This window comes from Melitaea cinxia, chromosome 4, assembly GCF_905220565.1.
Source record: "Melitaea cinxia chromosome 4, ilMelCinx1.1, whole genome shotgun sequence".
Taxonomy (NCBI): domain Eukaryota; kingdom Metazoa; phylum Arthropoda; class Insecta; order Lepidoptera; family Nymphalidae; genus Melitaea; species Melitaea cinxia.
This window is the reverse complement of record NC_059397.1, coordinates 15346535-15418623: the sequence shown is the minus strand read 5'-3', so window position 1 is coordinate 15418623 and position 72089 is coordinate 15346535. Positions and strand designations below refer to the sequence as shown.

General features: G+C 32.3%; 1 long non-coding RNA gene across 1 annotated transcript; it reads left to right on the top strand.

Moving 5' to 3' along the window:
• The first annotated feature begins 43126 nt into the window (after positions 1 to 43126).
• On the top strand, positions 43127 to 67254 carry LOC123670301. The gene is made up of 4 exons (XR_006745894.1): positions 43127 to 43136; positions 46836 to 46842; positions 47812 to 47816; positions 67117 to 67254. It is a non-coding gene; the product is annotated as an uncharacterized LOC123670301 (long non-coding RNA).
• Positions 67255 to 72089: the final 4835 nt, after the last annotated feature.

Here is a 72089-nt window from a genome sequence, read left to right as displayed (position 1 = left end):
TTTGGGTGCAAACTCGCCAATCTCACGAATTTGTATGCTCTATAATAGGTGTGGGGGATCGATTGACGTACACTGCATGTCTCTAACTGGATTTAAAACAGAAATTGCCAATAGGCTGACTTAGTGGTTATTGTAATTATTATTATTATTATTTATTTATTTTTTGATTATTAGTCTTGGTGTTTAGCACATAATTTAGTTTCTAAGAAATTTTCTTTTGTACACATAATATAAAAAGCATGTGGAGTATACCTGTAACTGGTTGTGCAATTAGCACAAATAAATTAAATATTATACTGTAGATGTAAGTAACATTGTAACAATCGTTGGTGTACCAAATAAATAAAAAAATAAAAAATAAATAAATAAATAAATAAATAATAAATTTTTACTGTATTAAATTTATTTAATTACATTTAAAAAAACGCTAAGCTAGGCTTGTTTTCGAAAGTATCCACTATTTGTATTTAAAATTTTCACCTACCTCACTAAGAAAAACGAAAACTTGCTGGAATAATTGTGTTTGCAGGCAAACGAAGAAAACCCGACTTCAATTATATCGACAAGTAATACAACGTAGGTAGACAAAAAAAATGTCAAGTAAATACGCATCATCAAAGATTACTCCAAAAGTTGAAATCAGATCTCGATGAACTTTAAATATGACCACATGATAAACATCGGCTTTCGATTAAATTAAAAATCATCAAAATCATTACACCTAGTAAAAAGTTATACGGATTTTCGAGAGTTTCCCTAGATTTCTCTGGGATCCCATCATCAGATCCTGGTTTCCTTATCATGGTACCAAACTAGGGATAGGTGAGCTTAACTGAGGTAGGGCATAGCAGGAATTTCCTGCTCAAAATATGGAGCAGCCCGACTGGGGTAGTGCCTCGACCTTACAGAAGATCACAGCAAAATAATGCTGTTTTCAAGCAGTATTGTGTTCCTCTTGGTGAGTAAAGTGACCAGAGTTCCTGGGAGGATTGGGGATTGGGTCGGCAACGCGCTTGCGATGCTTCTGGTGTTGCAGGTGTCTATAAGCTACGGTAATCACTTACCATCAGGTGAGCCGTACGCTTGTTTGCCGACCTAGTGACATAAAAAAAGGGATATCTCCTTTCCAACAAAATAAGAATTAACGAAATCGGTCTATAAACGACGGAGTTATCCCCGAACATACGTAAAAAAACATATATACGGTCGAATTGAGTAACCTCCTCCTTTTTTGAAGTCGGTTAAAAATAGCTCTTACCGCGTATATATTTTAATCCACCACGATTCTTCACTGTAGGCAACCACGTTGAGGTCGACTATCATAACAACTGTAACCTGCTAATACTAGACATGGCGAAAAGTCCCAAAAAAAGAAAAACTTAAACCAGAAACAAATACTAGAACATATACAAACGCATCTTTTACACGAACCTGCGATGCTCGGTTTTTATAAATCTTTCGTAATCAACGAGATCTATCGTCAGATAAAGCATCCACAGAAATTTAATAACTACATTAAATTAAACTTTATTATCCATAAAGTTTTACTCTACTTTTCTTATAATATTCACTTTCTCATAATTTTTATAGTTCTAGTTCATAGTTATATCTATAAAATCATACTCGAAAGCTTAACGAATTCGTGGCCGTAATGACCCAGCTGAGCGTTTGAATGCTTTCCGACTCACATAAACTAATTTATTCATCAAGATGCTATCGCGTTTGTCGCAGTATTTTATGTTAGCTTACGTAACTAATATACCTGATAATGAGCGGTAGTTAGGTTACTCAGCATTATTTTATGTAACATTCGTGATATTGATGTTATACGAGAAGAAAAAATAAATAAAAACAACTCTTATCGACCCACCTAGGATTTACTCCTGTGTCGGAGTTCCGGCAACAAACACAATAGACAAGCCTGTGGTGTAGCGAAGGAGGGGGGGGGATACAAAGGGGGCATCATGCCCCGGGCGCTACTCACAAAGGGGTGCCAAATGGTCCGCAAACCAAAAAATTGCTGGACACATTATATGGTTTTCGAATTTGAGGGCGCTAAAAAAGTTCCCGAGTAGAAATTTTTTCGTCTTCCTTGGAAGGACCGGACCAGGCATGCCTGATCAGGACTAGATAAGGCGTTTAACGCAGATGATTGGTCTGGACCTGATCAGGATGAGATAAGATTTCCTGATCGGGTCCAGATCAGGAAATCTCATCTCATCCTGATCAGCCGGTTCGGTCCGGTCCTTTTAAAAAACACGAATGTATATTCTTGAAAAAATTGTTTAACAAAAAAAAAAGCGAATTGATATTATAAATATGTTACTTAACATAATTATTATGCTATTTATTTCCGTTTATTTTTTCCAATGTATTATTTATTTATGTTTTTACTTTAAATATTAATTATTGTTATTTATTTTATGTTACTAATTAATTATTATTATTAATTAAATTGTATTTTGTTAACTAATTAACTATTTCCTATTACTTACGACTGCTCCACTGCGTAGATATGGACTCCCTGCTAGACTGTCTTGATAACTGTATATTATATATACTAAGTGCGCTTAAAAACATTAATAGCGTGATTCAGGCTCAGTTTGCGTAATTTCTTCCAGGCTATCCTGATCTGGACCGGACCGGGTCCTGATCCAGTATGCCTTACCATAGTTGATTATATTTTACATCAGGCTATCCTGATCTGGACCGGACCGGGTCGTGATCCAGTATGCCTTACCATACTTGATTATATTTTACATCAGGCTATCCTTGTCTGGACTAGACCTGGTCCTGATAGAGCTTGCCGGATCTGGCATGCCTCATTCTATCCTGATCCGGACCAGATATATGATCTAGTTAAGCCTGACCTTTTTTCTAGTCGTCTAATGTGCCCCGGGCGCGAGTTAAGCATGCCACGTCACTGAGCTGTCTCAGCATAATAACCCAAATCACTACAAACTGTATAGGCAAAAGAATTATATACCATGTGCGGGAATGCTATAGATATTGTTTCAATATAACAGGTAGCTATTGTTTCAATATAAAAGATAATTATAACACATTTTCCATGAAAAACGACTTCTATACTCGTATAGCTAATTATCCAATAACATTATGACCTTAAAATTTCGTTATATATTTATTCTTTATTATTAAAATACTTCTAACCCCTTTTGAATAAAACTAAACTGTATCGTAATGAAAAATATTGTAGGGTTTAATTAATAGAGAACAACATTGTTTGTTATGCTCGGAGAAACAAAATGTTATTTTTTTTAATTAACGGTCTACAGGCTCTCACAGCGGTCTCAAATTGGCGTAAATAATAATCACGCTAAAGTTTTAGACTCTTTTATAGTCGTTATTATTTATTCGCCACGTTATTTTATATACTTTTAGCCGCGTGGCCCGACCACCTAGCCTTCTACCAATATTAAGAAGTTACAATTAGTTGATAAGAAACTTATCGTCCGACAAAACAATTATAGGTATATCGTACTCTTGACTTACAACGCCATCTTTTGCCAAGTAATTGAACTATGACACATATCATTCATTAAGTACTTAATATAAGAACTCTTTACACTCAAGTTATAGATTTTAATTACATTAATACATAAAATTTACTGTCTGTCTAAATATCAAAAGGAAATTTCGTAAAGTTTTGTTATATTCTACAGCCCCAGCTAATATGAAAGAAAAATAGCGATAAACTAAAAAAAATTCCTTCTCTAGAATAGGTAATGCTGTTTGTGTTGGAAATTAGGTTGCCTGAAATTTCTTCAGAACTAAAAAATATCTTAGCAACGTCAAAGTCACTTTAGTTATTCAATCTAAACTTTGGGGAAAATCCATTAGGCTCGTATAATTCTATTGACATTTGAAAGTCGTTGAAACGTTAAATAATTCCAACACGTATTTTGTTTGCTAGAGATCTGTAACTACATAAATATGTAAACCGGCTATTAGGGATTTAGTGAACTGAAATGAGGTTGGAGGGTAGGATATTACGTAAATGATGTACCTCGCCAAACCCGACCCCAAATTTAGAAGGCGGTCGGTAATCTCTTAAAACTACGCGTTTCGTTTTATAATGTAATTTTGATAGAAATTATATAGTCCTCGGACAAAGTCAGTTAGAGGACATAGATTGACTATAATTATAAGCCACCATCCATCATTGCTCTGATGTTTCCCACGTGCAATAGACATAATTGTATATCGCAAAGACTTCATTAAAAAATTAGCTTAAAGCAAAAACATAACTATCACAATCAATTGTTGTATATACTCGTACACTTTAGAAGTGTAACGTCTGTATTTGACTGTATTAACCTGTTCTTCGATCATAGATATATCTACTTATCTAAATAACGTGTAAAAGGTTACAAGGCAAATTTACGACTTAGCTTCCGTTATAAATAGTGTGTTTAATGTTCACGTAGATACTAGAAAAGTGAGAAACGTAAAGTAATAAATAAAGTTTTATTTGATGTGTCCTGGAAAAAGAGCATTGTGTGAATGTTATGGGCCCCAGTGGTCATGTAAGCATCGAAGTAGATTGGTACATTTTATTAGATATGTAACTGTGTTACTTAAATCGAAATCGAGCTTCGGTTACGAGATAGATATTTGCTGCCGTTATTACTGCTTTTATTTGTTTTATATTGCTGCCAACTCGAGAGCCAGTGTAGTTAAAAAAACTGCAGTTCTTCCGCGTAATAGTTGATGTTCTTCTCTATCAGATAAGTATAAGAAAAGATGAGATTTTTCTGATGTGGTATAATAATTTTATCATGGATGAAAAATTTAATTTATGTATTTGCTGTAATCGTGGTCAAAATAATATTAAATTTCTGTAATCGTGGTCAAAATAATAATAATCAAATAAAGCCAATATGTTTAATACAGGAAACTTTTACTTGTGCCTTGCTGTGTTCTTCTACCATACTATGAATCATGGCGTAATTGCTTTATTAATAAGATTAATATTAATCCTAACTGTCCTTTACTTTGGACAGCTCGCTCACACTTTATGAATGTGTTGGTAAAATCAGTATAGAATTTTCAAAATGCATCTAATAGGCACTCGCAAATAGCTAATAGCTAATGCTATAATAGGTTGATTGTTATACTTCTGGCATTCTAATTACGTACAATAAAAACAATGAAGAATATCCAAGTAAACCCTATCGTTTGAATAACAAAAAATATTTATACAAAGTTCTTTGTAACATTAACATGTTATATTATCAAATAAAATAGTCACAGTTTCAATAAATTTCCGATAACCCAATACCTGTTCCAAATTAGTTTTTTATTAGAATCGGCCATGTTTGAATCGTTAGGCAGTTTGTCAGCCACGGAGCTATATCGCTTTTCTTTTGTTTTATTCACTTTTGCGTATATTGTGGTCTGAAGTAATAAATCTTGTGCACAATGGAACTCTTTTCCGTTCATCAGGGTTTTTATATTCTTTAAGAATCCAAGCTTACATTGCTTTACGACATTTCTTTTCGGATGGCAAGTGATAAATGAGCTACTCGTCTTATTACTGAAGATATATTGATCAGAATATAAAGAAACCTGATCAAGACCGAGTCAAATTTGTGAATTGAAGGTTCTGTGATATAGGGTATTAATAATAAGATTTTTTTTTTAACTTTAATATAACGCCTCAGCCTGTAATATCCCACTACTGGGCATAGGCCTCATTCCCCACGTAGGAGAAGGATCAGAGCTTAATCCATCACGCTGCTCCAATGCGGGTTGGCGGATATATTCCCTACTATGAGTAACGATCGCTATCAGGTGTACATGATAACAACCGGAACCGACGGCTTAACGTGCTCTCCGAGGCACGGTGGGGAGACCCACTAGGACTGCACAAACACCCAGACCACGGCAAACACCTGTATGGCCAATACAAATGTTTGTCATGTGCGGGGATCGAACCCGCAACCGCCAGCGCAACAGATACAATCCATGGCTGTAACCGTTGCGCCAACGCGGCGTCATGTCAACTTTAATATGGCCTGTATTTATTAAAACGTCGTGTCAAACTTGAAGTGACTATCTTTTTTTTGTATATCTATTGTAACTCAAAACAAACCCCTTACAGAGCTGTAGTATAGATAAATGACAAAGTACGTATTGAAAAAAAAAGTTATGGTATTAAAATTCTTTGGTTACGGATCTCTGAAAAGATTTTCTGTACGTCTTGTGTACGAGTATATTCTTAATACTGAAGATTTCAACTTTGATATCTCATTTCGTTTGCGACAGTTTTTATTTTGATAGATGTACGGCGATAGATTTTATAGATTCAAATAAACTGTAAAACGAATTTCTTCGCGCCAATTGGAAGATTTGATTATTTATTATGACAGAATCGTTGCTTAGATATCGGTTATAAAATTATGTCTCAACAGCACGATTTTAATAGAAGCGTATCTGTTTCAAATTGGTTCAATATCTGTTATGTAATATGATTAAATCTCAAAGGATATTTCCTTTAGACAAATAATTGTTACAAGGGAAAATAAAAACTCTACAATCGAAATTTTGACATTTAGAACTAAAATTTATTAAATATTTTTCTAAAACTTAACGTTTGTATATAAAAATTATTATAAATAATGATAGGCATTAATTCTGCCCTAAAGCAAAGTTTTAGATTTTTTTTAAATAAATTGACCACTCATTCTATGCACGTTTATTAAAATCAACGTAAAACTAAGTCCTAATTTTTTTTTAATTTCATTGGAGCATTTAGTTATTGCGACATAGTAAATTAGTGTTACCCATGCAAAAACAAACAGTTTACCGGATTATTGATTATTTACTGATCTGAGTGTCTAGTGAGAGTTTTCTTTAATCCGCCTCGCAATAACAGGCGTAAATTTTAACTTCATTTTGTATGGGGAATTCGGAATTTAAACAATGTAACCTAGCTTTCGCGTTTGCCGCTAGATGGCTCTGTATCGATTGTATCGTATTCTATTTTTATCGTCTAGGTTGCACTGTTTAAATTCCCATACAAAATAATCTTCACGTATATGCGCGTTTCTGGGAGGCGAATTAAACAAAACTCGCACTAGGCACTGTATGATACTATTGAAACTAATATAATAATGAATGTCAAAATATGTCAATATTGTTCTTAGTTACACTTTATATATATATTCTTTATTGCACTTAAAAAAAAAGAAACAAGTAAAAATCATATATACAAAGAATGTTGGCAGGGGCAAACTTATCTCTAGAAGAGATCTTTACCAGTCTACCCATGGTGGTGAGAATTGCTATTATCGCGGGACACAGAAGTGCAAGAGTGATTAATAATAATGATTATAAATGTATAAACTTATTCAGAATAAATAATATAAAATACATGTATACTCGACTACATATACACTTACATGAACATGTACATACATAAAATACATAAATATATAAATAAATACATACATACACACATAAATAAATACATACATTGAGAGTATATCCATTATGAGAGGTTTCTGAATTCAGAGAAAAGATGATTTCTTAACGTTTCCTTAAAAGCATAAATTGAAGTGCTTTCTTGGATCACTTTTGGTAAACGATTCCAAAGTGTTGCAGCACGTGTAGTGAAGGAATTGAGTAAGAATTTGGTGTTATGTCTAGGGACTTCAAGCATCGATGTGATGCAAGACCCTCTAGAACGTGTTGGGGTAGGAAGAAGATGGAAACGGGACCGAAGGAAGAATTTTGATCATGGAGTATGTTATAGACATATATATATATATATAAAGGATATGCATATCACGGCGAAGGTGGATTGGGAGCCACTTAAGTTGAGTACGCAATTGGGAGACGTGATCATATTTTCGTAAACCAAAGATAAAGCGTATCGCAAGATTTTGTAGACGCTCAATTTTTTAAGTAGCTCTTGTGTCACTTTCAAATAACACACATCTGCATAGTCGAGGATAGGTAAAAGAAGGGATTGCAGAATTTTGGTTTTAAGTGGAAGAAAGTATTGAAGACGCTTAAGAGAGTGGAAAGTGTAGTGTATCCTTTTGCTGATTTCGCTCACATGGGCCATCCAAGATAAGTTTTTATCCAAAATCAAGCCTAAGTTTTTAACTTTGTCACAATAGGGTATCGGTGTACGATTTCTCAGACGGCTGCTACCAATAATTATTGGCTGAGATTTTATGGGATTTATAATAAGTAGTAAGTAAGTAACGATGTGGCCCATAGATAAATTACAGCAAAGTCTTTGTTAAGGTGCTCGATAGTCTCATGTAACTCAAACTTAGTTAGCCACTTTAGTGTAAATTCAGACATAAAAGTGTTGATATTCGTTACATTTTGATGTTCTTTTTTGTCGCACTCGACAGCGAGCCGATGAGTACAATTTTACTCACAAATACGTTTCACACGTCATGTCACACGTCACAAACTAAAGGATTAACTTTTGGTAAACACCTACATTGTCAAAAGTAAAACGCTTACTTTTTTTTATTTTACACTAGCTATGCCTGCGACTTCATCCGCATATTGAGTATTTATGTGTTCAACGTGATTCTTTAAATTGGCATAACTTTTTTATGAACCGATTAACACAAAACAAACACTTAAAGTTAAGTGAAGCTTACCACAATATACTAGTGAAAACCACATCTAAATCGGGTGAGCCTTTTCTGAGATTAGCGTAACGCATAGAAAAACAGGCAAATAGACAAAAATTCTGACAATCATTGTTTTGTGTGCTATTTGCGTCGATCAAGGTCCCAATGACATTTTTTCTTCTTCCATGTACAGGCAGCGTCTGTTACATTTTTTATATGCATTGATTAAAAAACAATTACGATTAATTTATGTATAATCATAATTTTAGACAATACACATTACTTAAACCATTAAACAACACGCGACTACAATTACAGATAATCGTATACATCAATCTTTCATAGTGAGTGAAATTTCATTATTTGTTTAACAGTTTGTGATTTCATTATATTGTGGTTTTTTAACTAAACAAATTAACAAGATTTTCGTAGACATTTAGATACATATATTTAATAAAAAGGCAAAAATGTGTGAAAATATTCAAATAACTATTGAGACATACATTAAAAACAAAATTATACGAGACAAAAGTAAAAATGTTACCCGTTAAAAACGAATACTACACATTTTTTTTTAATATTTTGTTTAAATGCGATTTATGAATTAGACACAGAGTCGAATCTCTTGGATAATTTAATTTGTTTTCTGCTGTCCGTCCGTTATTTTCCTGAATGTAGTTAAAATTCAGATATTACTCTATTGGATTATAATGTTCACTTTACACAGATTTATACAACACAATAGCACGAGGTCGACCCCACAGTATGACAAAAGTCGAACCGTTATTATCCGCCATTGTAGAAAAGATGTAAACGCTATTGAATGCAGATCGTATTAAACGGATACTTTGTGTTCAAACCGATGTGAACAATCAAATAGCTTGTTCTATAGTCGCGCTTCATACAGTGAGTGAAAAATCCGTAAGCAAATATTCCGCTTTTTACTGTCTTTGACTTTATCCCAGTCTGACTGCAACGCATTTATAGTTTGACTCGTAGCAAAAACGTTTTTATTGACGGTTGTCGCTTCAGATAATGAAATCGTTTGCTAGTTAGTTGTTTATGTATAGGCTGTAATGATGATGATGAGTTATTTTCATATACTTATCAACAACAGCTTCATTGCTTTGTTTTCTTATTGTAAAAGCATCTCCTGCTGCTTAGCAACTTATTACTCACTTATACACGAAGTATCAGTCAGTTAGTTGTTTTTTAAATAAATAATAAATGCAAAAAAAACGAGTATTATCATCACTCATCACTTCAGCCTAATACAGTCCACTGTTGGACATAGGCCTCCACAAGTTCGCGCCAAAAATAGAGTGAACTCATGTGTTTTGCCCATAGTCACCACGCTGGGCAGGCGGGTTGGTGACCGCAGGACTGGCTTTGTCACACCGAAGACGCTGCTGCCCGTCTTCGGCCTGTGTATATCAAACCCAGCAGTTAGATGGTTATCCCGCCATCAGTCGGCTAGTATTATAATCCTATAATATTATTTAACTGATATCGATTTGTTTGCATTATGTTATTGTCTGTTTTGATTGTTAAACTATTTGGTTTTTAGTGTACTGTCCAGCTAAGTATGTAACATTAGTGGTGAATATTTGGACTAATTTTGCTCAGTGTTCTTTTTGCGGTTTGTGACAAATTAAATTACGTACAGTTTTTATTAAAGTAATTGTTTAATTATTTTTATCTCAGCTTTTTACGCAACTAGTGATTTTTCTTTACCGCAATTATTATTTTAATTAGAAAAGCAGCTCTACTATATTTACTTATGATCCAAAGGTGCTTAAGATAATAACGAATTAATGCTTAGCAAGATTGTAATGAAATATCGCCTAATGTGGAAACCAACACCGCTCAAATAAATTTAAAGGATAACTTAAAGTTTTTGAAAAAAATAATAACTTATAAAAAAATATATAAATAATAGAAAAAAATAATATAGACAAACAGATATAAAAACTCTAAAGGTACATGGGCTGCGTTCAACCGTGATCTTAATATCAGATTTATTATAAAAATCATTACTATATAAGGTATAAAACTACTACATAGAAAACACTTTTTCAGTCGTTTTACAAAGATATATATAACGTGCTCTTAATTTATGAATAGTTTCTTATCATTTTTAAATTAATATGAAATCATAAATCCGTAGGTAATAAAATAGAGTCCCAATAAAAAAGATAAAATTTGGTAAACAATATTGTTTTTATTTTGTGAATTTAATATTTTATACAGACTTTTTTCTTAACATTGTAATCTTATTAAGTATATAAAAATGAATTGTAAAATGTGTCCGTAATCGTATAACTCAACAACACCTGGACCAATTTTACCATTTTTTTTTAAACGTTCGTTGAAGTCCAAGGATGGTTTTTACGGTGAGAAAAATTCGAATAATTCCCGTGAAAACCCTAAAAAAAGCCCTTTTTTTTCATACAAAAGTTTTCTAACTAAATTGTAGAGTCAATTTGAACTTTATTGCTATTCAATAAAGTTCATGTTAAATAATAAATTAGGGCGCATTTTACGTAAGTTATTAATGATTAAATTGATCTTATTCGTAGACCGCATTTTAATTTAATTTACAATACAGTAAAAATGGTACTACTTAGGATAACTCATGCCCAATAAGGATTACGGGGGTGGGCGTTAACAATGAAAATTTTAAATGTATGTAACTCCGAAACTACTGAACCAATCTTTATCAATTTTTTTTTAGCATCTGTAATTTGGTCCAACTTGGGAGATGGGTAGTTTTTATCTCAATTGGACCAGATAGGTGCCGCTGCTATTGGTATGTAATGCCGAAACAACTTAACCAACTTTTATCAAATTTTGTACGCATCTATAATTTTGTCCAATTTGGGAGATAGGGTAGTTTTTATCTCAATCGGACCTGGTAGGTGGCGCTGCTATCTGTATGTAACTCCGAAACTATGAATCAATTTTTATCAAATTTTGTAAGCATATGTAATTTTGTCTAAATTTGAAGATATGGTAGTTTTATCTCAATTAGACCCGGTAGGTGGCGCTGCTATCGGTATGTAAAACATCAAATTTGGTAGCTGTTTTCCGGGCAGGGCAACGTCTGCCCGGTCCGCTAGTGATGATATAAAAATAAATTCGCTCTTAGAATTTAATCTTGAAGTAATAATGGCTTTGCTGACAAAAAAATAATTTTCTTGAAAAACATTGTAATTTATTTATAAATACGACATCGTTTTATTAAACAGGGATGCCAACTACGAGAAATAGGGCTGTCAAAGATCACAATAGAGGATTGTCAATTTATAACACCTTTGTGGAGGCCTGAACCCGTGAAATTAAGGTCATCGGTGATTGTACTTGAAAATCGCGAAGATTGGCGTGTGGAATTCATTCAACTTTTGATCGGAATAAAAAGTGGCATTTTCCGTATTCCTCTCTTAAACTATTCGTTAGTTAAGTTTCATGATAACACATCAGTTATAGAAGTTAACTACAAAACCTTTGAATTTTTTAAGATTTTAAATAAACATGGTTATTTTTATTACTAAACTAAGCTCGATATTTTGACATTATCTACCACTTGTTCACGAGTCTCGTGAGTGAGTTCCACAAAATTAAAATAAAAACACTAGGTAAATATCCCTTTTAACTTTTATAGAGTAATCTAATGCAGAGTTAGTTATAATCCAAGAGTTGAGAAAAGTCTATGAGATAAGGCCGCCTTTTGTAATTTTCTTGTTTTTGGAATTATGTTCATTTTTAGTCATCAAGTTATTAATCACGATTTGACCACAATTTAATGTTTTAAATTTTTTTGCAGTGTTTTAAGTTTCAGCGACGCTTAAAATATAAGTATGTTGCAGAAAAAATCATAATTAAAGTTAAAAAAAAAATATCTAACAATGTTAGCCTTGCCAGCCCTTGTTTTGCAAACTGTTTTAGACAAAGAAATCAAAAAAATATTTTTATTAATTATTTTTTCTGGATATTTTATTACTTTAATTAATATAGAAGAAAATTTTCCTTAATTCAAACAATATATAAAGTTCATTAGTGACTTTATGGTTATTTTTTCATATTTATACACATATACATACATTTTGATGTATCACAAGTTTGATTTATCAAATTAATAATTATCTATAGTTAGTTATAGTTTTAACTCAAGTATAATTATATACGTACATTTTTACGCTATGAGAATAACTGCATTATTTTATAAGTTAAATTGCCACCAACTTTCTGGTACGTAGATGAGCCATATCAAAAATGTGATCTTAATCTTATCTCAAATGGCCCATATCGCACGAAATGTCTGAATAATAAACAAGTGCAAATTAGCCAACGAAACTGTATATTTGTAATTGGCATAAGCCCAACCGACCAAACGGCTCCTGTTTTGGTTAAGTTGCATAATACTGCAATTTATAAATATAATATACCATATAAAATCGTTACATAAAAAATTATTTATTTGTACTTGATGATGCGTAAAAGTAATACAAATAGCGTATGATATGAGGGCTAATAAAAGTCGTAAAAAGTAATTATTATAGTTAACATATAAAAAAACTAAAATGTATTTAATTAATTTTACAAATAATAAGTTCAAATTCCAAAGATCAATTACCCACAATCAGAAAAATAATGAAAAATCAGCCACAATGCAGTGCTTCAGACTGCTTACAATTATGCAATCACCAGAAACTTGTTAGCGTCGCTTGTTGTTACACAAGTGCTGTGTAACCCACATTTGCAGTCAACTATTCGCGTACAAAGCATTTTTAATGCAATGAAGATTCCAACTAGTTCCTTTACGCGTAAATAAACATCTTCATATGTACGTTTTACGTTCATTGAAAACGTAGATGACTTTATGTGCCGAAAAAAAAAAATTAAAACTATTTCAAAAAAGAAGGTTATCTCATTAATTTTACTAGCTGTACTAATGTTGATGATTCTTTTTTTTAATTTGAGAACTGGTGCTTGTTATGTGGTCATATTTAAATTTGAGCAAGACTTGACGAGTACTTTTTGAGTAATCCTTAATAATTCATAATAAACTGACCTCAAGAACGTTGATGATGATCTCAATATATCACTAATACATTATATGTAAATTGAAGTCATTTTATTTATGGATTGTCGAAATCAAATTACCAAGCTATTATTTATCTTAAAAAACGTAGCCGAGCACTTTTATTTTTAAAACATACCAAATTTACAGAACCAATACACAAAGGTCTTATAAAACAACATTCGTAAAATGATAGATCTAATCCAAATATTATTTTCAATCAGATTTCTAAAAATAGAATCAAACTGATTTTACAATAACAACAATGAATATAAAAAGTTCTTATTAAAGACACTCTTATTATTCATTGTTGGTTTTTAATTTTCTAAAAGTATTTTAAGAATCGAATTTACCAAACTTAAACTATTTTATTTTTTCTCCGTTTTTATTATCAAAACGCTATTGTTATCATAAGGTTATCACAATGATATTTAAAACTAGAAAGACGGACGGGGTAAAAGGACCCATTTCGAAATTTCGTTGCCAATTATTCTGGTTTTTAAAACAATAACTTGATATTTCGACGATTAATAAAATAATATTAGTAAACGGCCTGGGTCATATGACCAATAATCAGAGTCAGTGGTTGTAATAACGGGCAGTTTGATATATTTTGTTTAAATTATAAGTAAATGTGTTGACGCGAAATCAAGATACCTATTGAATGCTTTTCCTTATCTTGGAAAAGATGAAACTTGGCCACTTCGCTTTGATGAGACTATTGTTATGCAACTGATGCAACCATATGTAAAATAAAGGTACCTACAATTGTTATTACTGGTAAAAATATGTTTTTTGCGTGGAATACTGACTTTACATGGTTATTAAAAAAAAATTTATAATAATTAATGTTTTAATGAAGAAATAAAAACATGTACTCGATAGCATGATATCGTGTTAAACCCATCATCCATCACTTATAAACTTGTTTACTATTTCTAGACGTATATTAAAAAATGTTTTTATTTTAATCACCCCAAAATTAAAACAAAATTTACTTAACATCTTTATATGACAAATAAGGATCGTGGAATATAAACGGAATACGTATTAGCATAATGGTCGCGCTAATGATCACATTAATCCATTTTTCAACTCACGTCCGTAGTTGTATAAACAAGTCATGAAACATTAATTAGGAATAAAACTAAAATATTTATTTGTAACTTATTTTTGTAAGCTATTTTAATCATTTAATACTGTATGTGTTATTTTGATGACAGTGAAAATATTATGAAAGAAGACAATATTAAATTGAATAAAGTTGCCATTATAGTGTGTATCTCGCTATGCACCTCATTTTACCCGTTCATGCTAAGTTAGAATAGAATAGAAAATATACCTAATCTTACAAATTAAAATTTTAATTATCTTTCAAAGTGAATCTACAACAAATTCGGAATGTAGATTCTGCAGAGAAGAATCGGCAAGAAACTGCAATTAATCTTTTAATAAAACATTTATAAAAATCAAAGTAGGTATCTATAAATATAACCATGTAGAACATACATATTTATAAAACTCTTGTTTTAAATAAATACGATTACCATTCTTTACAGTTCACAAATAAGTTTGAATTTTTTTTACAAATTATATAATAGTTCTGAAAAATGTTGAATTAGCTCTTAAACGGAAATACGGGTATAGATAAACTTTGAACTGTGATTGTTAGTGCTTCCCCATTGACGCTTCAACTGCGCTAAATGTCGCAAACTGTAACTTGAACACGTAGAACCTTCTGTTTTCAAATGAGTTTTAAAAACTTTTCGTAGTTCCAATGTACTTTACGAGTATACGCTTCAGTCTGTCTGACGTCTTCAACGCTTTAACGATATCATAATTTTGGTTTACTTATGCGTGTGCATAAAAACGAAATAATTGTATGTCTAATGAGATATTTGTATTTATAATTTAAATAATCTTTATGAATGAAATGGGATTTTTTTTTAAAACGCTTCATTCGTCGTTCTTTATTAATATTAACATTTGCACTAATCGACTTTATTTTTTTAATATAGAGTGTTTTCATGACAGTAAAAAAGAGTTCTTTGATATAAAAGGCGATAATATTGTAACATTTTAATCAAAGTAACAAATAACAAACACTAGCAAAAATGCATTCTAAATAGTTATTCGTATCAAAAATTTGTTTTCTGCTGCGTGGTTACGGCAGTAAGGAATACAGCCACTCTCTTATTGTGGATGTCGTAAGAGGAGACTAAGGGATAACATAGTTCCACTACCATCTTGGAACTTATAAGGCGGACTGCTGGCGGGATAACCATCCAACTGCTGGCTTTGAAATACACAGGCCGAAGATGGGCAGCAGCGTCTTCGCAACGCAAGCAACGCCAGCCCTGCCGTCACCAATCCGACTGCCCAGCATGGTGAATATGGGCAACACACGTGAGTTTACGCCATTTTTGGCGCGAACTTGTGAAGGCCCATGTCCAGAAGGCAGTGGTGATCAAAAATTCCTTTTCTTCAAATTAATGTGTATTAAATGTAAAATATTTAAATGAACGGCGTTCTTACTCAATCTATAAGCGCACATAACATTATCCGTTACACCTATACAGTAATTGATGGCGCCAGATTATTATGTCACAACAATTAATCATAATTTGAATAATCCAAGCCAATGAAGCTCGTTAAAGACTTGCGGCTGGTGTTCAGAAAACTTATAATTAACTTGCGGCTAGTTTGAAATTTTGAAATTCAATCGCAACACCCTGAGAAATTAATTGATAAAATTTCTGTTTAATTTAAAAATGTTAAATAAATTTATAATTTTTTAAATTAGTTTTTTAAACAGCTTAGACGGTGTTTGATTACTCATATCAATGTATACTTTAGCAAATAATTTTCAATACAATTGTTTGGAATTTAAAAATGCTTTAATTTTATTTATTCTTTTTGGTGTTCGATATACTAACTAAAATTATATGGATTGATTGACTACTTTATTATTTTTCTTTATTTTTAATTTAGTTTTATTATATTCGCATCCCATCGCATTCAGCGCGTAACATCCCACTGTTGGGCATATGCCTCTTTCTCCGTGTAGGAGAAGGATCGGAGCTTAATCCACTACGCTACTCCACTACCGGTTAGCGGATACGTTCCCTACCATGAGTAACAATCGCTATCAAGTATTTATGATAACAACCGGGACCGGCGGCTTAACGTGCTCTCCAAGGCACGGCAGGGAAAAGACACCCAAACCGGAAAGGAATATTTGTACAAATAGAAATATATATCCACCCCAAGCGAAAATCGAACCCGCAAATTGTCAGTGTTTTAGGTGGTTACCCGCACTACAATACCAGAGCGGTTGTTTATTACATTGCTGAAATAAATTTATATCTTACTTCTTACAATTTAGTATATGAGAAGAAAACTTACCCATAATAGTTCCGAGAGTGGCATTAAATTAAACCAAATACATATATACTGACCGCATCAGATTTCGTTTTCCAATTCTGTAGGCTCGAGATCGGTTTACAACTAAACATTAACTGCCGCCTTTATTTTCCTGTTATTTTATATATAGCTGAGATATAATACTACGGTACTAGTACGTACAGTTTTGTTTCATGTCTCTTGCTTGTATTCACTATTTATAATACACTTTTTCACACATCAACACATCACAACTTTCAATTGAATCTATTCACCAAGTGTTAAAATCTATCATACCACTTAGACTACAATATCGCAAGATTATAACTTACATGCATTCATACTTATAAATAACACCTTCCTCATCAGCTAAACTAAAACTTAACTTTGTTTTGCTTATTCGCATTCGTCCGGTTATTAGTATTGCCAAGTTCAATTAGTATCCGGAATATACCATGTTTTTTTATTTATTATAAAAGCACGTTCTTTAATTAAAAAGTAAGGTCTATCATTAATCATGCGAAAGAACAACAACTATAAATCAATAATACATGAACGAAACTAGAGGTAAACGTTTAACAGACGATGAGAATGTTTCCTCTGTCCTAGGTTTTGGTATTGTGCATTTGTTCTCAACAGATCCATTTTATATAGAATTCCTTTTATTTAATGTAAAACTAAAACTTAAGGCTTTCTTTTATACATTCATGTGTAGGTTAACTTAACAAAGAAATATTTTATATCGTTTTATATTTTCATTGTGAAGTATTAAATCAAAGTTGTATTTATGTTCGAATTTTGAATTTATGTTCTTTTTATTTTATAATTGTAATATTTAATTGACATATGCAATATCTTCGTATATCTGTAGAGAGATAAGACTTAAAATAGCGTCCAGTCAAAAATAGAATTTCATTCAAAAATAGAATTCTGAACAAGTGCTTCTCAATGTAGATTCGCCTATATAAAATTATTCTCATCAAAATTGAAAGACAGTATCAAACGTACTATATATTTATATTTTAAAAGAACGCCCTAAATCTCAAATGACTTTAATGAAGAGTGCTATATAAAGATACATATTTTCCCACCAACTAACGTTTCTATTTTTAATTTTTGTAAAAATAATTTTTAATTACTTTTGTAATTAAAAAAATTTGACTTAAAAATTCATATGAAACTTGTTCGTAATGACGGAGTTCGTATGACGGAACACTTTAAACGCGATACCCGAGGGGACGGAGAACTCAAGGAATTTTATACGGTCCGTAAATTTTTAATTTATTTTACTTTAGTATGGGTTAACACTGCAAAATCAAATATTAAAATTTTATTCTATTTATATAAAAGTTATTTATTAATATGTAAAAAAAATATATATGTAAATTGATTTAGCCTGTCACCTGCTTAATTTTTGAAGTTAAACTTCTTAACGCACGCTTGAATCTGGTGAATGCATGACAAGAGCGTTACGAAAAATGTGATCGGGCGAAGCCAACAGAAGTTAAGAGGGAGACATAATTTAGTGAAGAGAGAAAGAGAGTTTCCAACAATTTTTCCTTAATGAATAGAATTCCCTAATGTGTGGGTAACATAAAAATAAATCGTATAAAAGAGAGCGTGTTAAGTTTAGTAAGTTTTATTTCAGTCTTATGGTCTAAAGCACACTCGTTTTCATAAAAGAAAATATTAATTTATTTTTTCACTTATTTAATATAAATTCTATTTACCAAAAAATATTTTTTACAATTATCAATTTCTTTAAAATGCGACTTCGTATACGTACTAGATAATTACAATTACACGTCCTAGATATCACTCTATTAATAACAAAAAGAATTATTGAAAAAGGTGTACTATTGGTGAAATTATAGCTACTTCTAACATTTGACCTTATTTTTAATTATCGTAATCATAATTTATGAAAGAAAATTTTAGCATACATTTATTAAACAAACGTAATAAAAATTCAAATCAAATGATGATTATACAGAAGACAATCGACGATCCAAAAAGTTCTGTTTTATTTATCATTACTATAAAATCTAAATAACGAATATCATTACTAAATAAGTATAAAGGTAAAGTAAATTTAATGTTATAATTTAACGCAAGTTTTTTTATGGAGCTTTTACGACCTAGAGTAAGATAATTTCAGTTAGGATCACTTACAATTATGTACTTGTACCATAAATATGACAGTTATTAAATTTAATTGAGAAATTTAAATGAATTTAGTTAAAAATATAACGATTATATGCCATTAAGAAAAAGGTTTTAAAGTCATACAATTTATATTTTAAAAAAAATAAAATAAAAGTATTGTTTTAAAAAAAATTCATCACATGATTATAGTTGGTGATCGATGATGATTTTCCTAGGAATATTCAAATGACGCGAGGAGTGTGGTAATTTGTAAAAAAAAAAAAAAGTTTTGTGGGTAGTTTCTCTTCATGAATTCACTTCAGCGGGTAATTTGCTAAAAGAAATTCAGGTGAACAATAGTTTGCTCGAATAAGTTCGGAAAAGCGTCTCGTATGTGACCCGGTGTTAATTATAAAATGGCTGATCTGTATCGACGGTAGCTCTACATTTATTTGCACGAAATTCGCTAATAAATTGAATATGACTAAATCGATTAACCATTACACACAAATATTTTCATTACAATTATACTCACCTTGTTAGTATTTGATTAAATAATTACAATCTTTTTGCCGTAATTAATTTAATTAGAAACGTAATTAGAAATTTCACGTTTTATATGTTTTAAATGAAAATTGCTTTATTATTTGAGAATTAACTTTTGGTTATAACGTATCGTTTAAGTGAAAATAAGTTAACTAAAGTATAAACATAACCACGACCTGATACGGCAATCGTTACCTTGCCTAAGAATACTAATAAGCCTTCACTTAATGGCACTAATTCCACGTGAACGCAAACTTAAGCTGCATAATCTGTCTGTAATACGACAATTTCACTTTATATTTCTTTTATGATAATTATATTAACAACTTACCGGAGGCTAAGTATGATGCACAAACGTAAACCACAAACAGGTAATCACAACACAAGTCACAAATCTCGAACGGTCACAAGCTAATGGGGGTCAATTCCGAACGCATGCGGGCACTATCACGTCACATACACTATGATAGGTCACAGTTTTTATTCAGCTACGTAATAACGACAAGCGTGCGCCCGTTCGTCGCAGCCTCAACTGGCTGGGGCGACGCTACCGCGCGTGTCCTTCTCCCCTCCCCCCGCGCCACTCACCTCGCACCACGGCCAAATAGAAATAAAGTATGCGCTGTAAGGACAGAACCTGAAAGAAGAATATCTATATCGAATACCTATGGATTAAACTAATCAGATATAACGCTCGAAATACAAAATTTAAAAAACCTATCCGGATGATTGACGGAATAATTTGATATATTTTCATATCTCGAATTTATTATGAGAAAATGTATTTGTAAAAAATATAATTACTAAATTGTAAAAAAGGGTTAAGTGATTTTCAGTTTCATAATACGAAATATCTACGGCCTAACCGACCGATGCTACGAATGTCATAAATGTACGAGAAAATTGCACTGCTCATTACGTTTCAAAGTTAATTCTTAACGAGATTTGTAAAAAGGTCACGCTTCTCAAATAGTTAGCGAATACGAAGTATCTTTAGGTTTTACTCAGACTCCATGAGCGTTATGTTGAATTTGTAATAAAAGTTCTGAGAAAGTTGAATTGACTTTAAAGTAACTGTTTAAGCCCTTGTTGTGAATGAAAGTGTCTGACATGTTAAATCATGGAAGGGTAAATCTATTAAAGTCCTTTGAAATTTACAACTATTAATTTCACGATTACAGAATAAATTAAAGTTCACTAAAACAACTACAAGTTATTTTAATTATTTTGTTGAAGATATTTTGTTAAATAATAATAATTTGTTAATCAAGATATAATATTCTCTTCTATATCTACTTATTATTACGCTTCATTTTTTTTTTCAATAATATTATGACCAAGGTAATTCTTATTCAATAAAAAAAAAGTTTGTGTTTTTGTTTGTTTTTAACCCATATGTAAATGTTTTTTAGCCCAAATGGAAAAGAAAATATTTCTAAATACGTTATTTTACTTGCGTACAAAATGCTACTACCGATCAAATAATAAAAATACACACTTAAATGTACGGGTATTTTTTTTTCCGAAGGCAAGTATGTCAATCCTTATTAACCGAGGAACTGACCCACAAATGCAAGACCGTCCTTAAAATGCTCTCAAAGGATTAGGCAAAAAAGCGTCCGTAGCGTTTTATAGAGAATTCTATAACTTTCTGTTAATTGATTTATTTCGTATCTTAAAAGTGTGTCCTTTTGAAGATTTTTTTTTTGCTTAGCGGTTCTGTTGTTAATGTTGTTAAATATTTTCTTGTTCATTTAAGCTCTATACACATTTTATGCGTGATATAATTGTATTTAAAAAAGGTAATAATATTTATAAATATAAATATAAGGTTTTTGGTATAAGCAAAAAAAAAACCTAACTAATATAACAAAACAAAATAGTTTGATTGATTGATCAAAGTATTCTTACTATCGACACTACTGACTTGATAATTGTTTTTGCCTTCGAATATGTGTTCCCAGTTGAAGAAAATTATGTTAAAATGTTGTGAAATTTGTTTACTCTAGTACATACTTTTGTGTATACGATGATTCAAGAAAAACTATTACTAAAAATAACAATTAATTTTACTACACAAACGACGTAGTAATGACGTAGCTTCCGCGTAGCTCCCTCGTAGCTCTACGTAGAAGCAAGCAGAACAATAGCATAGTTATCCTAGTTATACATATACTACATAGTTTTACCTGAATAAACATTCATAAGACAAAATAAAAACGTTTTCTATTTTTATTTCTATTTCTTTATTTGGTTTTATTGCATTAATTACAAGGTCCAAGTACAGATGTATGAAATGTCTCATCTCATTTATTCATCTTTATTTTATGCCTGTTGGAATTTTAAATAATAAGATGGCCTGGATCTGGTTGGAGTGCTGCGACTAAACTAAACAGCGATCAGAAGAAAATTAAGAATCACATTAAAATAGCTCGAAGTAACTTTAACAAAATAAAAAAAGTCCTTTGCAACCGCAGACTTAAGATCACTTTGCGTATTCGACTTCTACGTTGTTACATCTGGCCCATACTTCTATACAGATGTGTCGCAAAGAAGACCTCAGGAAACGAATAGCAGCTTTTGAGATGTAGGCATATAGGCGTATGCCAGCCATTAGCTAGACACACAAGGTCACGAACGTGGAAGTTCTGCGACGCATCAACCAGAAACGCGAACTTTTGCAGACCATCAAGATGAGAAAAGTCACATATCTGGGATACGTGTCTAGGCACGATAGATACAAACTGTTACAACTCCTCATGATGGGAAAGGTTGCTGGAAAACGAGGCGTAGGTCACAGAAAAAAGTCCTGGCTACGCAACATCCGCGAGTGGATAGGCATTGCGAGAGCCGCCGAATTCTTTCGCCTCGCGAAGAATAAACCGGAGTATGCGAAGCTGACTGCCAACCTTCACTAGTCAGAGAGGCACCGCAAGAAGAAGATGTCACCATTATAATGAGGCCTTATTTAACCAATCCCATCAGTTTGGAGAGGTGTAAAAGTATTTTTGATACCTATTTATTTTATTTTATTTTTTACTTATTAAAAAGTCAACTTGGCACACTAAAAATACATTTCTTAAATTAGTACTATTTTCGATATAACCATCTCATTGGCCTTAGTCCGTCTATTGCAGACAATTTAGACAGTGTCAGAAAGACATTGTGTAACCTAGGTCACTCTTCAGGAAACCGCAGAGTTGTCTAAGCTCTGCGCCACCCTCTCGACCTCACTGGCTAGGTCCACAGGAACGACGAGTAGATACGTGTGAAGCCAGGTCGGCTTCAAGAGTCTTTCACATTTTTGAGCTATGCCACGAATGCTTGACGGAGAACCCATCCCGGGTTTCAAATTGAGTCTTCCTTCGCCAGGACCCTGATGATTTTGGGCCAGGTTTATCCTTCGGTCGCTTTTTACAACCCCCGCAGGAAGAAAAGGGGTGGTGCTATTCTACTCGGCCCACACGGCATTTTCGATATAACAATGTTACAGTTATATTGGCACTTAAAACTCAAATCAAACGAAACCTTAAGCTTGAAAGCATTTGTTTCTTGCAAATTTCATGAATAGTACACGTAAAAAAAATTCAAAAAAATCATACAGAACTCATTAAAGAATAATATCCTAAAATGTTCAAGAAAATCCACGTAATACCTCTAGGTGTATTTTGACCTAAATTTCTTCTGCTTTCGTGATTCATGCTTACTGCAGCAGTACTAATATTATATACCTTAAGTAACCTAAATAAATTGTTACTTTACTACTTTTCTCTAAGACAAATTGAGACATAAACTTCTAGTTTTATATCATGTTATGTCTTCATCCTTTATACACATCTTTTCAGAGTAATATGACAAATATGTAGGTTTTTTATAAGATCTATAATCGCAACACCAATACATGCTGAAATTCATATAAAATCTTTTTGCCCGGTACTGTAAATTATTCTTATTCAAAGAAAATTGTATTAAATAATTACGATTCAGACTCAGCCTGTAACATTCCACTGCTGGGCATATGCCTCTTACTCCATGTAGTAGAAAGATCGGAGGCTAAACCATCACGCTGCTCCAATGCGGATTTCAAAATGTCGTTTTTTAAATCAAAGGTTATAAGCCTATGACTTCATAGATAAACAAAATCCTCATTGAACTTTAAGTGTTAGTATTATATTAGTCTTATTTTTTTTTCAAATTAAATTTGCTGCAAAAATAGTATTTTATACGCTTCACGCTTCAGTCTGTATCATCCCACTGCTGGGCATTGGCCTCTTTCCCCGTGTAGGAGAAGGATCAGAGCCTAATCCACCACGCTGCTCCACTGCGAGTTGGCGGATATATTGACTTCTATGAATAACGATCACTATCAGTTGTACATGATCATAATCGGGACCGACAGATTAACGTGCTCTCCGAGGCACGATGGGGAGACCCACAAGGATAAAAAACCAGACCGGAAATAAATATTTGTATGAATATAAAAAAATATCCATTCCAAGCGTGGATCGAACACGCGACCTTCGGTGTTTAGGCGCCGCCTACACGCACCACCGCATCAGACCGGTCGTTATCTAAACATTTGAATACTATTATTACACAAGTTTTGATTGGCGTAATATTAGTCAGTCTAGAAACGTAGGCAAATACAATTTACCTAGGAAGTTTTTCACATGACAATGGGCCAAATGGTTTGATTATGAAAGTTTAAAAGAGATAAATATTTTCAATTAACTGATATTTGGATGAAAGTCACGGATCTGCATAACTTTTTTTTTTCTAATACAATTTCGAATATTGTACCAAAAACATAAATATATTTAATTTTTATGCTTGTCTTTTAAGGCAATAAAATTATCAAAAAGTAGTCTTTTCATAAAAAATAAAATAAAAAACTACATATTTACCAAATGGAAAAATATAATGTGAATACATTACACATGTCATTCATCACACATCACTAATTACAAAACTATTTTTGCGCAAAAAAGTAGCCAAAAAATAATAATAATAATTCTTTTTATGTTAAAAAAAATGTGTAAACTTTATTGAAATTTCTAAACTTTATTGCAATCATCGTTTGCAACAAAATTACCATTCCAACAAAACAATACTCGAGGGTGCATTTACAACAATCAATTGCGTGCGTCGTTATTCATATTTTTATAGGAGTTGTGGAAAAACTAGTTAGCTACCTAATAACTGTAATGGTATTTTTTATTAACTTTGACTATATTGCTGTCTTGGGAATTACTTTTTGATTGTTTTATGTTAACAAGCGCTGGAAATTACATTGACATATAATGTTTTCTATTCATACAGTTAATAATAACTAGGCTGCGTACTCAATAATTAGGGAAACAACTTTTTCTTTGACTTATTATGCAATTCGTATAAATTTATAGTTTCTTACGCTTTTACGTAACGTTCTTTTATTAAAATAATGAATAAAAAACGAGTGTGCTTTAGACCACACGACTGAAGTAAAACTTCGTTAGCAATAGGCCTGCACTGTGTCTTAGATACGCGAAACGTATCTGGCTATTAAAGAAAGAGAGAAAGAAAACGTGTGCTCGCATCTCTCCCTCTCTTGCTCCGTTCGCCTTGGCCGAGCATACTTTTCGTAACGCTCTCGTCACGTATTCATCACCTTACTCCCCAAGTCAAGTGTGTGTCAAGAAGTTTTACTTCAAAAAAAGTTATGTCTGTTCCATAATATGTGCCTTATATCCGTTTTAATATAAAGGGAAATTAAGACTAAAATATATATTCAATTAGGTTTCAAGTCTGGAGAAATTCAATATACATTAAAGATCTTTTTATTTAGGGTAAAAGCAGGATAGTTGCCTCGATGGGATACACACCTTAGTTTTGAATGTACTATGTTAGGATTGTTGATTGTGTTAGCTTTTCATCATAATCGGAAGTGCACCCCGAATAGGCCTTAAGAGCCATTTCACAAAAATCGGTAACAATCCGCGAAATTGTAATATTTTGACGTCGTTAATCTCAGTGTTGGATGCAATAATGTAATTTATATTCTTGAAATATAATAGAGCAACCTTTGTTGTAGTCCATAGTCAGATCAGAATTTTGATTTATATTATGTGTATAAAATTATTAACCTTTTCATCAGCCTCCTCCCTGGGTAAACGGTCGCAATGTATACTTTGAAGTCCTACTTTTCAATAACCTCTACGTTGAAACCATTTTAAAAAAATATCATAATATGTGGAATATAATTTTGTTGTCCACTATCATAGATTTTTATTCCATTTGTATCTCTATTAAACGATAAAAAAAATTTAAAGTTACGAATATTTTCCAAATAAGTACAATTTTAAAAGCGATATTTTTCTTAGAAAACTAAGAAATTTTAACGAACTATCTTCATCAAAGTAAACTTACATCATTAAGGAATACAAAAAAAATAATTAAAAGATGTAATTATTTTTAATACATTTTATATTAAATAATAAAAAGATAGTATATATTGCCACGCATCAAGCCCGGTAAATCAGTCGAGCGCTAGCGCTCTTAGAGGTAAAGTCCACGCCAAATTCTGCGCAGCCGTCTCTTTCGCTCACACGCGCCAAGCGCCTGTTGTTATAGCGGATAAAACGCATTTGATACTTTCATAATAAAATATAAATAAAATAAACATATTACGAAAATGACTGTAAAATAATATAATGATAATTTCTGTAAACAAATGTATAATTTAATTTTCTTTTCTCACACTATCAATACAAATAGGCATTTCAATCTGTTTGTCTTGTTATTTGTTAATTAATATGTTTGTCGGTGTCGATGTCATTAAATGCTTTTTTATTCATATCGTAAATATTAGATTCATTCGTAAACTGAAAAAACTAAATCAATTTAAAAAAATTGTTTCATAAAATTGATTTTTTTAATTTTATTTTAAATTTATTGACTGTTGTTATATAACAAACTTGAAATTTTTAACAAATTAATTATGTAAAAAACATTTTATACCATAGTTATAATTTTTATTATACATCAGAAAATGATCACGATGGTCTTTTGGTTGTCACACTATACGTACTAGCACAAAGATCGCGCGGCTCGTACGACTCGCGCGATGCGACCAAATTTACCTAAACTTGCAGAGCGTAAAATTGTGAAATGGCTCTTAATGGTAAAGGTAAAAATGGTAAATGGTAAGATTGGTAAAAAATGTATAAAGACTTAAGAGGCATCTATTCTTTTATGTGGCTAGTATCCCCTGAATCATTTTTTTCTTTAGGCTACTATCCGCCACGATAGGCTTGTATCTCTTAGGTGGCGAATGCTAGCGCGACTCCATCTCGCCCCACCCAGGCAGATGACTGGTCACACGTGGTGGTTTTTAGTCAGTAGGAGTCTGACATAACCCTCCATCCATCCATGATGGATTTTCCCCACGTAAAAAAAGGCTTGTATCTCATGTTTTTTTTTATGGGTCAAATAAAACAGAATTTACTTAAAACCAATATTATTCATATTAAAAAAAAAAAAAAGATTTTATCGAAGATTAATGACCTACGCTTTGATAATACACTTTGAACAAAAAAATAATAAATAAATATCTTTAATAATAGAACGTTTTTAAAAAGTTGGGCAACAAACCGGCTCTTACCCTAGTAGTAAACAAAGAACTTAATAACTTAAGATAACATGGTGGACTTAAAAAGCGTTGGAAAGGGTTTTAAGTTAACATTGATTGAAATAAATAACGAAACGTATCTTGGCATAGTCCTAAAATGTATAATTACGTTGAACGGTCGGCGTTTTCTTAACGGAATGTAAAGCAAGATTGATGTTTTTCTCGAAAGGATTTTAAACTTCTCGATCACAACATTGCGTCGAAGCGGTCCAAGTCACAAAAAACATATCATAAAAATATTCACATTGTTACGAGATTTTACTGTAAATTGAAATAAATTTCCATTTGAAACGATATTCATTTATTTAACAATAGGAACTGTCAGACAACGCATTGCCTCAGTTGTGTTTGTAGCATGGTTTTCAAGAAAATTCAGTATCAATAGGGTAACAATTTCTAAAAAAAAATGTAATAATAAAAATTGTTTGTGTGCATTTTACTTTTTATGCTATTTTTTTGGGATCCGTACCGCAAAAGGAAAAAACGGAACCCTTATAGGGTAACTTTGTTGATCGTCTGTCTATCAAGACCCTTTTTCTCAGGAACGCGTGGAGATATCAAACCTTAATTCATATAAAATACTCAGGTCGACTGTTCCTTAAAGCTGTGAAAAAATCAAACTTCTACGCTACTTTTAAGTTAACGCAATCAAAAGATACAGCCGTTTATGCTGCAAATTTTTGACACTCGCAAGAGAATCAAAACCTACAGGGTACTTCCCGTGAACTCAGAATCTTGAAATTTGAATATAAGAGAAAAATTGCGAAAAGCATAATTTTTTAGTTACATCATATAATCAAAATAATATTGATAATTTTGTTTGTACGGAACCCTCTGTGCACGAGTCCGACTCACACTTGGCCGTTTTTTTTCTTTATTTGTAATAATTTGTAGTTTATAACCTTCTCTAAAACAAAAATAGTTTACAAAAAAAAAGCCAAGCTTATAGCTATATCGTTCCCTCCAATTTAAAATCTTCCAATCCAATCTTAAATAATTATTAAATTTTAGACATTTTATTTATATTTCGATGTATTCCACATAAAATTTGTTCAATAAATACGTCCTAATATTAACTTACTAATAATAACAAGCAAGGTTATTATATATTTTATATTACCATAAACGTAGAGTAGGCTTATCTTTTAGTAAGGTAAAAAAACACGAAAAAATACTACAATACAGTCATTAAATCGATATATATGCACGTTAATAGCTGAATCATTAAACAAACACATTTGAAATGAAGATTATCAAACAAAATGACTCCACACTTACTGTGTTTTACCAACAATTTCTTTTATAACAGTGACTAACACTTATTTTGATGAGCAATTATAAATAAAACATATTATTGCCCGTAAATTCTTTTTACTTATTTTACTTATGCTTCGTTGGATTTCATTATTCCTATTTATTTCCAGACTAGCGACCCGCCCCGGCTTCGCACGTGTGCAATGCTAATACTAAATCTACTACAGAATGTCTTTATTTATAGTGTGAAGCTAGCTTATAGCATAGTTATTAACATAATAACAACAACATTCAAATATGCGTCGTTAGATTACACGTTGTTACAGAATGCGTTGAAGAAATAAAGGTTCACTGCTCGTTCCCCGTAGGTGATAGCGTGATAATATGTTGACCCGACTTCTTAATAATATTCGTGCCAAATTTAAAGTAAATCCATGTAGTACTTTTTGAGTTTATCCCGGACATACATACAGACAAAAATTCTAAAAAATATATTTTTGGCTTCGGTATCGATTGTAGATCACACACCCCAAGTATTCTTTTAAAAAAATATTCAATGTACAGTTTTGACTTTCCTACCGTTTTATTATACGTATAATAGATTACAATGTATTTAATATTGCTTATAAATATATTTTTTAAAAATTACAGTTACTGAATACAAGGGTTACCGAAATTAATTTTACTAAAAAAATATAATACTGACTTTTTTTTATTCAGCGAGATATCAAAAACAGCATTAAAGAAAGATTGCCGTAAGCGTTTTGAATTAAATTACACAGTAAAACAAAGGAACTATTTTGTAAATAATACCAAGTCAAAAAAATACAATATTAAATTCAAAATCAAGAAATTATATTAATTTATACCACATCATATACTCCACTACATCATTTCGGCAGAAAACGTTATTCAAAATTATTATTGATAGCTCGTCATTTCAAAAAAAACACGTCCGATAAGGACGGTTCAGTTTAAGACACACCCAAAAGTTGTGTGGATAGGAAATAGAATTGGAAAGAAAGATGGACGGCCGCGTCGAAACAGAGTTAATGGTTAAGAGCCGCCCGTTTGATTTATTAGGAATCGATTGTCATTCAACATTAAATGGGCATACCGAATCGGCTTAATTAATAGTCCTTACTAAATAAACTAGTTCTCCACTTCGTTTTCTCATTATCAATGTGTCAGATGTACTATTTTTACGCGGTGTTATCATCAATTTATGTTAATTTTGGTAAATTTTTAATCTAAATCTAATATCAGGTTTGATTGGTACTGTTGTTTTAAATTAATTGTTTTACTATTTAAAAAAAATACGTTTGTTATATTTTTATAAATTGAGTATTACTTCGATAACTACAAGTATGTAACAATTAAATATTAATGTCAGACAAATTATATGTACGAGTATTATAAATACTTTATGAAAACATGTGATAATTAATTTATTATATCACTATTTCAATATTTGTTAGTCGCAATAAGTCTTAAATTCTCGAGATTGTTTAATTATAGTCGATTAATGGCGTAGTCAAAGTTTTAAGTCGATAATTTAATTACGTAGTTTATTTAATAGAAACATTTCTTGGTTGTCTTTGGTAACCAGTAATTTCTAGTGTCGAAAAACATTTTATTGTTACGATAATTTACAAACCTAACATGCGACGCAAATTTGGCCAAATGTTCTATTGATAAGCTACTCTCTATTACTCTATTGTTCTGTCTTAATGTGTAGTGCTACACTTAAACTCTAAAATATATAGTTACGACCTTAACTTGCGTTTTTCACTTATTTCTACGAAGTTACTTATTACAGTTTCAACAGACCAAGGTGTATAAGGTCGTGGCCATATACAGTTTAGTGTTACTCATATTTTACAATAATAATTAATCAAGCTAAAATACCTAATTTAATGGTAGCAGTACTTTGTCTAAAGAATTAATTTACTATTGCGTGGATTTACATTAAAAAATATACAAGTAATCCAAGAAAAGTGTTCGAAATGACAGGAAATCAAAAACGTTAATGGACTCTATTCAAATCCGTGGATTTTTTTTTTTCTATTCTATGTTTTTGGTTGATTTCGCTAAAGTATATACTTAAGGCGTCCCGTCGACAAGAAAGTAAAATGAAAGTCCCCTGCGAATGCATTGAGTAGTACTGCTATAGTCAAATAGAAAATATCAGATAGAGATCCTGGAGTTATTTCATTTGTGGTCTTAGGGTTGTTTAGGATTATCACATAAATTTTATATTTTTTACTATTATTATTCTTAATAAATTGTTTTATTGTTGTCTTGAAAATTTTTCTCCATATATACTTCGATTTCAGTGGCTAAAATGATGTATGGGAAAATTCTGATACAATATTTTCATTTTCAACTTCCACCGAAGCTGACAACAACAATAAGTGAAACCGTAAAGTCAAGTTAGTATTTGTTTTGATTTATTGATGATTGATAATTTATTGATTTCAATATAATTTTACTGGAATAAATACGAATTAAGAATTGAGAGAGTAGATCAAAGAACAGCTAATTTTGAGCATCTTATTGTAAAATGTAATAGGGTACTAAATAAAGATAAAATTGTATGTCAGTATATCATGTCAATAAAATTTATATGAAAAAACTAGTTATGCCGACGACTTCGTCCGCATGGAATAGTGACTTTGGAAAAGCATTTTTTTAATATATCTTTTGGTTTATTTTGCATTGTAAACACCGTTATTCCTGTATTTACTTGATCAACGTGATTTTTTAAATTGGTATAACTTTTTTTATTTATAAGCCGATTGAGATGAAACAAACACGTAAAGGTTAAATGAAGCTTACCACAATATATTCGTTAAAACTGCATCTCAATCGGATAAGCCGTTTCTGAGATTAGCATGCACAAACATATTACGTTTACATATTTAACCGACTACGAAAAAAGGAGGAGGTTACTTAATTCGACCGTATATAATTTTTTTTATGTATGTTCGGGGATAACTTCGTCGATTATGAACCGATTTTGATTTTTTTTTTTTGTTGGAAATGAGATATCCCTGATGCGGTACCATGATGAGGAAACCAGAATGTGATGATGGGATCCCAGAGAAATCAAGGGAAACTCTCGAAAATCTGTATAAGTTTTTACTGGACCTACCGATTTTAATGATTTTTAATTTAATCGAAAGCCAATGTTTATCATGTGGTCACATTCAAATTTTATCGAGATCTGATTGCAACTTTTGGAGTAATCTTTGATAATGCGTATTTACTTGACTATTTTCGACTTTCGTTTACCTACGTTGTATTACTTGTCGATATAATTGAAGTCGTTTTTTTTTTCATTTGCCTGCAAACACAATTATTATTAATAATTATTATTAATAATAAGAATATATTCTTTACACGAGTTTTTTTTTTTGCATACATTCTTTTTTTTTTCAAAGCATTGAATTAATTTGATACATTAATTTTTTGTTTTTTAACGTTCTGAATTCTCACATTGCGTAGGCAATAAAGAAAAAGAAAACAATACAACACAAAAGTATAAACTCACGTGTTGTATTGTTTTCTTTTTCAAAAGTATAAACTTATGTGTTGTATTGTTTTCTTTTTCTGTTCTGAATGAAACTTAACTATTTATTATGTCTAACAGAGATATACATCATCCCAAGTATGAAATGAAATTCAAAGTACGAATGACCTGCTAAGCATAACATCATGCAAATTTTTTTTTTTTTTTTTTGGGATACAACGTGTAAGTTACCTTACGCTAAACGCAAAATATTTCATACAAAGGACTTGGTGTGTCAATATCACACCCACGTTCGAAGGCGATTCAGTAGGTTCAAGATGATTGAAGGAAAAAGATTTGTTACAGGAGTTCTAAATTTCTTTTACCGATAAACGCGGTGCTGGCAAAAGTATAACTTTACGACTCACAAAGCCCATCATTGACGTAACATGATGATGAATATTTTATAAGCTGAATAATGTTGACTGATGACACATATCAATAACATTATATAAAATATTACTTAGATAATTTTATTATTTCATACTATTTGAAACTTTCTTTGAACTGATCGAATGAAAATGCTATATTACCATTTTGGTAAAAGGATTATATTTCATTTATCTTACAACTAATCATTTACAGCTACTTCGTTATTTAAATTAAATATAGTGTTGCTAAGATAAAAAAGTATATTACAGATATATTGTGTTGTATTACATTGTATTAAATAAAATTGAAGAACTAAATTGTAGATAGTGCACCTAAAATTACCTATATGTGATCCGAAACATGTGTGTCATTTCCTCAATATCCAACTAGTGCGGCCTACGAAGTTTATTATTATGACCTTAGTGATTGAAGAAAAGCGGAAAGAGAATAAATAGAAAAAAAAACAAAACTTTTTTTATTTTATTTGTCATGATTTTATTTCCTAATTTATAAAACTACTTTTTGGATATGATGCATGAAAAATACAATCACTGATTATTAAAAAACGTTTGCAATGTGTTAATAATAAGTTATTTTTTGTTTTTAAATTTCACCACATGAATTAGCTTTTACTGTATTACAGAAAACTTATTAACGCTATATCCTCTTCCCTCTCGGATGCCGAACGGAGCGGTCGTGTTTCTTTAGTCCGTTAATTTATTTGTTTATTTGTATATTTGAGTGAATATTCCAGTGTGAATTCTGTGTTAGTACCAGGCGAACATAAGCTAACATCCAGTGCTACTAAGAGTGAACGGGACATACACTTGTTAGACGAAGACAATCTTACTTAGCAAGGACCTGCTCACGCGCAACTGCATCGACAAGCCCTGCCCTCTAACCTATCGCATAATTTGCTCCTCCTACCAGGCTTACGTCACGCTTTACCTGAATTCGTTGGCTCTGCCCACGGAGGAACGTTTCCATACCGTCGGCTCGCATTTCATTTAGGCCTACGCGCACAATTTTATAAATTTTATTTTATTTCAAAATGTCAGTATTAAGGACCCCACCTTCTGAAACATCAACAGAGGTTACTTTGCGCAATAGGACTGGCGGGATATATGGTTCAGAACCTCAACTTAATACTTCCATGGAAATTCAAAATGAGCTTACCTCTCCTAGTTATGTTTATTTTCGTAATAAAAGACCGAGAGAAGAAGAGGTATCCCTGTCGCAACTCCAGGAGTTTAAAAGCGAGATTAAAGAAATTATAACATCACTTCTTAGTCAACAAAAAAAGGAATATGAGGAAATCGCAAATACCCTTAAATCTCTTCAACAAACGACTGCAAATATAGAATCGAACATCTCTCTGTTAACATCACAAAACGAGGAATTTCAAAAGAAGATTGATAAATTAGAATCTCAATCAAAAAAGGATCGTCAGTACATATCACTGCTCGAAGATAAAATAGAAGACCTTCAAAGATCCTCACGAAAAACGAACATCGAAATAAAAAACGTTCCTCGAAAAACGGCTGAGAGTAGAGAGGATTTAATTCGTATGATGACTTGTCTTTCGAAAACCATAAACCTCGATCTTTGCCCACGCGATATAAAGGACATTTTCAGAATAAAGGCGCGTAATGATAGGGAGAGTAGCCCCACTATCATTGTGGAATTAGTTTCCACAATTTTAAGAACTGACATGTTAAAAAAAACCAAGGAATTTAACATAAAAAACAAGTGTAAGCTGCAAGCTAAGCATCTTGGTTTTACTACAAATGTAGATACACCTGTATACGTGTCAGAACAGCTTACTGCTAAAGGTGCCCGGCTATTTTTCCTGGCGCGTGATCTCGCCAAAAATAAAAAGTTTAAGTACTGCTGGACTGCTTTTGGAAGAGTTTTCGTGAGAAGGGATGACGCATCCAAAATCATCTGCATTCAAAATGAGGCTCAAGTACACCAGCTCCTCCAGGATATATGACTGTCTTCAACCACTTATTTGGTATTTTTGTTATTTCACTTTAAAAATTTTTCTTGCTTAATTACTTTTAATATAAATTTTGCATATGCTGAATCATTTGTAACTACACTTCACAAATTCACACACTTTTACACAATTATAAAATATATATATACACAAATTTCACTCTTATCCAGAATCACAATTACATATAAACAACACCTCAAGACTGAAAAACAACTAAGCTTGTATTTATATATGTACATCGCACAATTGCTATATTTCATACTAAGTATCTACTCTCATACAAAACATTTATTGAGCACTTTTAAACTAACATCCTCGATCACCTTGTACTTCTATATAAAAAAGCATCTGATAAATATTTACCATTGCAATTTGTTAGTGTGTTACTGTGAGTACATCATAAGTAACTCACTTCATGTACAACCTCAATTCAATGGATAGTCATCTCACTACGCAGGAATTGGACTGCATGCAGGTGGCACACTCTGGTAAATATGACATACAAGATTGTTTTAACCATATAAATGGATCTTCACTCAATAATTTCACTGTAATAACACAAAATATAAGAAGCATATATAGAAACTTTGATGACCTACAGGTAACTTTGGCACAAATTCAGTATGAAGCAGACATTTTAATTCTAACAGAAAGTAGAATTAATTTAAATAAACAGCTGCCATTATTAAATAATTATACTTCCTATCAAACAGCTAAACTACAAAATCAAAATGATGGTGTTGTCGCGTATATCAGAAATAATCATCAGGCAATTGTTACCGAACTTGACCTCTCTCATGCAACTGGACTTCAGATAGTGACTGCTGATTGTGTTTTTCTTGGTATTTATCGCTCCCCATCTTCTCCTAACGCTGAAAGTTTCATCAGCTCTCTTGACTCACATCTTGAAACTATCTTACAATACAAAAACGTTTTTGTTATTGGAGACATTAACATAAATTTGATTCCGACCGAGACAGAAAAACCTCAAGAACGCCGTAATAGACACAGTTACCTAAACATGCTTTCCTTGCATGGTCTCCTACCCGGTCATAATCTACCTACGAGAGAGAATGCCTGCCTTGACCATGTTATGTTGAAATTGGATGTAAGTCTTAACCCAGCTTTTGTTGCTGTTATTAACGCTACTATAACTGATCATGATCTCATATTACTCCAATTATCCAATTTTTATACACCTAAGGCTACTAGAAGGTCCAAAATTATTATTGATTATGATAAAGCCCTTCAAACTCTTAAATCTACTGATATAATCTCCCTACAATTACATAATAATCCTGAGGATTATGCAAACTCTCTTATTAGTGTCATAAAATCAAGTATTCAAGCAAATTCTAAATTAATACACTTCAAAAATAAAAACAGGATTTTGAAACCTTGGATAACTTCCGGGGTCTTAAAATGTATTAGGCTTAGAAATAATATGCAGCTAGGGCTTAGAAAAGACCCCCACAATGTAATATTAAAAATTACTTATAAACGTTTTCGAAATTTTTGTACTAATATTATAAATAGGCTAAAGAGGCAATATCACAGTGAACTCATTAACAAATCTGTCAATAACCCAAGAAAATTCTGGACCACGGTAAACGATATTGTTCAATATAAACCTCCTAAGACGAATAACGTGGCTCTTCTAAATTCTAAACCGCAACAAATAGCTTCTGTTAACTTTGTAAATAATTATTTTGTGTCTGTTGGAGCAAATCTGGCTGACATTATTATCAAACAGGCTGGATTATATGGTCATGGCTCTGTTACTCCCTCTTTTTACCATACTCTTCCATCATCTTTCGTATTGCTGGACACTGATGTTGAGGAAGTGCATAGTGTCTTAATGAGTCTTGACTCGGGAAGTGCACCGGGTTGGGATGGGATTGGTACTGCCTTTTTAAAACATGCTAAAGACTTTGTTGTTCCCTGCATATGTCATCTTGCAAACCTTTGTTTTAAAACTGGTGTCTTCCCCAGCGCTCTTAAGAGATCTATTGTTACCCCTGTATACAAGAGTGGAGTCCAAACAGATGTGAGCAATTATCGGCCAATCTCCGTCCTTACTTCAATCTCTAAAATCATTGAAAAGTTGCTTAATAACAGATTGGTTAGTTACTTAAATAGATTTGAAATATTATCTAAATCACAATATGGTTTTAGGAAGGGTCTGTCGACCCAAGATGCTATTCTGAAACTGACTTCTATCATAGTGAAGGAGGTTGACTGTGGTAATAAATGCCTGACTGTTTTTCTAGACCTGAGGAAGGCTTTTGACACCGTCTCTTTCCCTATTCTCCTGCAAAGACTGCAGGGTATCGGTGTTAGAGATATTGCGCTTTCCCTTTTTGAAAGTTACCTTCAAGACAGAACCCAGGAGGTAAAAATTGATATTTATCACAGTGATAAAGCCAGAGTCAGCTTCGGTGTCCCCCAGGGAAGTGTCCTCGGTCCAACTCTCTTTTTAATATACATTAACGAATTATGCAATCTTCGAGATGTCGGGGGTACGATAATCTCCTACGCAGATGACACCGCTATTGTCTTCACGGGTAAAACTTGGGATATAGTACATGCTCAGGCTGAGCGAGGCTTAACTAAAATATCTAATTGGCTTAGGGATAACCTACTAACGCTTAATATTCAGAAAACACATTATATCTGTTTCACTCCTTATTCTTCGTCGCAGCCAGACTGCAAATATAAAATCAAAATACACTGCTGCCCAGTACCTGGTGCTTCGATTTGTAACTGTCCACCCATTGAAAAAGTTAAGGAAATGAAATACCTAGGTATCATACTAGACCAACGGCTTAGCTGGTACTCCCACTTGAATTTGCTAATTAATCGAACCAGGAAACTCACGTGGGTTTTCAAGTCCTTGCAACAGGTTATGTCCAATAAACTTAAGAATAAAATTTACTTAGCTCTGGCACAATCAATATTCACCTACTGCATCTCGATTTGGGGAGGTGCAAACAAAACTTATTTTCTTGATCTGGAGAGAGCGCAGAGATCTCTTATTAAAGTCATGTACTCTAAGCCTTTAAGATTTCTAACTGAATCTCTTTATAGAATTAGTGGTCTTCTATCGGTGAGGAAACTCTATATTCTAAATCTCGTTTTACAGTGCCACAAATCTCTAACTTATGTCAAACCAACCAGTCGAAGAAGAAGGGATATTGTAGTTCCCTCATGCAAAATTCGTACAGCCTTTGCTAGAAGACAATATATTGCCCAGTCCGCCTACGTGTATAACAGAGTCAACAAAATACTTAATATATACCCTATGCAAAGTTATAAATGCAAAGGAAGATTAACTAGATGGTTGCAATCTCTCACTTTTGTGGAGGTTGAAAACCTTATTGCCAAAATCAGTTTATAATATTTTTTTTTTTTTCACTACCGCTGCTATTGGTCACAAGTCATACGACGTACAATGATCCTCTACTTAGCTTTACTTAAAAATCATAGATAAGACTGTGTATTCACACACACACACACACACACATACTCTCACACACACACACACATATACAGTCACACATACACACACACACACACACACTCACACAGAACACTTACACTTAGTTTAATTTTAAAGTTTAAAATGTTAAAATGCTAAGTGTACTATAGTCTTAGTCGTCCGTAAGGGAGGTAGCGAGTCATTCCCAATACAAGTGTCTCTGACTACTTACTGGGAAGACTCGGTGATGATTTGTACTTAAGATTATAGAAATAAATGATTTTTATTTTTTATTTTTTTATTTTAATCCAAATATATGTATACCATAAAACAATATTTAACATTTATTTATTTATTTATTAATACTTTATTGCACAATACATCATAGAATTGTACAAAAAGCGGGCTTAATGCTAAAAGCATTCTCTACCAGCCAACCTCAGGATGTACAAGAGCAGACGTTTGTAGGCGTGCAAAATCGATTACCAGTAAGAGTAACGTTAGTGGCTCAGTGTATACATAAGCAAATAATTCATATATAAATACCATAAAAATATAAACATACATAAACAGATACAAACTTGCATACATAGACATACACACATACATACATACATACATACATACATATATACATACATACATACATACATACATACATACATACATACATACATACATACATACATACATACATTACATTACATACATACATTACATTACATAGATATACATTTCGCTAAGAAGAACCTTTTAAAGATATTGATATTGAAAGTTATTTTTTAACAAGATGTGTTATATATAATTTAATAATAATTTTACAGTTAATTTCTAAACAAGATAGCGTGTTAATTAATTCAACATTTTCGAAAAAAATGTTAGACCGCTCTCTCTTGTAACGTTGCATGTACCTAAAGAACGTTATGTAACAGCTCGCGAACTACTGGAAGACGTAATAATACCGCTGCTTTGCTCCACCGCTACAAGCTGGCGGAAATTAACAGCGCTTAGTTCACAGTGGTGCCGAGCGGGGCCGCCAACGGAACTACCACGAGATAAATCTCACATATCCAGTTTCAGTGGCAGGCCGGTCAAGGTCTATTAATATGACGTCACTTGATATTGATTTTGCTGTCGCTTTAATTATAAATAAAGTAACCTTTAAATTTAGCACCGAGGAATTATTTATACCAAGCTAAAATTAATATCGAAGTAAACGAAATTTATTTTTCATCTCTTTGTGACTCTTCAGTCTTTCACAGTCCACTGCTGGAGATAAGCCTCCCCAAGTTTGTATATAGTCTTTTATCGTCGCATTACTGTATTAATTAACTGAGCTACTTTTGTTGAAAGACTTACATCCAAATAAGATAGCAAAAGTTAGTAATGAACATCCGTGCCGAAGCAGAAACACTTATCTTGGCAACTATGTCATATCGAGAACTTAATTAAGAATATCGAATAACAAAGTTTAACTATTCGCTTAAATTTTTTTTTTTTCTTTTTGAAAATTCAGTCTTTAATACTTAAAAGAAGTTATTGTATTGTATTTTATGATGTAAAAATGTGCTTCTTATAATTTCCAAAGTAAGAAATTGTAAAAAGTTTATATCTAAGCGTAAAATGTATGTTTGAAGAAATATGAAATTAAAGACATAAAAGCCCCCAAGACACGTTTTTCAATCTAGCTTTTTATACTAACAAAGAGAACATAAATATTTGCTATTGAATATATTGCTGTGCCCGCGACTTCATCTGAGTGGAATTTAACAAAAAAAGTTATTGTTCAGTTCGCAGAGTTATAAAATAAATAAGTTTCTAAAAGTAGTCTAAGTTACTCCTTACTACATCAGCTATCTGCCAGTGAGAGTCCCGTCAAAATCGGTCTAGCCGTTTCAGAGATGAGCCGGAACAAACCGACATACAGACAGACAAAAATTGTAAAAAACGTTATTTTGGTATATGTACCGTGTATACATCCATATGCATTTAGTAAAGAGCGGTGGTTTTAATATTTTAAACAGACACTCCAATTTTATTTATCTGTATATATGTATCATCAGCAAGTATATAAATTTCCCTTTTTAATCAGAGCTAAGTATTTCCAATATATGAAACTTAAACAAATTACATTATATTACACAAACTTTTCAGTCGTAAAATTGCCTATAATCTAACCCTGTAATATCTCGATGTCGTGTTTCGCTTAACTTTATTATGGCGAGGCAATTACTGGAGGCAACGAGAGTTAACAGTCAACCGAGCACTGAGTAGGTAAATGAGCATTTATATGTTACTTGCTCCAAATGACACTAATACATCGTTAGCAATACATTGACCGATTAGTGAGGTGATTAAGAATGATAACAAAACAAAAAAAGTTCATGAAAATCACTCTCAATACGAGTAATTTACATTGACTAAAATAAACGGTAAGTTATGATTTAATAATTTAACCTAGTTCGAATTACTTTGAACTTAGAAACAATAGTACCTATCATCTTTCAGTAAACAATTCATCACCCGTTCATCAATTCATCAGACCTATCGGTACTTATAATTAGGACACTATTTTTTCGAAAACTTTCATAAGGTCCATTAGGATAAATCTCTTCAAGTATATCTAAAAATGTTGTATGTGTTTGTCATATTTATTTTGTACATGTAAATCGTTTCCAACGTAAATTTATCTTAATACTCTCCTAATTTTTTTGGACCCTTGATACCACCAACAATAACACTTCGATCTCAGCATATTTTTATATTTATACATCATATTAATTTTATTTATTTTTGACTTTCTAGCACATTCCATCAATATAAATGTAAAATTTACATTTGACTTATTAAAATCAGCCAATCTGTTTTGTAATTATTGAGGACTTCAAAAATTGAGATTAATAATTTACATAGAGATTAATAATATGTCAATGCAAATAAATCTATTTCATACTTACTTGGATATTGATTTTAAAAGTATTTCAAGCCATTTATCTGCAGCAGCAATAAAATGGTGACATTAACAGTATTTGAAGAACTCTGAACCGAAAATAGCTATTGCTTTGAAACAGTTCGTCTGACTTTCACAGTAGGTTTTGAAGTGTATTTTAGACAACTAAAGGAAACAAAAAACTCGTTGGGGTCAAAAATTCTACTTCGATTTTCATCATTATAATTTTAATGATAACTTGGGAAATTTCTACTAAAAGTAGTGTAAGGGATAAGAACAATCTTTACTTAAGATATTTTAAACTGGATTTAAAATATGATACGATCTGAATTAACGAAAATATTTTTACTCATATTAAGCCGTTGCTTTACATCAGACTAGTCTCTGTTTCCGACTTCTTGCAGTGTAGTAAAACGATACCTTAAATTGTTGTCCTTTCATACTCTCTACTGATTATTGTTGGTATTTTTTTTTCTATACAACTAGGTCAGAAAACAGCCATACGGCTTAACTGATTGTAAGCGATTAGTAGCTTATAGACCGCTTGCAACTCCAAAAGCATCGCAAGCTCGTTGCCGACCCTACCCCAATCCCCCCAAAAGCTTTGGACACTTTAATCACCACAGGGAAACAACTGGTTGAAAGCAGTATTACTTAGCTGTAATTTTTTTGTAAGGTCTAAAATACTTGCGCAGTCGGGCTGCTCCAGATTTCGAGCAGAATATTTCCTGCTGTGCCTTACCTCAGTAAAAGATATTTAACTTTAATTATTTTTATGACAGTTGAGTTATGGATGATACGTTATCGCTGTGATTCTCCAATTGTTTATGTTACGATGCTGTCTTAAATGACGTGTGTCTTTGTTACGAAATATTATTGGAAAATTGCCTATTTTTTAGAAATTAAATCCTGAATTTCAAATATGTATATTTAATGTTATATTTAAAAAAAATTAACCTTCTACATTATTGATAAAAATTAAAAAAAAAACGAATCTAATAAATGAAGAAATCAAAACAGGAAAGCTTATTAACATCTAAAGATGTCTCTGTCTTTAATCAATCCATGATAATTTTCATGGTGGTCGTTCTAACTTATTATTACCCTGTTATCGTAAATATCTCCATTTAGTTCTATCAATTTTTGTTATTTATGCCGTTAGTCTATCGTGTCAGAGGGCAACTCGTGCTTGCTAGTACAAGTTTTCCATTTCCTCGACCTCAATTCTTTAACAGATCCTTATCTCGTTTCTGAAAAATGATTACCATATATTTTGTTACCATAGGATTTTAGCTCTAATAAATTAGCCACGCCTACTTAGAGCTCAGGAAGCTAAGGAAAATGTTTACTTAAGATTTCAGAATAAAGATTTACTTTGTTACACTATTCTAATAATATAACTGATTTGTATGTTACTAATCTTATACTATTAAACGAGCAATTCTTGTATGTGTATATATATATAATCTGAACCTTGGAAACAGCTTCAACGATTTTTATGAAATTTTGTATGCAGAGGATTTCGGGGGAGATAAATAAATCTAGCTAGGGTTTATTTTTTGAAAATGTCGTTTTATCCCAGTTTCTAGACAGTGAAAAAATGGCTACAATATCGTTAGAATACGAAGGTAAATTACGTAGTTGTCAATAAAGTTGTAATAGCTCGGGTGGGAAATCGGACGGTCGCTATGGACCAAAAAAACCACACACGGTTAAAGTCCTCAATTTTTTTTGAGTATTATTTTTTCTTTTTTTTTTCTTTTAATTGCACTCTTTATTTTTTATCTAAATAGCCAGTTCTTATTGTTTATTATTATGTCGGTAAAATCGAAAAATATTATTCATATTTTATCATTATTATTTTTTAATTCTTTTTTATTTTTGATTTTTTATATTTATTTATATTTTTTATTACTTTCGGTAAAAAAATATTATTTATATTTTATAAATTTGTAATTCGTATTTAAATATGATTTCCAAAAAACACGATTTGTTGGAGCACCTATCGGTTTTTGCGAAGCAATTACACTTAATCTTGTACTTTTGTAATTTGTATCAATTTTTAATTTACCGTCATTTTTAATTTTTTTTTTATACATTGCCTTTGTTACACGTCGTGCATTAACTCATTATTAATAAGATTTCATCCTACCGGCAGCAAATCAATTTAACTCTCTCATCTACTATTCCTTCACGATTTACTAAAAATAACGAGCTAAGCTCGGTCACCCAGGTGCTATATATTATTTGAAATAATATTGTTAAATTATGTAATAACTAATTAATATATTCTTAATCGATGTTTGTTTGCGTTTTAAAATAAAAATAAAAAAATGTTTTCATCGTTAATTTCATAGTGTATAACTTGGTTCAATCAGTATAAGTGCATATTGATTTTTGTACACTTTTATTATTATTCTTATATCAAATGTATTATTAGCAATTAAAATGCATAATTATTTTTACTCAAAATTCTTTATTACAAATTAAATTAACAGTAAATTAACAGTAAAAAATCTATAAAAAACTAATCTTACTTGAAATGCTTCAATACTTGTAAAAAAATATAGTTAATAAAGAAGTGTGACAGATAAGCATCGATCTTTGTTCTTAGAGATGGCCTTATGAATTTTTTAAGCAATGAAATATGAATAATAAATATTTCACTTTAATGAAATGAAAAAAAAAACCTTGTTAATAATCTCTAAAAATGTGTGCTACTTTTCAAGATGCTGAAGTTTTATAACTTGAAACGATTCCGTGTAAACTGTTGACGGCTAAACTATCAGACCAGGATGCATTTTAATCCTAAGTTTTCATTTCGATTTCCTCTTTACCGATTCTATTTTATTTCCAGACTTGTTTTCAGTGAGATCGAAGTGAATTCGCATTCCGTAAGTGTCAAGACTATTTTTAATTTGAAAAGATTTTAGACCATGGTTGGAAGCAGAAGATTGAAGCTCCACGAAATATTAGTTTACTTTGTTATCTTTATATATTTACTACGATAAAAGTTACGTTACCAATGCAGAATTTATATAGTTTTGTATCGAACGTGCTTTGTGTTTTAAAAATTGATAATATGTAATACATATTGTATTATCAAAAGCTTGGTTTCCTAAATTTTTACATTTTTTTTATATCACTTGGTCGGCAAACAAGCGTACGGCTAACCTGATGGTAAGCGATTACCGTAGCTTACTACATAGAAAGCTAACGTTAAGTACTGTAAGTGTATTACTATTAGTATATAGTATTTTGTATTTTTCACTACATGTTAGTATTTGAATCTTTTCTAATAGTGCGTTGCCTTGGCATTGGTTTGAATTTAGCTGTATAGAATAGACGACCACTCTGGTATAATGGTGCGGGTGCCGTATCGGCGGCACTTAAAAACCAACGGTCGCGGTCGATTCACGCGTGCAGTGAACATTTGTTTTTATACGAATATTTATTTCCGGTCTGGCTGTTAGTCCTTGTAGTTCTCCCCACCGTGCCTAAGAGAGCACATTAAACTGTCGGCCCCAGTTGTTATCATGTACACCTGATAGTAGGGAATATATCCGCCAACTCACAGAAGAGCAGCGTGGTGAATTAAGCTCTGATCCTTTTCCTACATAGGTAAAGAGGCCTATGCCCAGCAGTGGGAGTGTTACTGGCTGAATCGTGAAGCGTATAGAATACTATTTTTGTAGCAAATTTAATTAAAAAAAAATAAGACTTTAATAGTACTTAACGTTCAATGAGGATTTTATTTCTCTATAAAGTCATATATAACCTTTGGTTTAAAAAACAAAATTTTTAACGATTTTCTCATAAAAGTTTTGTGTAAAATTTAAATACGAGTATATGTATATCTCACTTTTCAACAAATATGTTCATTACCTAAATAAATTTTGAATCAGCTCCTTTACTTATGTTAAGTTACGTAGCTTTAATTTGCTCACATCAAAGCTAAACTATGTTTAAATTTGAAACCGGAGCAATGTTTAAAGTCCTTCAGTATTATACTAGTAGAATTTAATACAAACACTAAATAGAAATAAAACAAACTTGCTTAATTGTCTTGCGAAGCGGTGTTTTGAAAAAATGATGTTGAAAATGTTACTAAAATTAATTGGTGTCCGTACGCCTCATTGAAACTAATGTATTCATCCGTACGTGGAGCTTAACTTATTAGTTAGAAATAGTATAAAAATACAGTACACAAAGCATAAACTGCTGCAATGATGAACGTAACATACAATGAGACAAAGTTATGTTCCTGCCTCCTTGATATGTTTACTTGAAACAAGAATTCCATTTTATTTATTTTTTAATTTTAAAGTTTTTACAGTTTATTGGATGAAAAATAGTTTCATTTTATATCGCGATTAAAATTAATATCAGAAGATCTATTTAAAATTAATTATACTAAACAGACGAAGTCACTGTTAAAGATTAATTTAATAACTTTTAAATAGTACAGGTTTATCTTTTCTGAAAGCAAAGTATGAAAGTATCGACCGAGTCGATACATCAGATAGACTAAGTTTTAATTCTTTGCCCGAGGCAAAGAAGCGATAAGTCGCTTCAAATTAAAAAGTTGTTGACAATTCCCTAGTACGAGTATTACGGAAACTTGAAGTTGAAAAGATCCTCCTCCTTTACATAGAAAGCATCCTTTCCATATTACATATATTATGAAACTGGCTGTGCTGTGTCACGCGACTTTACCCGCGTTAATCTGCAGAAAAAGCTACTGAAACATTTTAAACCATAACAGTACAATTCGAGCGACTTACACAGACCCTCGGCGCGATGCGGCGTCGTTTCACTTGATTTTACATTATCTCCTAAATTATGCGACCAAATTAAACTCTATAAAATACAGTTTTTCTTCATAAAATATTCTAGTTAATGAAGTATTTTTCACTCGTAAGGATAAATATGCGTAGCTAATAAGAAGGCAATAAAATCACCTTTTCATTTTTTGTGATCATTAATTCATAATGTTCCAAAGTTATTTCAAAACTGTGATATCTTCTAAGATATTATTTATTTATTTTATACTTTATTACACACCACAATTACATTATAAACGAAGCATAAAGATAGTTACAGACTGTGAAGTGGATTGGGCGGACTTATGCCTAATTAGCCATTTCTTCCAGACGACCCAGATATATTCATTGAAATTAAATAATTTCAGAAACAATTTTGTTCAAAAATAAATTTTTGTGATGAATGAGATATTTATTTAAAATAAAACTATTCAATAATATGTATTTAAGTAATAATGTGTCTCCAATATGGAAAAGGAAACTGTGCCCAGTAGGAGGCTGATTTAGTTCAGTTCAATAATATTATTAAAATATTGCTTTAGTATTTTTAGTATTATTTGTATAGTTTTCAATTATTTATGTTCAAAATCAAACAATACTGATTCGTTGACCTGTTCGTAGTTTATAGTTCACATAGCTATTGTCATACAGAATAATACAAGGGTTTAAGCGATATGGTATCGTTTCGTATCATACCTTGATCTAAAGCGGAAGAGGCAAAAGCAACAATAGTATATTAAACAATGTGTAATCTATAAACTGAAGTGTTTGTTTGTTTGAACGCGTTAATCGCAGAAAATACTGGTTCGAAATGAAAAATTGTTTTTGATTTGGATAATCCATTTACCGAGGAAGGTGATAGGCTATATATAATATAAATTAAGGCGAGTGGAACCGCGGGGCATAGCAATATACCAGCTTTGACCAGCTTTGTAGTAAAATAGACATCGAAAATATAATAAACGTATTTTAAACTAAGAATTAATTTTGAGTATTATATTTGACAAAATTTCAACAATTCAAAAAATTATTAAGACTAGGCAGATATCTAATAGTAAAGATTATTTTTAATGGATTTAACGCTTATGTGAACACATGTGGGGCAATTTAAGAAGTTAAGGAGTTAAATTTGTGAGCTGTTCTCAGATCGACCACATGTTCTCGTTCTCGCTTATCTTGTGGCTCCTTTACGTCATAAGTTTGATGTCACAGCGAGACATCCGACACTCGCCTAATGTAAGCCCTATCATCACATTTGTAATATAATATATAATTTTAAACGTTTTAGTTGTTGTAATTACTTAAATTTTCGACATAGTTATTTAATAGTATATTACTCACTACCAACCCGCCCCGGCTTTGCACGGATACAAAAACTATTAGTGTTCCTCTACATATAAACCTTCTTACTTTAAACATATGCATGTATTATACATATAAAACTTCCTCTGAAATCACTCTATTTACTAGAGAAAGCCGCATCAAAATCCATTGCATAGTTTTAAAGATCTAGCATACAGACAGCAGGAAGCGACTTTGTTTTATACTATATAGTGATTTGCTAAAGTTATTGTATATGTACCCAGAAGAAGTCTTCTAAAAAAAAATATGATGTTTTGTCGCATTGGTTAATGCAAATGGCACATGTGCTCATGTTTGTTCTATAATTACACATTTATTACTCTAATATAAGCAGTACTTATCTTTCAATTTTTATCAACGTGGTTAATGGAAAGTGCCCGATTTATGATTACTTATATTTTTTATTTTACATTATACTTTTTAGTATAAACTACAAAAATTCAGACTTCAAAATACATGACAATCGACAAAGCCTCTGCTTGACAGCATCAACTCAGCATACTTTTGGAGCGCGACCTATCTAGAGTTGAAAAACTATTAAGTCAAAGTAAAAATCGATGTTAGAAATTCAGTCACGGCAAATCTAAGTGTGACACAGTTTCTCAACCGCATCAGTTACGTTCCCAAATCTTGCGGTTCCTTAACGTCAAAACTTTGTGTTTATGATCACGCCTCTCATACCTTGTTTGAGATTGTTTAATAATATGTGTTCCCTTGGAGCTTGTTAGCATATTATTGGCGTATCAGATAATATTTTGTATTGCGAAGCGGAATATTGAAATATTTCGTTCTTCAATATAACAACCAATTATTAATAAATTGAAACGTATGTCACAACAACATAGAATGCAATGAAGTAAGTGTATATATATATATATTTAAAAAATACAATCTCTAATAAAATTAAGCGTTTCTATCACCTAACACACGTATCCGTGACTACGTCGAGATGACCCTCTGGAATGGCAATTAAAGATGTTACACTTGACTGCGACTCGTGACGTTGATGGCACAGTCTCGTCAGGTTCTACTACTGATTGTTACTTATAATATTATAATCACTGTTTCTTATCTATATATCTTTCAACTAGCTACTGATCGCGACTTCGTTCGCGTTGAATAGTTACTTGATAAAACCGAAAAAACCCTGATTTTGAAACATTCTTCATTAGTGCTCCGCTCCTATTGATCTTAGCGTGATAATACATAGCCATCCTCGATAAATGGGCTATTTAACACTAAAATAATTTTTCAAATCAGACTAGCAGTTCCTGAGATTAGCGCGTTCAAACAAGCAAACAAACAAACTCTTCAGCTTTATAATATTAAGCATAGATAAATTGTGTAGAACAGCTTCGTCAGAATCTGACTTCACTTTCAACCACGCAGCTATTTATGCATCTTAATTTTTTACGATTCATGAACCGCTTACCTAAGAGACATATAAAATAAAAACAACTTAATGTTATTACGACATTGACCATGCCATAAGAACTAATAATATTTTTTAGTCAATTTAAATTTGCCCCCAAACGCGACACAATAACAATAATCGTTTTCTCCTGCGGTCACATATGCACTGAATTTCTTCTAATTTATAAAATAAGGAGGTGAAATATAAAGGGTAGCTACTGGGACGCTTCACCTTGACAAATGCAATGTTTAAAAAATATCACGAATTTAATGCGAGCGGCAAAATGATCATAGCACGATCCATCTCGACTTAAAAAAAACTACACTAAACAAAGTCAAATGAACTGAACTTATATATTTTTCTGAATTTGATAGAATTTTAAACAATGAAAAAAAAATCACCTCGAAGTGGTGACGCAGCAAGATTAGGACATTGGGAAAATTCCCCGACCCGAGATAAAAAGATTTACCCTGAATCCCAATTAGTAGTTAATGATGTAACGTCCGTGATTACTAGACCTTTCCTATGGATCCAATTCACGTTAACCTTTTACATATGTGGCCATATATTCATTGATATAAACCCGCTTTGCATCTCGGATCTCGTTAAGGTTGAAAACAGTTTCATTAAACTATGAAACAAAAACTTTATAGACATAAATGTTGAAAAAAATAAGGATTTTTTATGGTTGGCGAGAAGATAAACAATAATAAAGTTAAAATTAGAGACTGCTGTACTTTTGAAATTTTCAGATGTTCAAAAAAATACTTTTGCTTATATTATATTTTTTTAAACGATGTTAATATTAATTAACATTATTCGAGTTAATGTTCAAAAATGTTAAAAAATGTTTCATGAATAAAACAACTCCAGATTTTTTCTTTTTAAAGTCTAAGCTATTTAATTTACGTATAAATTAAGATTATTAAAGTTTGCTTCAGTATAACGTAAACATAATTACGATAGTACATAAGCAAATATATCTTCCAAGCTTGCCCAAGATATCCGACGGTAAAACAGGAAAATAATGTCGTGAAACTTAAGATGGGCGTAAGGAAATATTTACACTGAGCGGAGTCCGGCGTCTTGTAATTAGTTGTCTGTTTACATTCACCCCAGTAACAACCTGCGGAATAGGCTCGATCATAGAAAAAGAAACATACAAAGATATGGTATCAGAATAGCTATCAATAAAACGTCTTAAGAAAATATAATTCGACAAACAACATATAATGATATTTAAGGTATTTTTATTCATACATATATAATGTTAATTGTCGATTTCGTTACTTAAGACTAAAATAAGTTGTATCTTTTCATAAAGACTGACGTGAAAAGCGAAAACATATCAGTCAGTATAAATGAAGTACGATAACTTCAAAACCAAATTAATTGAAGCTCATACAGTAATACTAAGTAGACAACATGGCCACAAAAAGATAATTAGTATATTTAAATATAGATCTGATACCAAATCTTTAGTCCCGATGTGTATATATTACATACTAGCTAACCCCTCAAACGTTGTTTTGCCATATGTGTTATTAATCTCCCTTAATTTTAACCCCCCCCCCCCCCCCCCCCAGAACTTAGCTATATGAAAATAGATGTTGGCCGATTCTGAGACCTACCCGATATGCACACAAAATTTCATAAAAATCAGTCCAGCCGTTTCGGATGAGTATTGTAACAAACATTGTGACACGAGAATTTTATATATAGGATTTTTCGCTAAATTTTTTGTTCAATCACAATAAAATATAGCCTATGTCACTTCTGAATAATATAGCTTTCTGTCATTGCAAGAATTTTTGTGATTGGATCAGTATTTGCGAAGACTACCCCTTACAAACAAACAAAGTTAGAAACTACCTCTGTATAATATTAGTACAGATTTAGTTGATATCACTTTCACGGAACAGTCTACTCTGTAATAACTATAGTTTACACAGTAAGCCCGATTTAAAGATGCATCATTAAAATGTTTTATCTCGGACCCAAAGTTTTAATAGACTCACGTTGTTTGTATTCGTTAATTTAAATGATGAAACAGTCTTATATAATATATAGCATTCGCGACTGACGTAGAACATGTAATTTTTTCGTATATATTTTGCCGTTTATCGTATCGTAGTGAACAAATTATTATTTCATAAATTTAATATTAAGAATAAAGATAAATTTAATTTAATATAATAATTAATAATTATTAGTATATTAAATTAAATTTTATTATTATATAAAATTAAATTTAATCCAATGCTTAAATATTTAAAACTAATTTAAGATGACTTGGTAGATTAAAATATTTATTCTAAAAACTGTAGAATTTATTTTCAATAAATAGGGAAAAATTGTAAATAATAAAAACTAATAAATTGTAAATATGTAAAATAGGGTAATATTTAGTTGACTTGAGAAACCCGAATGTGTTAAAGAAACCTGAAATAAATTTTTGTTTCTACCTATTTTTGTGTAGGATATTATTTAGTACAAGTTAATTTGTGAAATCATAGAACATATCTCTTAATTATATTAGCAAAAATACACTTAATCTTCCTACAGCCGCGTGAAAAAGTGTAACACGTATGGGTACACATTTATACGCGCACAGTTTGTGGGACCGACGCTATAAAAACTGTTTTAATAGATTATTTAGTAAATATCATAATTATGTGGTTTAGTTATAGATAGGGATGTGAAAAAATATATTAAACGGAGGGTTAAGGTAATATTTACTTTTATTACCAACTAACAGGCCTTTAATACAACCGTGGAAAAAATTACAGAACTTTTAACAGCTATAAAAACTCCAACTAAAATAAGAATGATTTTTGGTAAAAAAAACTATTTTTTTATTTTTATTTTAAAAGAACTTATACACAACTAAGAGGAGAAATAATTTGAACTACTTCAGATAACTTAACAGGTCAATCAAGAGATGTCATAATAGCATGATCCAGACAAAAATATTTTTTTACAATCTATGCAATTATACCCAGCCTTGCAACTTTTTTAGAGAGCCTATAATAAAAACGCATTATTTTGTTTTTATTTACTGATACAACTGTATCAGTCTCGAGTCATCCGAATTGCAAATTTTGTCAATTATTTATCTTATCAATCTAGGTACGCAAGTGCTCTTCGAATGCGTTCTTTCAATTTTTAAGTTACATGATGTAACCGATAAATAATTTAAGAAAATTTAATATAACATAGAATTAATAGTCATGAAGAAAGTAAAATTGAAAGTATTCAAAATTTTTTTAATCTAATTTTGTTACACGTATTCCCGCGTAAGTCTGACCGAGTGATGGTTGTCGTGAACACAGACGTCTGTTGCACATACGAGCAATTGCGCTTCATTAATTTGAAGCTAGCCACGAATAATGAAGCTACCAAAAATATATATTATAGTTCTAATGTATTATATGTATATATAGATATATATAGTTCTAACGTTTTCCATTGTTTCAAAAACTAGGCAAATGTACATCAACGGTCTGTCAGATCAACGGACGGATATAGAAAGTTAGTAAAAGAAATAAAATACATAATAAATCGATCGATTTGGGAACCTCCTTCTTTTTGAAGTCGGCTAAAAAGAAGGCACTGAATCCAAAATCAAACAGAATTCGAAAGGGCTTTTGCATTAAAATTTTTAAAAAGTATTCACTTCAGCCTGTCGCAGTCCACTGCCCCAAGTTCACGCCAAAAACAAAACAAACTCATGTGTTTTACCCATAGTCACCACGCTGGGTAGGCGGGTTGGTGACTGCAAGGCTGGCTTTGTCGCACCAAAGACGCCGCTGCCCGTCTTCGGCCTGTGTATTTCAAACCCAGCAGTTGGATGGTTATCCCGCTATCGGTCGGTTTTATTAGTTCCAAGGTGGTATCGGAACTGTGAGAGAGGGGGTGGCTATATTTTTTAATGTCGTAGCCACACAGCCACAATTCAATATCATTAAACATGAATATTTACTTATCTTACAGTATTGATTCGAAAAAAATCCTAATTATACACATATCCATGAAGTACATATTAGTATTCGACCAGAATTGGTTAGACATGAAACCTTCAACGTAAGCCATATTTGACATATTGATCATCAGAATTACGATTTATAAATTTAAAAAATTCGACCAAAATTACATTATACGTGGAATCCGTACAAATTATTGACAAAGCAATGCCTGAACACACCGTATTGTGACAGATCGAAGCCATAAATTTCGCAAATGGCTCCGGATTTAGCAGCGTAAATTTAGGAACGTGCTTAAAACAAATTCTGTAACTGTGGTCGATAGCATCAGTATATGTATCAGCGGCAATGTCAATCATATACGTCTCGTGGATGATATGTGTACGATTCTAATTGAGGGATTAAATAGAAACCAAAAAAAAAATTATGAGTGAATTATCAAGTTCACATTTCACAATACTTTGCTTACGCACGCGATATATGATGATGATATGATAGATGATACCTACGCAAATGTCACTTTTTAACTACTTCTGAAATTTTAATCACTGATTGACGTCATCAACTTGACGTCAACTGTTGTTAGATGTCATTAACACTTAACTTGATTACGTTTTACAAAGAAAATATATTAATCAATAACTAATGGTAGAGTTCAACTCATAGTTGATTCTAATAATAAATACAGCTTTAAGCTCATAATCGGTAATGTTTTAGCATCCTTTGTAAAAAAAAATATTTACAAAATATTAATTTCCATTTATACAACAGAAGCGTGATAAACATTTTTAATAAAATAAAGATCAAATAACGGAAAGTAAAACAGTGTATAAATATTTTTTTATATCAAACAGTCATAAATTTTGTCTGGTAAATATTACAAACGTATTTTTAATGTAACTGTAGCTTTTATTAATATACACTTTCTTTTCAAACGATTCGTAACACAAATATCTTATTTGAGAAAATTTTCAGTTTTCAATAATTACAGTGCCTTGATAGTATTGATATTGAGTTGAAAGTAATATACTATATTCAGTTTATTTTAATCACTTTTCAATACTGACATTTCTTAAACATTGTCTTTACCATTTAAGTTCGATGTCACTTCGACAAAATATAATTATAAAAAAAACAGAATTGCCAACATGAAAAATGAAAGAAAAAAACTCGGTAAAAAGTTAAAACAAATAAAAATAAAAAATAAATGATGAAATATTGTCTGCTTATAGTAAATATCAATTTATATTTCTATGGTTGTACTAGTAATTGCGTAACCTAGTTCCTCATTCTGCTTTCTATCACAAACAAATGACAAGACATCATAATTGATTGTATTCTTATGTGATTGGAATCACTCACACATCCGCTCCTCGTCCGTTTTTCCAGTATGAAGTGCAGCGTAAGCTAATTCAAAGATCTCGCCGTAGCATTCCAACAGACAAGACCATTGCGAAGCGTTAGTCTATTTTGAACAAAACAGGTAGCTTATTAAGATTAATACAGAAGTATGATAATATTTTTTTCTTTTTGAGAACACAATGTTCTTCATTCTTTTAGTATACAGTTTTATTAAAGGGCACGGTATAACAAGTCCTCTCACAAATAGGCACAGTAATCAGAAAAATTTCATTAAGCCCCTCCAGGGCACAGAGACTCGAAATTGAGTGCTCGCGTATATTACAGCAATAAAACCGAATACTTTGTTATGCACACACGGGAAACCTTGAGGTAAGTAGCTGAGTGAACTGAAGAAATATTTAAAGGTCTGTTTTTACATATTTAATTTCACTATTTCATACATATTTGAAATTTACCGAATGTTTGTAAGTAGTTATAAATAACTTTAATAGAAATACATGCCAATATGTTTTCAGAATTTACGACCTTGTCATGCTGTTTAAGTTTATATTGTCTAAGCATTATGATTAAATAAAACCTATTTTAGAACTGTCAATAAATTTTAGTCTCCCCTAATTTTTTAATAAAATTTTGTTATAGAAACGATTTAATAAAAATATATCATTATGCAACAATTACAATCGTGTGTTGTATTTTAAAAGAGAAACTTAACATTTTTGCCAATTACTTACCATTATGTTGAGAAGTCTGGTCTGTTTCTAATTTACATAACACGCTCACTGGATTTCCTTTTCAACGGTGCGTCTTTTGTTTGAAGGAAAACAAAGCGAATAGAGAGCGGTATGGTAACAAAAAGGTGGGCGGAGACAAAAAAATGTGGTCAAGCGCTTTTAGTTTCATCTGTTTGTGAGGTCTAGGTTTCTCTTTTCATATTAGACTCGTTAGTCGTATGGTTAAAGAGAGTGAGAGAGTTGAAAATGAAACTTAATAAAACAGAATTCGAGTGAATTAAAAACTTTTTTTAAATATTTTTGTTTAATTTTTATTTTATCGGAATATTTGTAATACTAATAATTGTTTATATTTTTTAATCATTAACACCGGGTTTAATTGTGAGTGATTTATATTGGGTTTTGCAATGTGATGCGAATGCGGTGGTAACAATGGCGTTGCTCGTTCTTCCTAATTCCGCTATGCTATGAGAATTAAAGGGAAGATTTTTGGCTTGCCGCCCGTGCGTTTGTTATTTTTCACCCCTGACCGTTTCTATCTTACATCGCTTAGAATACGGTGACCCGCATCATGTTTGATAAACTCCGTCCGCAGCCACTTAAGTGCACGAGCTAAGTGTCTTTGTGCGAAGTACGTTTCAACCTCATTAGGAAGTTCGAGGTACCGCAAGAGAACCTCGACTACGCTTTCCCGATTACTTTTACTTATTTTTTGGAAAGATACTATTAAACATAATACATTTTATAATTCAGTTTGATATGAGATTCAAAATATGAAGAATTGTTAAATATAACAAATATTTGTAATGAAGGTTCCAAGGTTTTAAAATTATATAAAGCGACCAAAATTCATTAAGTACCGAACACATTAAAGGATCTGATGGCCACTAAATGGCCATTATATAGAAATTTAAGAGTTTTGGCGGAAAAGTTCTTTCGTAAACGACAACCATTACTGTGATATAATTTCTCTTAGTTTACACGAAGCTTACTACTTAACTACTTACTAACTTTATTGTAATTCAGAACAAATAAGGAATTGTACCTGTTTTAAATGAAATTTCTCGCTTTATTTTAAATTTTCGACTGAATATAAAGAGGCTTGAATACGCAAAGGCCGAAAGCGCTTTTAATACCATTAGGGGTATTCTTGTGCCGAAATTTTTGATATTCCATAGAGACAATACAATGGATGAAAGAAAAAAAAATAAAGATCAATATAGAATACAAGATAAGACCGTTTAATTTTCGTTTAAAATCGTTTTAATTTCAAATATTTTATATTATTAAAGTCAGTAAAATAAGTTCTATAGTCTTCTAAGAAAACAAAATATTTTTAAGTCTTACCTACTTCACGTTAGCAACATTTATTAGTATTATTATTGCCAATATGTACAAAGTGTGAGTACACAAGACATATTATGGAACCGTTGTCCTGTAATTTGCCATCGTAGAAACTTGAAAAGTCTATCAAATAAAATTCGACTTTAAACTTCTATTGTAAAATCTTAGAACTGTCATTGTCTCTCAAAATAAGTTATAATGGTAACTTTTTAAAACATCATCAAGTGGAATCACTGAGGTAGTCTACCAAATGACAACGATTAAGTGAGAAACCATTTCTGCAACTTGAAATAAGCGTCGTGAACTTCAACGATTTTATGTATTTCAATAAGATTTGCATTGTACCTGCTCTGAATGAAACTTTTCACTTAATTTTAGTTTTCGGAATTCAAAGATTAAGACTTAATTACTTGACTATTTAGGCTATAATTAAGTGATTGCCTATCTAGTTGTGCCATTTTGTTACAACTATTAACTCTTCAACTTTCTTTTGTACTTCTTGACGTAAATAATACATTTACGTGTATATCTATCTACTATATAATATTAACAACTAATGTTTCGAGTATAGACAACATTATATATTAAGAGTTGTATGTCCTTGCGTTGTAAAATTTTAAACAGTATAAAATATTTTTTATAATATCCCTAGCCTACATTTTTATCGTGAAAATGATTCTTATTGGTTGTTGTGAAATAGGCGAAGGGAGAGTGTACAAAACTGTATATTTGGTCTATACTGCTAGTTCACCCTGGGAACGTTCAGCTCTCTCTGGTGACTTAATGAAACGACCAGTGTTTATGTGAGGAAATAATCTTTACATTCCAGCCTATACAGTCCACTGCTGGACATAGGCCTCCAAAAGTTTACGCCAAAAATAACGTGAACTCATGTGTTTTGCCCATAGTCACCACGCTGGGCAGGCGGGTTGGTGACCGCAGTACTGGCTTTGTCGCACCAAAGATGCTGCTGCCCGTCTTCGGCCTGTGTATTTCAAAGCCAGCAGTTGGATGGCTATCCCGCCACCGGTCGGCTTTTTAAATTCCAAGGTGGTAGCGGAACTGTGTTATCCCTTAGTCGCCTCTTACGACACCCACGGGAAGAGAGGGGGTGGCTATATTCTTGAGTACCGTAGCCACACAGTACAATAATCTTAATGACTGATAAACAAGTTATCGAGCACCTTTTTTTAAATGACTTTTACTGTTAACCCTTCTGGTCCTAACGGCGTCACCGGTGAGAGGGATTAACGAGAATAAGTACCGAATACAATATTCGACTTAAGTAAATCGACTCGAAACTTCAATAGCGCGATCTATCTACAAACAACGCCATCTGTGTTTCATTGTATGAACTAAAGATAATTAAATATACATTCAACAAAGCGAGCGGAACCAAGGTAGGCTCTGGAGGCTGAATTTACTGTTTTAAAACCATTAATTCAACCTCCAGAGCCCACATTTCTATCGTGAAAATGAATCTTATTGATGAAACCGACGGTAGTTCTGTAGGCTGGAAGGAAAATTCTAAAATCATATTTTTGGCCTCCATGTCCTATTTTTAGGACTTTAAGGGGCAAAATAATGTTTTGAATTTAGTGGCAAGTAAATTACAAAGGAAATAAGGCTCAAATTATTCTTTAAATTTTGTCTCGGTATTTTATATCTACTTCTTCAGATTTTATTGTATTTTGTTAGTTTGCGAGGGAATACGATCAACTAAAAGCACTTAAGAGCTCGTATACATGCATAACAAGACTAGCCAGACCCCTGACAAATTCTTTGAGGGTCACACACCTACATTCATTTTTTACGTGTGTATTTTGACGCACAAGTAGTTCCATTTGAGGAGAATGGATGATTGAAGATACAGTAAATTCATATTGTACATAAATCTAGGGCAATGTTTTATTTGTTTCAATCGAAAATTTAAAGTTTTTATTTGAATGAATCTAGACTTTACCTAATTCAATGTTCTCGTAAAAATCCAAATTATTTAAATGTACGAGGTCATTGGGAAATAGAGGAACGTAAACAGATTGTTTATTCAAAAGACCTTGCGGGAAACTCTAAAAAGGATTGAATCAATTTTTCACGACGCAAGAGCGATCATTTGCCAAGTTGTTATAGTTAATAATTTAAAAGGTATGTTATACCGCGTTTATTTTTGGGAAACCGTTTCATGAACTTGTCATAGTCGTGCCGCATTCAACTTGTTAATCGTAGTTATTATTTATTTAGGAGCTTAAAATAAAACATACAAGTTGTTTTGTTTAAGTAATAGTATGTTTGACGTCACTTTAAATGTATGTGGGCGGCCGAGGTTGGGACTATTTTAACTTGTTCATAAATATCACAATCAGAGACTAATGTTCAACTGTGATCTATTCAAGTTAGTTTTGTTTAATTCATGTTCTTAACATTTGTATTGGCCATACAGGTGTTTGCCGTGGTCTGGGTGTTTGTGCAGTCCTTGTGGGTCTCTCCACCATGCCTCGGAGAGCACGTTAGCCGTCGGTCCCGGTTGTTATCATGTACACCTGATAGCGATCGTTACTCATAGTAGGGAATATATCCGCCAACCCGCATTGGAGCAGCGTGGTGGATTAAGCTCTGATCCTTTTTCTACACGGGGAAAGAGGCCTATGCCCAGTAATGGGATATTACAGGCTGAAGCGTATTTCATTCATATAAACCGTGATATAAATATTTTAAAGCTATTCAGGTATTTAGAGAAAATTGAAATGAATGCAAGGAGGTGATTGTGTTGATATGGCTATAAATAATTGTGAATTCCCTTCTTGTGCACTTGTCCCCTCGTGGTCATAGTGACAAAAGCCCCGCGGCCGCTTCGTGCATGTCTGAATAAACCCGAAACGAGTCTCCTTAAAGCGATAACCCTTAGAAAACCCGAGAAGGCCATTCCACGTGACAAATTACTTTCTGTAAAGTTTCTTGATCGCGATCAATTTAGTAGAACGTTACAATGATGATAAACTTATATATTACATTGATTTCCTATGCATTTCATAGATCATATAAAAATTACTAAAAGTACTGGTATATAGTATTAGTTTATTCTTTTTATGTGAAAAGATAACTTCGGTAATATAAGTATTAAATATCATATAGTATATTAATACGTTAAGATGTTTGTCTTCCTTTTTAGAAAAAACCTCACAATTACTCCACATAGATTTATATATCATTTTATAGATAACTGCTTGCTCTACCGGCTTCCACAACTAAAAATGTATTATTTCTTTTGTTTTTATAAATTAACTAATTATTATAATAAAATTAAATATACTCGTATATAGATATATATTGAGACAGAATACAGCAATGCTGCCATCGGCTTAAATTTTGAAACAACGTTAGCGCAGCGGTAATAGCACATAATCGCGGGTTCGTTTCCCGCTCACGACAGACATTTGTATCGACCATATAGATGTTAGTCGTGGGCTGGGCGTTGTGTTTGTGTATTATATGGGTTGCCGGACCCCCAACACAGGAGAAAATTCTACTGGGGGATCCGTTGAGTGTGAAGCGTTTATTAATAGTTTATTATTAATCTACACTCCGAATATTGTTTATAAAGAAGTTTTGCAATAAAGATTTTTTTTGTAATTTTGTAAAGTGATAATTTTTCTACTTATTTAGTGCGAATTTTTCGCACGGGTATTGCTAGTCTATAATATAAAAATGAGTCGCTGAATGTGTTGCTAAGCGCAAAACTCGAGAACGGTTGGATCGATTTGGCTAATTCTTTTTTTAAAATATTCCTTGAAGTACGAGGATGGTTCTTACGGAGAGAAAAATTATAAAAAAAAATTCAATAAAATTAAAGAATCGACTGTTAGGCGATACGAAGTTCGCCGGGTCAGCTAGTTTACTATAATTGTCATCATCATCATCATCATCATTCCAGGCTATTGCAGTCCACTGCTAGACATAGGCCTCCACAAGTTCGCGCCAAAAATGGCGTGAACTCGTGTGTTTTGCACATAGTCACCACGCTGGGCAGGCGGTTTGGTGACAGCAGGGCTAGCTTTGTCGCAGCTATTGAGTAATTAATTAATAGTAAAAAATTTATGAGCTAAAATCGATAATCATTTAAATTAAATCAACTATCCCATTTAAAATTCTAAAAGAAATAAGAGATATTGAATTATAAATTTCAAATTTTATTTTTTTCTCTATTTAATAAAACTGAGCTAAAGCGACCGATCAAAAGCAAATTTATTAAAAGAATCGTGGACAGTATAAACCTATTTAAGCTAAGTAGTAGAACGACTCAAGGGTCGGGTCCAACTTTCAAAGTTCAGGAATTTATTTTATTTTAGTCACGTATTCAAATGAGAAAAATTTCGTTACTTAAAGCCTCCGTCCCTAATACGTTTTCTTGGTGTTTTCGAAAAGGGTTTTGAATTAATGATTTACTAAATGACTTCTGTTTATTGAAATAACACATAAAGTATTATCAGACATTAGATACTAAACTGGATTGACTTCGAAGACAAATTAAGAGATTTTTCAGACTCTTCTTGCTCTTGAAGAAGAAAAAACACATCTCTGACAAACGAAGGTTGGCAGCCAGCGCACTATATTTCTTACTATGAACAAGTCCGAAGAAATTCACTTTTTTCACAATTTCAGTTTACTCTAGTTGCATTACCAACACTTTCCAATGAGAAACGCCTTATCTTTTAAAAGTGAATTTAAATCTCATGATCGGTTGGAGAAGTTTCTCGTAACTTTTATGCTTAAACGTATTGATGGCACTTTTCTCATCTTGATGGTCTACAAAATATAGTAATTTTGGTTGACGCTGCAAATTATCCTCTTTAGCTAGTCCCTTTAGCAAGCTGCTGACGATACTATATTGATGCCGTAGCCAAATACATCTTCGGGTTCAAGGCTGCTTCGACCTAAAAGAATACAATTAAAAATGACAGTAGTAGGATAGCTGGTGTCAAAAAAAATAAATAGAAATATAAAATTAAGTTAAAAACGTGGTATTGACCCCGAGCCTATTGTATAAAATATTTTGAAGAAATATAATTAATTAGTAAAAACCACTCTGGGTTGGTTGTGACAAAGGTCTGAACATTTCATTAAAATGGTAACGAATAGTCTGACAGCACAGTTGAGTTTTTCAAGGGTATTTTTTATACAAATCGTATTGTATTTGGAATTATAAAAAAAAAAAAATTGAAACGATCGTATTATATATAATTTCACAAATTATTATTAGTTTTTACTTGAGCTGATGCTAGACAACATTATTTTCCACTGTAAATTGGTGATGCGTATGTGCTTATATACTTCTCCAATGACTCAGAATTTCAACTGAAATTGGAGTCATTAGCTGACCGCCATATTTTATTTCTTATACTCGTATATATATATATATATATATATATATATATATATATATATATATATATATATATATATATATATATCTTATTCTGACAATAACGATCCCAAAAATTAACTATCAAATTTGGTGCAGTCGCGTTACGCAAGTAGGAAGGGAGGGAGGTATAGTTATTTATACTTATATTTACGCGAGTATTATATTCAAAAAATATTAACCACCAACAATATATAATTATATCAAATAGTTTATTCTTAAGAATATTTGTTTACGTAGTTTTAATTTTTTTAAGACTTTTTAACTATCCAAACTTATATAAAAAATATCTGAAAAAGTTTTAGGGTAGACAATATTTTACTAAGAGCAGATTCAGTACGTAATGATTGAGCCGTTTTCATTTTAAACTCATTAAGAGAATGCACGTTAACGAAGAAATACGATGCAACCCAGTTTTTTATATTCTCTTTCACAAAATAATTTCGCGATTACTTTAGTGAAACATTTAATGAAGTATTTATTGTATTTACATTTTACAAGTATTTTTGCAAATGGAACTTAAAAAAAAACATTTTAAACGAAAAACTTTTAACCAATTGAACAATTCTTTATCTGAAAAATATTTGTTTTAATCATTCGGAAGTATGAAATTGTATGAAAATTGCTACTTACTAACATCGATGCACGAATTGTTTCAAAGTAAAATTTAGATATACTTATATAAATAAAATTATGTCAATCGTTTAAATAATATTAAAAAAAAATATTACGTTATCAATATTAGATTAAATCACGACTGGAAAATGCGATCGCTTATGCAGAGCAAATTGCTGTGACCATTATTTTTGACAGCGACGTTTTGTAAATTAAGTATATTCTGTGTTAGGAAAATAATAAAAATAATAATTTTTCTTCCTTATTTTATAAACCACTCCATTACAATAAAACAACTTTTTCAGATTTTATCGCGGTTTAGTAACATAGGTTAGTTTCGAATAACTTTTTTTTTTATGTCACTATGTCGGCAAACAAGCGTACGGCTCACCTGATGGTAAGCGATTACCGTAGCTTATAGACCTGCAACGCCAGAAGCATCGCAAGCGCGTTGCCGACCCAATCCCCAATCCCCCAGGAGCTCTGGTCACCTTACTCACCAACAGGAACACAATACTGCTTGAAAACAGTATTATTTAGCTGTGATCTTCTGTGATGGGCTGCTCCATATTTTGAGCAGGAAATTTCAGCTGTGCCCTACCTCAGTTAAAACGTTAGGACGTCTGAACCTCAGTTCTCCCGTGACCATGGTTACTGCAAATAATCTGAAACGTCGGGCATTTAAAATAATAATAGTTCGCGATAAAATCCGAAAAATTTGTTTCATTATAATGAGTGAATTTCGCGTAAACATTAGGAAACAAGAGAATGTGAACGACTCCATGCTAAAAATATAGTATGGGTTAGTTCACTTATTACACTACGCCTGCAGTAAACCTTATACGTTCACTGAGCTGTTTACTCAATAACTACTACCATGATGTAAAATGGCTTTACAAATAAAATGCACCATTTTATAGATATTGCTTGTTCGACTATAATATAGGTGTTTATAACTCCGCATCGTTAAGTTACAATGTTGAGGTTTTACTACCTTCGGAAGTTGTATGGAGACAAACAATCCCTAATGGAGTAAAATTTACAAACTAAATTGAAATCGATTTCAAGATTGTATTTAGTATTTATTTTTGCCGATATCTGAAAATGTCGAAAAGCTGACGATAGACGTCCAATGAAGATCTGGTATCGACAAAAACCAGCAGTTTTACTCATCATCATCGTCATCATCACTTCAGCCTAATACAGTCCACTGCTGGACATAGGCTTCCACAAGTTAGCGCCAAAATTGGCGTCAACTCATGTGTTTTGCCAATAGTCACCACGCTGGGCAGGCGGATTTGTGACCGCAGGGCTGGCTTTGACACACTGAAGACGCTGCTGCCCGTCTTCAGCCTCTGTATTTCAAAGCCAGCAGTTGGCTGGTGATCCCACCATCGGTCGGCTTTTTAAGTTCCCAGGTAGTAGTGGAACTGTTTTATCCCTTAGTCGCCTCTTACGACACCTACGGGAAGAGACCAGCAGTTTTACTCAATAAGAGAAAATTAAACAAATCGACCACAGCTAGATTTACGGTTCTACTATCACTATCCATGATTCTAAATTAAAAGCTAAAGCAAAATGAAAAATATAGATTTAATTATAACACAATTTTAATTATAATTTACTACAAAAATAGATTTTAATTGTAGATTTATAATTTATTGGAACGAAGATCCTTACGACAGTCATGACATTTGGCTGCGCGACCGAAATGAAAAAAATGTGATACTAAAACCGTAAGAAAAATATATAACGGAATTGACCTAATATCAGTCACACGACTGTATAATATGACATTTGTAAAACTAAAATATTACTAGTAAACTTTTTTTTCAATTATTTATGTAATTTTATACTGTCGACAAAAATAAATAAAAACATGTGTTTTTTTATTTCACTTAATGGTTTGAATTGTTATTATTATTATTATTTTGTTTGATTTATTTTATTTTACGGTATTTGTTATTTTCTAAAATACTAAATTTCCTAAATACTTTTATGTACTTAATTAAAAACCAATCAACAAAATTAAAAAAAAAAATCAAGAACTAGAAAATATATATAAAATAAAACATTTTTTTTTTCAAATTGTGTTACTTTTATACTATCCGAAGGAGCTTCGTTCCTACCTGGTGTCCCATGACACCACATATTTTATATTTTTAAACTACCGTCACTTAAAAAGAAGTAACTAAAATAGTATGAAAAATAAACGTAATGCCTTAAATTTTAATTTTTAATCAGAGCTTCACAACTTATTTCATATTTTTAAGATATAAGGCATAAAATGGACAGATCCCACTGCTAAACAAATGCTATTTTTTGCTAGCTAATACCAAAAGGAATCTACCTCCATTACCGATCCAAACACGCTTACATCAATTCGATTCGACTCGGATCTCGACACTCGACAGAGGATCGTTACAATATGAAATTAAATTATTAGACGAATAAATCAAAGTAGAAATGCATAAAATTGACTTCTAAAATTACAATAATATTTTAACGTTAATCATTCAGCGATTTAAACAGCAAAAGTATTACATAAAAAGAAATAATAACTAAACAGGTACTTACGTCAAGAAGTTACAAAACAGATAATCAATTCACTAAGATATCGTTCACTAATTACAAACATTAAGCATTTGATCTTAAGCTAAATTACAAACATAATTTTATAATTTCAATTAAAGCTTGTAATATTGAAGTCCGATTAGTGCCCGCGGCGACATATACATGTCATGTAGTAGTAGTAGTAGTTGGCGTAGCGGTCACTGCACTGGATATTACGCTGTCGATTGCGGGTTCGACAGCTCACGACAGATATTTCTGTAGGCGTTGGTGCTTGTGTATTTTGTGATTCCGAAACAGGAGAAAATCCTACTGAGGGCCGTTGAATTTGAAGTGTTTATTATGTAGTAATAAACATACCTTTTAAAATGGGTTGAGAGAATGTGAATTTAGCACAATCAAGCATATTTGCTGGTATCTAACTTCTATGTAGAATTATTTTCAAATGATTATTTAAATATAAATACAGAAATAGACCAATAAAATACCAATACGTTTGAAACGTAATAAATACCGTATATCTGTACATTGTCACTATCGTTAACGAGATTGTCTGACCTAAATAAATGCTTTTAAAGTAATTTGAATTTTATGTTCTTGTATATGAAAAACCGTTTTTCTACTAATGGACTTCTAATAAATAAATTTACTGGCAAATTAAATTAAATACGTGAGTAAAGGAGGAAGCGATTTTATTTTTTGCTCGGATAATAATCGAATTAAGATTAATTCGAATTATTGTGGCATCACTATTATCAGAAATTTTGGTATTGTGGCATCATTGTTGTTATTTATTGATTTGACGGACATACCCTACAGTAATTTAGTATATTCCAAAGATGATGAACGATTGCGATCCAAGACTTTCAAATACCAACGATACTCTTTATTTTTTTTTTCAGTTGTCTTTCAACCTAATGCAGTATCTGCTATTTACGTTCACAATTACCACGCTTTCACCACGACCATTAAATTCATTACAGACCAAAAGCTTAAAAACTTCTAACGTACCAGTAAAATATATTTTATATTCTCACATCTTCCTGAGTACTAATGCACCAAATTTAATCGAGATCGTATTAAAAAAAACGAAGCCTGATCGTATTAAAACAAAGAAGCCTAAAAGGGAAAAAACAAGGTACAATTTAGTGTGACGAGTATACAATACAACGTGTATTATATTCTATTTCTTTTTTTTTCGGTTTAAAATTTTTCCTCTGATAGTGTACAATAAAGAGTATTCGTATTGTATTAGATGATACCTGAGTATGCTCACCCTCCCTGGTTGCAAAATAATCAGCTTTGCCGACGACACTGCTCTCTTATTCACTGCAGATACATGGGCCGAAACATACAGGTATGCTCAGTCGGGTTTCAATACTATCTCAAAGTGGTTACGAGGAAACCTATTGACTTTAAATAGCGCGAAAACCACTTACATCACTTTCTCCTTTAAAGGCACTGTACCACAGTCTACTACTCACGCCATACAAGTTCACTCGTGTTCTGAACCACAAAACGCTACATGCGACTGCACACGCTTGCAAAAAAAAGAGACTGTAAAATACTTGGGAGTAGTGATTGATAATAATCTTAGATTTGACGAACATATAGATGCGATTAATAACAGGTTACGAAAACTTATATACGTCTTTAAAACAATAAGAAATGTCTTGGATGCTAACCGATTGAAATCTATCTATTTTGCCCTCGCTCAATCGGTGCTAACTTGTTGTATCACGTCCTGGGGTGGTGCACCGAAAACCAGACTGATTTGCCTGGAGAAAGCACAAAGAGCTATACTGAAGGTCATTCATCATTATTTAAACCGTATCGTTACCCCACTGTATTGTTATACAAAGGGTGCCAGGTCTTAACGGTGCGCCAATTGTTTATACTTGACACCCTACTAAGACAACACATACTTCTTGAATATCACCCGTCAGTGTCAGACGCCAAAAGGCGGTACAATCCTGTACAGTGTAGCAAGTTTTCCACAAGGTTCTCAAAGCGATTCTTTTGCAGCTTGGGTGGCTTTTTGTACAACAAAATCAATAGATTTCTGCCTATATACAGCCTCACTAAAAATAGGTGTAAACGGAAATTAACTGACTGGTTACAGAAATTGAACTATGATGACACGGAAGCGATTCTTTCTGCCTTAACTTAGAGTACTTCTAACATACTAGCACCCATGCCCACACAACACACACACACACACACACACACACACGCACACACACACATACACACACACTACCTAACCCATATCGTACCATGAATAACATAAAATATACTAACCTTAGATATATAAAGTTAATATCTCATATAATATTGTTTACAACAAAATTGTTAATGCCCGTATGATGAAATGAAATATTTGAAATGTACTTTTTTAAAGGGTGGAGACCTGGTGTCCTGAAACACAGGCCTCGAGCCTAGCTTAGGCACCAGTCTCCCACAATATTAGTGCTCATGTTATTATGTACCTATCTAATGTCCTGTTAGCAATATTGTGGTGAGAAAATAAATAAATATTATTATTATTATATTCCATTGGAGACTTTCATATACTATACAAATAAATTGAATTGATAGTAGGTCACTTGGGTTTTGCTGATCTTTGATTGATAGTAGTATAATTAGTGTTTTGTAGAACGTTTTTTTTTTTGGTTTTTTGTTTTTTGATAATTAATTTTTATGACAGACCTTTTAGTTTATCATTGATAAATAAGCATCATTCCAGAACCTAAGTTTCTTTTCTATGAAAAGCAATGCGGGGAGTGAAGATGCTTACTGAGTTAAGTTTCTGTAGAAGTCCAACGTCTACAGAAACTTAACTCTTCACTCTCACACACGTGACTCGCATAAAACTTACGAAAATATGGATTCCTTTTTTTAACTCAAAATATTTTTTTATTTCTCTACAACTCCGCCGTCCAAAATCCGCCATTTTTTTTTCATAACACATAAACCAAAACATAGAAATTTACATACATACATACATACATGAAATATACTCAAAATCAAAACCAAAAACAGCTTTATACAAATAGGCCCCATGAGCACTTTAGAATCGTCATTTTACAAATTAAAACTGCAGTAGATTCTGCAGAGAAGAATCGGCAAGAAACTCCGCAGTTACTCTTTTGAAAAATAATATATAAACTGTGTTTTAGTACAAACTTAGTAACATGTTGCGTAAAATACAGCGTCACTAAGTCCACACATCTTTATCAACTATATAATCCGGCTTCGAATAAAATACACTTTATCTATAATTTTTTTTTTAAATAATAACTTTAAATTTATGTTGAGACAATTGCAAAATAGTGTGTGAGATTTTATTATATATGCGAATACCAAAACCCAGAAAGGAGACGTTTACTTTGCGCAGTCGGAAACTTGGAGTTACAATTTTATATACTCGAAAAACATTACCGTCCTTCTGCAGTCGGGTAAAAAATATTGTAATACAATTTTATTAGAGCGTTTCGTAAATTTTTATTTGCTAAACTTAACATAAGCCTTTGTGGGTCAAGATGTTGCTATTCTAACTGTGAACCGAGTTTATTAACTTCGTTGTACGTAATTGCAGTTCGGAGCTTGTTGTTCTTATCTCGAAAGCTAATGAACAGAAGGCGGTAAGATGAAACTCAAGAAGGTTAATTTTCAACCAAATCTTTTCATATGCTTCTCTTTGTTTCTGCGATAAAGTTGAATGGTTTCCTTGTGGTGAAAATTTTAAAGTTGACAATTTTTAATTTTAAAAATACACTTTTTCTAAAATTCACACTTTATATTTCTTAACTTAATAGTAAAATATTAGATTTTAAAACTAAAAATGGTTGATTGTTTAAGATCCGAAACGGGTTAAAATTCAAAACAATCATAAAAACTTTTTTAAATCGTAATTCTAAAACGGTTGGTTACAAAAGCTTCCGACAGTAAAAGCGAGAAATTTTAATTCATGCCGCTAAAAAGACTGCCTTTAGAAGGCAGTTTCCATTTACACCATTTTTCAATGGAAATCTGACGCGCTCACCTACTATTGTGTCTCCTGAGTAAACACAAGAAAACCTTACGCATTTTCATTCTCACACATCATCGCGGTACGTTAGGTTAATGATACGTTCCATTGCTGGCAGCAAACAGTGCTTCTTTGAGAGTTGTCTCTTGGATTTCTTTAAAGTCTGCCCTGTTTGACGAACATACCTGTCATCTGTACCTACAAATAAGAGATAATTTTATTTTTAATAAATATGTTTACTAAATATAAATTTTTATTTTGAATTTATTTTTTGAAGTAGTTTTTTTTTCTTTTATTACTTTTTATCCACTATGAGGTCTAAAATTATGTCAGCTATCGATAGTTATAAAGTTCTAAATAACTATCTCGAGCATTACACAAAAACTTTTAAGGTATTCAGGTCCTGGAATGTAAGACTAGTCTGCATCTTATTTTGTTGCTTAGATAATTAAGGAAATAGTCTTAAAATGATTCCTCAGACGCTCTCGGTGAATATAATGAGTTTCTCGAAAAATACTTCTGCCATAAAAATCGGCCTCTTTTGTTTTCCTTAAAGTGAAATATTACGAGTGTCGTTTAATTTACTTTCATAGACGTAATTTTCCCTTTTTTAATTTCATAAAAATTTCGATATTATGTCTGAAACGTTTAACCAAATTCTATCTGTCTTTGCTATAGTGAGTTGTTTGAATCTGAATTAAGTTAACCTAAGTTTTCATTTAAACTAGGGAGCCAACGTCGGAGTGTCATCTCTGCGACGTCGGCGCCGAGGACACGTTGAAGCACACGCGCACGGATTATCCAGCGTGGAGCGAGGAGCGCGCTGCCTTATCGGCAGTTGTTGGACCATACCTCTCGCTGTCGGCTTTAATTAGAGCTATGGTCGACATTGAGGAAACTTGGAATGCAATTTCTTCCTTTCTGCAAATCCATAATGCCTTTGCATTCATTATTTGTTTTTGTATCTAATTGTTCTAAAATATATCTTCTTTTTTGTGTGTGCAATAAAGTTTGATAAATGAAATAAAAATAAAATGCTGCAGAAGTAAGTGGCAGAACGGGAGCGAGAAGAAAACCCAAACTCGCTCCCGATTCATCACGAAAGGCGCGGTCGGCGACGCGGGGCCTACCTGGCCAATCTGCCATCGTAGCGCCGGACCAGCGGGTGCTAGATCGGGGATGTATCGTCCTCATTGTACGGTCCTGAGAAGGGAGGCGACCTTTGTGTTTGAAAGAGCCTCTCGGATGTCGCTTATGGTGTCGGGCCCTAATTGGGCAACGCTGGCGGGATCATGGAAATGCCTAGGAACACCCCAGATATTTTAGTCTATGCGAATTGGAAATAGAATAACAATTATTCATCATCACCATTATTATTTCAGCCTATCATAGTCCACTGCTGGATATTGGCCTCCACAAGGTTACGCCAAATATGGCGTGAACTGATGTATTTTGCCCATAGTCACCACGTTTGACAGGCGGGTTGGTGACCGCAGGGCTGGCTTTGTTGCACCGAAGACGCTGCTGCCAGTCTTCGGCCTGTGTATTTCAAAGCCAGCAATTGGATGGATGGATAACAATTATTATAAGATGTTAATGATAAAAAACAGAATCTGCGCGTGATCTGACATATATTGCGAATAACGTCTAATTTCCCCAACAATCACCACATCTATTCCATCATAATAAATTAATCTTGAATATAAGAACTAACAATATATTTTTTCATCAGAGTCCAATTAAAAAATCACTTTCCTAGAAACGCTTAGGGGACCCTTATCAAAAAAGCGGCTATTATCCGAAACAGCGACAATTTGTCGTCGAAACAATTAATTTGTCGAGCAAAGTGCGATGGGGAAATAACTTGGTTAGCATTAATGAAAATTGTGTTTCATTTCTTATACCGGTTGTATTTACGTTGGCGACGTCTCCCCTAATTACATAACTAAATACGCTGGACACGATTTTCTCTTGATAGTCAATGTGACGTCATAGCTAGAAGAACATAATAATAGTAATAATAATAATTAAACATTTCAGTGGTTTGGATTTTACGTGCAATGACACGGGCTATACTTGGAGTTTCTCTCAAAGATTGGATTAGAAATAAGACTATCCGCTAGAAAATGAAAATAACCGACAAAGCCCACAGAATTAGCAAGTTGAAGTCGCAGAGGGCTGATCATCTGTGTCGCAGGATCGATGGCCGTTGGAGCACACGTATCCTGGAATGGAGACCGCATCTTGGCGAACGCAGTGTGGGATGTCCTACGACCCGCTGAGCCGATGATTTACGTTAGATTGCCGGTATAGGCTGGATGAAAATTGCGAAGAACAGGTATGCCTGGCGCGAATTTGGGAAGGTTATGTCCAGCAGTGGATTGCAATAGACTGAACTGACTAACTGACTGGATTTTTCTGGTGCTTAGTTAAAACGACACACTGAAATTTGTTGTTGATCCTGTTTATTATAGATCGGAAAAAGGATCTATTGCTTTTTTGTTTATCTTCGGCTTCACATTATTGTTGCAAATTTTATTTATTTATTTATTTCAATCACAACTTACAACTATATTCCAGGTACTACCCAATTCGATAGTGAAGTGAATTTCTTACGACTTTGCTATCACTATTGAGAGTTTATAAAACGTGACTGCTTTTTATTTTTATTTTTCCCTGATGATAAGCAATTACCGTATCTTATAGACGCCTTCAACATCAGAAGCAGAGCAAGAACACTGCCGACCCTACCCCAATCCCTTCAGGAGCTCTGGTCGCCTTACTCACCATAGGAATACTACACTCCTTGAAAGCAGTATTATTTAGCTGTGATCTTCTGTAAGATCGAGGTACTTCACCAGTCAGGCTGCTCCAGATTTTGAGCAGGATATTTCCTGGTACCTCAGTAAAACAGTTAAAGTGTCGCAAAAATCATGTATGACAAAATGTATCCTATTTAAAAGTTATAAAAAAAAGGTCGTGACAGTATATATCTCTATTTTAAGGTTGGCTCACTATGACCTTTTTTATGCTAACCAAGTTTGTTCTAAAATAACGCATTATCTGCGAAGATGTTTTTATAAATATGATATTAATCCTTATCTAAATAAATACGTTATTCATCATAAGTATTTAATTTAAAACAAAATAGCCTTTTACATAATTCGATTTCAATGAGTATCTCAGGAGATATCGCAGTTTTAAAATAACATCGCAGCAAAATAATGGTCAAGTATTGCGCGCGCATCTGTTCCACGCGAACGAAGTCGCACGCAGAAGCTAGTCATTGATAGAAATTGAATCAAAACGTCCGAGGAAAACTTGTAAATAATTATCAAACCAGACAATAAA